A 71,363-nucleotide genomic window follows, 5' to 3' on the forward strand; every position below is an offset into this window, starting at 1 on the left:
TCATAGTATTAAATAAATCTGTTAGAGTGTTAAATCAATCATAATGTTAAATTAACTCTATCGTGGTGTCAAATCAACTCCATCATATCTTTCATAACAAAACTTTATTAGAGCTGATCAACTTGACTTGACACCGTAGCAGTGCTGATTTAAGTGTGCTTGTTGTGGAACAAAACGTACTGTGTATGATCCATTTCAAAGTCTTGTTAAATCAGCTCTCAACTCTATTGGTGTTAAATTACTTAATTTTAGAGCTGTAAGATTAACTCCCATCTTTTCATAATGAATTAACTGTTTTGAGTCATTTTTTGAAGAAAAAAAGCCTTCTGGTGTCTTTATTATTTTCTTTCCTCCTCTTGGGTTGTGAACAAAACAAGACATTTGAGGATGTTATTTTGGGCTTTTGAAAACAATGATTGACATTTTTCACCATATTCTGGTATTTTATGGACCAAGCAATGAATGAATTGATCAAAATATTTGCCAGATTGATGTCTTTGTTTCATCTCAAACTGACCACTGTGATGTTTTGTTTCTCTTCACCGGCATGTGAGGTCTGATATAATTTCACATTATTTCATGCTGTCATACTTGGCTCATCTACTCACACATTATTTAATGAGCGACACTCTTTTCGTTCTCCAGTCAAAGGCCTGCTGTATGTTCCTGCGGTGAAAAAGAAGTCAGCTGGTCACAGAGCCTTTGCCTGTTGGGTATCTTGGTTATGGAACAGTTTGCCATTTGAGACGAGACGGTGAGATTCTGTGGGCTTGTTTACGTCTCGGGTAAAGACTCATTTGTTTTCTTCATCAGTTATTTCATCTGACTTATCTGTGTTATCATTTTACAATTGAATTGAAAATTGAATTGAATAGTCTGTATGTACTCTCTTGCAGTGTTATTTTAACACTATGAAGTGTACTGTGTGTAGGAGACATTTTTCAACATTATGTTCAAATTTCAGGCAGCATGTTGGATTAGTGGTTAGCACTGTTTCCTCCCAGCAAGAAGGTTGTGGGTTTGATACCCACCTGTGGCCTTTCTGTGTGAGGTTTGCATGTTCTCCCCGTGGGTGTGCGTCCGTTCCCTCCGGGTTTCGGGGTATCGAGTAAGTGGGTATAGAAAATGAAAGAATGAGTTTTCCAAGTTCATTCATTGGGTGGTTAGGGGTTAGCAGTGTTGCCTCACAGCAAGAAGGTTGTGGGATCACTTCTCACACATTCTGTGTGGAGTCTGCATGTTCGCCTGTCAAAAAACTTGCTGTTGAACATCTACCCGGGAAACAGATGGAGATTATCTGATGGCTAGAATCTGGTTTGTTCACTTCACTGTATGTTAACGTACATGAACTTACACGGTCCCTTCACAATTAAATTCATTAAATTTCTACACCTGCTTTTTACAGGTAAGGGTCACGGGGGGCTGGCGCCTGTAGCCAGCAGTCAGTGGGACAATGGACAGGTTGGACAGGACGCCAGTCTGTCGCAGGGCCACGTTGACCAGCAGCCAATTTAAAGTTTTCAGTTCACTGGACCTGCAACTATTTGGAACCCACGTGAACACGTGAAGTACAAGTAAACGCCACACAGAAAGAATAAGATGGGAAATGAACTCATAACCTTCTTTATGTCACATAAGAAGGTGCTAACCACTAAGCCACCACACCGCCCAAGACACAGTTCATTAACTAAAAAACAAACAAAAAAATCACTCATTGAGATTCTCAGTGTGAATGTTTCTTCATACTATGAATTTAAAATAACCAGATGGAGAAATTTTAAAAACATTTCTCTACAATTTTTAAAATATTTTTAAAAAAATCTCTGACAAAAACATATAGTGGAATATTCATTGCTAGCTGGTGTGTAAATAAAGACAAACAAACAAACAAACCAGAGTTTAGTTTACACAGAAGAATGGCGCATTTTCTGACAATTTATATTTATTTATTTATTTATTCCCAAAAGTTCTCAGAATGACTCATCTGCATGTTCTGGAGTGTTTACTTTCTTTGCAAATAAAATCAAATAAATAAAGATTAGGTATTTCCCGACCTGTTCTAATCAGTTTCCCCAAAAAATTGTATTATTATTTTTAATGTAGTTTATTGTTGTGCAGAAGTTGAAGATTGTTGTCTTTTTTTGGCTCTCAGTGAACGAATGTGACTAAAAAAAGAGAACCAGTGGGGGGGCGGGGCGGGGGGTTTGAGTGACAGGGGGGAGGTCCTATGGGAAATGAATAACGGACCAACTGGAGCTGTGAGACCCGCCCAGCGGCAATTAAGGGTAAAGGACGCCAAAAATATTTGATAAACTCCCCCCCGAGAACGGAGGAGAAGGAGGAGGAGAAGGAGGAGGAGAAGACGGGATGGCGATGGAGCAGAAGTTTGGAATAAGTTTGAAACTCTGAGATGTTTTCACCGCAGCCTGGACCACAAGAGGTTTAAAGAACGGAGAAATATTTCAGAACCGGGCAACCATCGTGCGGGAAAAAGTTGCTGAAGTTCCACCAAAGGACTGTTTGCGCAATGGCGCGCACATAGGGCGCGCGCGCGCCGGACGCGTCCAGAGGTTCGGATCGAGGGAAAAGTCTTCGTGGCGTCCCGGGATGGGGGCCGCGCCGGGTTCGGGCTGGGAGGAGGGCGAGTTCGAGTTCAAGCTGGTGTTTGAGGAGGACCAGCGGGGGCCGAACCCGGTGCCGGCGGCCGACACGGAGAGCTCCGGGGCCCCGCGGCAGCTGGAGCCCGGCGCCGGTCAGAGCCGTGTGTGTGTGTGCGCGTGTGACATGGTCGTGTTTGTTTCAAAAAGATTTCAGATGAACACATTCAGTGTTGGTGTCGATCCGGATCTGGATTCTGATCGACTTTTTAAACTTCTGATTTGATTTAATTTTTTTACATTTTGATCTATTCTTTTTTTTTTTCCCTAAAAAAAAAAAAAAAAGATGCCCAGACATCATGAAGCTATTAAATTTATCATAATGTCAGGTCCTTCATCCGGATACAGATGAGAATTCTGGGTCGTTTATTTAAACTTTCACTGTGAGATGAGACATAAAAAGTATTTTTAGCTTGTTTTTAACATAAGTAGATCTTGTAGATCTGGATTTTCAGGTTTTTATTATTTTTTTTATTCCGATTTGATTTATTTTTGGCCAGTTAATCTGAACATAACCTTATTTACTGGATCGATCTCATCCACTTTAATGTGGATCTGGAATCTGGATAGTTTTTACTTTTTTGTTGAGACATTTGGTATTTTCCAAGACTTTAATCACATTTGAAAAAAAAAAAAAGGTTTTTACCTGATGGGGTGTAACTGTTGGTGAAATATCAACCACAATTCAACTGGTGTTGGATTGAAAAAATTAAGGTCTCATATTCTTGAAAACTTGTTTTAAATTTTGCAGCCAGTCACATCTTGTAGATGTTCACTGAGGGCGTGGCATCCTAAAAACTTTTCAAGTCTGTCACTTTAAGGGAAAAAGAGCTGCCGCTTGCCCCGCCCCCTTGTCCCTTTATACATGCACTGAGCGTGTCTCCGCCTCTCGGACCAGCTCAGTGGGCGTGTCTCCGCCTCCTGGACCAGCTCAGTGGGCGTGTCTCCCAGGACAAACAGAAGCTGAGATTTGGTGTTGTGTGACGTATGTCACGCTTGTTTCAAACGAGTCATTCCGCGGTTCAGCTTTGCTGATAGCAGAATTATTTCTGCAAACACAGACATGGTTATTGTGTTTTGGGATCTTTAACATGGAACTGCAACCATAATGTCAGTGTGAGATCAATTTTGACACAACATGATCCCCTAAAACACTTTAATTTTTTTTTTTTTTTTTTTTTTTTGGCGTGGCATTTTTCATCGTTTTGATCAAATGGTGCCTCACGTGTTTTCTGAAATTATCAAGACTATAAGGTTTTTCTAAAACTAATACACAGCGACTGCTGGATACACTTAGTGGGAACATGGAGGCTAAAATTTAGAGAAGTGGGTTTGTGAGGAAAAGGTCATAGGTTCAAGTCTTTTGTCAAACAGGCAGATTGCTGGGGTGCCCTTGAGCAAAGTCCTTCATCCACTAGAGTGTACGTGAGGCGTCAAAAAGCATTTTGTCTGCATCAGACAGAAAAATGCTGTGGAAAATTAACTCTTTTGATCGAATTCGTCACTTTTATATGCCATGAAATCTTTTGCAGATTTGGATCAGGATCCTGATGTGTTCCAGTGAAATAGGAGTAATGATCATGAAGTCGTGTTCTAAGAATTACACCCACAAACACATGAGAATGTTGTTTGTTCTAATGTAAAATCTGACCCGTAGTTCGGCCTCGGCAGAGCTGCGTGTTCTCCGAGTGCCGTCTCGTTCTGGCTGCATGTTTATGTCTACATGTAGGTCTCCCAGTATTCCTGTTTACACGTGCATGCATTCATGTGTGTGCTCGTGTGTGCGTGCCCAGACTCAATGTGTTTCTAATCAACTGTTTGTGTGTGTGTGTGTGTGTGTGTGTGTGAGTGTGAGTGAGTGCAGTTAACAGCTGCCATCTGGGAAAAGAAGCTCGGTCTCTGTGTGCTGAACATTCACCACAACCTCTGAGATGGTTTTCATTCGGCACCTCACGTCCTCACAGACACTCGCTGTCCACACGGCAAACAGCACTGACACACACCCAGGCCACAGAGGTGGACAGCAGCACAAATTACTACTCAGGAATTATTCAGGCTCGGTGACATTTCCAGGGGCGGAGTTGATTTTTTTTTTTTTTTTTTTGGGGGGGGGGGGGTTCCCAGTCAGCAGGCTGAGAATTAAAGGTGTCCAATCCATTTCTAGGCATATTAAGTACAATACTAGTGTGTTGTCTGTGGGGATCCACGGGCTTGAGATTGGGTTGTGCTTATAAAATAGGTAGCTGACATTTTTCAAGGGTGGAAATAAATTCTGTAAAGTCCGGAAAGTTTTTAGAATCTTAGACCTCAACAATTTGTAGAGGAAGAACTCAATCCTTTTATTTCTTATTAATTACGTCATTTTTTAAATGTTAATTTTCAGTCTTAGGTTCTTGATATCATATACACATTATTATTATTATTATTATATTTTATTTTATTTTACTTCTATTGTGTCATTTGATTTTTAAATGGACCACAGTGGAAATAAGTGTTTTCACTGTGTTGTGTCATCCATGTATTTTAATGTATTTGCAATTATGTACTTACATTGAACTTACTAAGTAAAATCACGCACATACGCAGACGCCACTTGACTTTTAATATATAGATGATTTACCGGCTCCTCCTGGAATGGCGTATGAATCCAGAATTTAATTATCAACATCCATTGTTCAGTGTTGTTAGCTCGTATCCGTAGTTTCTACAAAAATTTTAGTCTCATCAACTTTCCATTTTTGTGGCATTCATCCTTGACCCAAAATATAGAAACATACCAAATGACAAATGTCAGCTCTCCCCAGTTTGTCCGTGATCACAGCTGTATACACACACGCACACACACATACACACAGAGGCCACTTGACTTTTAATATATAGATGGAATACAGAGTTTTCTTCTACAAATATGATTTCTGCCACAATCTTGTTCTAAAACAGTTTATTTAGTCCTGTAGATGAGTACAAAATAAAAATAACACCCCCCATGTGACCAACGACAACAAAATACGAGGTCTGTTAGAAAGGTATCCGACCTTTTTATTTTTTTAAAAAACCATATGGATTTGAATCACGTGTGATTGCATCACACGTCATCTTTGTGTGCATGCGTGTTTTTTCACGCCTGTCGGTTGCGTCATTCGCCTGTGAGCAGACTTTATGTGAGCACTGGTCCATCCCTCTCATTGGATTTTTATTGCGAATAAATGTCTGAACGATTTGGAGCTTTGCTGCATCAATTTTTTTCCACAAACTGTGAGAGACCTCCAGGTGGACACCATTCGGAAAATTAATATGGCTTTCAGGGACGATTTTATATGGATTACACAGATTAAGGAGTGATCCAGACGGTTTAAAGACCGCCCACAGCGGCTGAGAGTGCGGCGCGCTCCCAGCCCCCTTCGACAGGTTCAAACCCCGCTTAAACAACCAGATCATTTCCAACGTGAAGGCTTTGTTGATCCAGGACATCGTCTGACTTTCACAAAAAGGCAGAAGTCGTGGACATCAGCACTTTTTCATGTTGGGGCATGTCCAGCTCATGCACAATCACGGATAATCACACGACTGAAAAGCAACCGACAGCCATCTGAAATCCACCTTTAAGCCGTCCTGTGAGACCAACACCGAGGTGGTTTTGTCCCGTGTTATGAACGGCTCCGTGGCGCATCCCTCTGCTTTTCTTTCCATGAAAAAAACTCCTGTAACGGTGGAATGTGCCGAAAAAGTGCTGATGTCCACATCTTCAGCCTTTTTGTGAAAGTCAGACGAGGTTCCGGATCAACAAAGCCTTCACGTTGGAAATGATCTGGTTGTTCCAGCGGGGTGTGAGCCTGTCGATGGGGGCTGGGAGCGCGCCACGCTCTCAGCAGTTGTGGGCGGTCTTTAAACCGTCTGGATCACTCCTTAGTCTGTGTAATCCCCATAAAATCGTCCCTGAAAGCCATATTAATTTTCCGAACGGTGTCCACCTGGAGGTCTCTCACAGTTTCTGGAAAAATTCTGATGGAAAAAAAGCCCAAATCATTCCGCCATTTCAAGACAATGAAAATCCGCCAAGGGGGTGGAGCACTCCTCACTCAAAGCATGCTCACAGGCGAATGACGCAACCGACAGGCGTGGAAAAACTCACACATGCGCATGAGGGTTCAAGCTTGTCTGACGCAATCACACGTGATTCAAATCCATATGGTTTTAGAAAAAAATAAAAAGGTCGGATACTTTTCTAACAGACCTCGTATAGCACACACGCCATCTAGTGGCAGTACCGCAGTAAGACACAGACTGAAACCTGGTTACAGCAGGATGAATATGTTAGTTTAAATGAGTCAACACCCCCAAGTCACACTAACTGTCAGAATGCTCGTAGCACGGGCCGTGGCGGAGGATTAGCAGCAATCTTCCATTCCAGCTTATTAATTAATCAAAAACCTAGACAGAGCTTTAATTCATTTGAAAGCTTGTCTCTTAGTCTTGTCCATCCAAATTGGAAGTCCCAAAAAACAGTTTTATTTGTTATTATCTATCGTCCACCTGGTCGTTACTGTGAGTTTCTCTGTGAATTTTCAGACCTTTTGTCTGACTTAGTGCTTGGCTCAGATAAGATAATTATAGTGGATGATTTTAACATCCACACAGATGCTGAGAATGACAGCCTCAACACTGCATTTAATCTATTATTAGACTCTATCGGCTTTGCTCAAAAAGTAAATGAGTCCACCCACCACTTTAATCATATCTTAGATCTTGTTCTGACTTATGGTATGGAAATAGAAGATTTAACAGTATTCCCTGAAAACTCCCTTCTGTCTGATCATTTTTTAATAACATTTACATTTACCCTGATGGACTACCCTGCAGTGGGGAATAAGTTTCATTACACTAGAAGTCTTTCAGAAAGCGCTGTAACTAGGTTTAAGGATATGATTCCTTCGTTATGTTCTCTAATGTCATATACCAACACAGAGCAGAGTAGCTACCTAAACTCTGTAAGGGAGTTAGAGTATCTCGTCAATAGTTTTACATCCTCTTTGAAGACAACTTTGGATGCTGTAGCTCCTCTGAAAAAGAGAGCTTTAAATCAGAAGTGTCTGACTCCGTGGTATAACTCACAAACTCGTAGCTTAAAGCAGATAACCCGTAAGTTGGAGAGGAAATGGCGTCTCACTAACTTAGAAGATCTTCACTTAGCCTGGAAAAAGAGTTTGTTGCTCTATAAAAAAGCCCTCCGTAAAGCTAGGACATCTTTCTACTCATCACTAATTGAAGAAAATAAGAATAACCTCAGGTTTCTTTTCAGCACTGTAGCTAGGCTGACAAAGAGTCAGAGCTCTATTGAGCTGAGTATTCCATTAACTTTAACTAGTAATGACTTCATGACTTTCTTTGCTAACAAAATTTTGACTATTAGAGAAAAAATTACTCATAACCATCCCAAAGATGTATCGTTATCTTTGGCTGCTTTCAGTGATGCCGGTATTTGGTTAGACTCTTTCTCTCCGGTTGTTCTGTCTGAGTTATTTTCATTGGTTGCTTCGTCCAAACCATCGGCATGTTTATTGGACCCCATTCCTGCCAGGCTGCTCAAGGAAGTCCTACCATTATTTAATGCTTCAATCTTAAATATGATCAATCTATCTTTGTTAGTTGGTTATGTACCACAGGCCTTTAAGGTGGCAGTAATTAAACCATTACTTAAAAAGCCATCACTTGACCCAGCTATCTTAGCTAATTATAGGCCAATTTCCAACCTTCCTTTTCTCTCAAAGATTCTTGAAAGGGTAGTTGTAAAACAGTTAACTGATCACCTGCAGAGGAATGGTCTATTTGAAGAGTTTCAGTCAGGTTTTAGAATTCATCATAGTACAGAAACAGCATTAGTGAAGGTTACAAATGATCTTCTTATGGCTTCGGACAGTGGACTTATCTCTGTGCTTGTTCTGTTGGACCTCAGTGCTGCTTTTGATACTGTTGACCATAAAATTTTATTACAGAGATTAGAGCATGTCATTGGTATTAAAGGCACTGCGCTGCGGTGGTTTGAATCATATTTGTCTAATAGATTACAGTTTGTTCATGTAAATGGGGAATCTTCTTCACAGACTAAAGTTAATTATGGAGTTCCACAAGGTTCTGTGCTAGGACCAATTTTATTCACTTTATACATGCTTCCCTTAGGCAGTATTATTAGACAGTATTGCTTAAATTTTCATTGTTACGCAGATGATACCCAGCTTTATCTATCCATGAAGCCAGAGGATACACACCAATTAGCTAAACTGCAGGATTGTCTTACAGACATAAAGACATGGATGACCTCTAATTTCCTGCTTTTAAACTCAGATAAAACTGAAGTTATTGTACTTGGCCCCACAAATCTTAGAAGCATGGTGTCTAACCAGATCGTTACTCTGGATGGCATTTCCCTGATCTCTAGTAATACTGTGAGAAATCTTGGAGTCATTTTTGATCAGGATATGTCATTCAAAGCGCATATTAAACAAATATGTAGGACTGCCTTTTTGCATTTACGCAATATCTCTAAAATCAGAAAGGTCTTGTCTCAGAGTGATGCTGAAAAACTAATTCATGCATTTATTTCCTCTAGGCTGGACTATTGTAATTCATTATTATCAGGTTGTCCTAAAAGTTCCCTAAAAAGCCTTCAGTTGGTTCAGAATGCTGCAGCTAGAGTACTGACGGGGACTAGCAGGAGAGAGCATATCTCACCCGTGTTGGCCTCTCTTCATTGGCTTCCTGTTAATTCTAGAATAGAATTTAAAATTCTTCTTCTTACTTATAAGGTATTGAATAATCAGGTCCCATCTTATCTTAGGGACCTCGTAGTACCATATTACCCCATTAGAGCGCTTCGCTCTCAGACTGTGGGCTTACTTGTAGTTCCTAGGGTTTGTAAGAGTAGAATGGGAGGCAGAGCCTTCAGCTTTCAGGCTCCTCTCCTGTGGAACCAGCTCCCAATTCAGATCAGGGAGACAGATACCCTCTCTACTTTTAAGATTAGGCTTAAAACTTTCCTTTTCGCTAAGGCTTATAGTTAGGGCTGGATCGGGTGACCCTGGACCATCCCTTGGTTATGCTGCTTTAGACGTAGATTGTGGGGGGGTTCCCATGATGCACTGTTTCTTTCTCTTTTTGCTCCGTATGCATCACTCTGCATTTAATCATTAGTGATCGATCTCTGCCCCCCTCCACAGCATGTCTTTTTCCTGGTTTTTTCCCTCAGCCCCAACCAGTCTCAGCAGAAGACTGCCCCTCCCTGAGCCTGGTTCTGCTGGAGGTTTCTTCCTGTTAAAAGGGAGTTTTTCCTTCCCACTGTTGCCAAGTGCTTGCTCATAGGGGGTCGTTTTGACCGTTGGGGTTTTTCATAATTATTGTATGGCCTTGCCTTACAATATGGAGCGCCTTGGGGCAACTGTTTGTTGTGATTTGGCGCTATATAAGAAAAAAGTTGATTGATTGATTGACATGAATGAGGTGAGCAGTGGGACATTTGTTGAATTTTTAAATTTATTTTCAATTCATGGCAGGCAATTTGATTTGACAAGCAATAAAAATAAAATGTGAATCAAAGAAGTGTTCTGCTTCTTTGCACCACTAGTGTCGTTCTTGGTAGAAAATCTTTGCACATGTGCAAGTTCATAATTCTGCTCTGTTTTGGAAAACAGACGTGTGTGATTGTGTTTACAAAAAAGTAGAACCAAAACAGTAAAACAGGTGAATTTGGGCTAGTCAGCCTGTAAGTGGGCGTGGCTTCACTAAAAAAGTTTAGTTTTAAGCCAAAATGAAGTGAAAGTGAGAGAAACGTGACCCAGTACCTTTAACCACACGAAGAAGGAAAAACCAAATAAGTTGTCAGAATTTAAAGAAAATAATCATTTTAGTCAATTTAAAGGATTCAACCAAAATTAAAGTACAGAGAACTTGATTTATTTGAGTTGAATCAACTTGAACAGAACACTTGGGGAGTTGTTGGCCTGGAGTGTTAAACAGCAGGTTCTCAGTTCAATTCCCTGTCAGACAGAAATCTCAACTTCAGCAATCCCCAAATTGCTACGGTTGTTCAGTTGAGTGCCTTGCACGGTGGCACGTGGTCATTGGTGTGTGAATGGATGAATGTGAGGCCTCTGCAAGATAGAGATGGAGTTCATTTACCCTTTAAATGAGCATGATGATGCCGTAAAGTGATTAAATGTGTTGTGGTATGACAGACAGAAGCAGTTGGGTATTGATCCAGTGACCTTCTGCTCTCATTAATTTTTCATGTACCATAATGTCCCCGGAAGTCAAAATGTCTGAAGACCAGCTTTTAATCTGGAAGGTCATTTAATGTTTTTCTTTTTTTTTTTTTTTTTGGTTTACTGAGGCAGATCAGATGGTACACAAGCTGGAATCAAACTACCAAAAACAAAATAAAATAAAAAATAGATAAAAATAAAAAATAACATGGGTTATAGGTGCCATATTTTCTGGAATTGTGCTTTGGGACCTCCTGTGACTTAAATACAAAAAAAATAATAAATCACACTTTCATTCATAATAATAATAATTATTATCTTGACTCTTTAGGGCGGCGCAGTGGTTTAGTGGTTAGCACTGTTGCCTCACAGCAAGAAGGTCATTGGTCCGATTCCCACCTGTGGCCTTTTTGTGTGGAGTTTGCATGTTCTCCCTGTGTCTGTGTGGGTTTCCTCTGGGTGCTCCGGCTTCCTCCCACATCCAAAGACACGCAGGTTAGGTGGACTGGAAACTTTAAATTGTCTGTAGGTGTGAATGTATTTGTCTTTTTTGTGTCCCTGTCCCCTGTGGCGTCCTGTCCAGGGTGAACCCGCCTCACACCCTGTGACTGCTGGGTTAGGCTCCACCCCCCCCATGGCCCTTAATTGGAGTAAGCGGTTAAAGATGAGTGAGTGAGTGATATTGACTCTTTATATGAGACTTTCCCAGAAACCAAAGCACTAAACAAAATAAACACTAATAATAAGACAAAAAAAAAAAATGACAATAAAAGTTACCGTACAACAATGAACAAAAAACCCCACATTAAAGCACAGAATAAAATTTCAATTTATATACACTCAACAAAAATATAAATGCAGCACTTTTGGTTTTGCTCCCATTTTGTATGAGATGAACTCAAAGATCTAAAACTTTTTCCACATACACAATATCACCATTTCCCTCAAATATTGTTCACAAACCAGTCTAAATCTGTGATAGTGAGCACTTCTCCTTTGCTGAGATAATCCATCCCACCTCACAGGTGTGCCATATCAAGATGCTGATTAGACACCATGATTAGTGCACAGGTGTGCCTTAGACTGCCCACAATAAAAGGCCACTCTGAAAGGTGCAGTTTTGTTTTATTGGGGGGGGATACCAGTCAGTATCTGGTGTGACCACCATTTGCCTCATGTGCAGTGCAACACATCTCCTTTGCATAGAGTTGATCAGGTTGTCAATTGTGGCCTGTGGAATGTTGCTCCACTCCTCTTCAATGGCTGTGCGAAGTTGCTGGATATTGGCAGGAACTGGTACATGCTGTCGTATACGCCGGTCCAGAGCATCCCAAACATGCTCAATGGGTGACATGTCCGGTGAGTATGCCGGCCATGCAAGAACTGGGACATTTTCAGCTTCCAAGAATTGTGTACAGATCCTTGCAACATGGGGCCGTGCATTATCCTGCTGCAACATGAGGTGATGTTCTTGGATGTATGGCACAACAATGGGCATCAGGATCTCATCACGGTATCTCTGTGCATTCAAAATGCCATCAATAAAATGCACCTGTGTTCTTCGTCCATAACAGACGCCTGCCCATACCATAATCCCACCGCCACCATGGGCCACTCGATCCACAACACTGACATCAGAAAACCGCTCACCCACACGACGCCACACACGCTGTCTGCCATCTGCCCTGAACAGTGTGAACCGGGATTCATCCATGTAGAGAACATCTCTCCAATGTGCCAAACACCAGCGAATGTGAGCTTTTGCCCACTCAAGTCGGTTACGACAACGAACTGGAGTCAGGTTGAGACCCCGATGAGGACGATGAGCATGCAGATGAGCTTCCCTGAGACGGTTTCTGACAGTTTGTGCAGAAATTCTTTGGTTATGCAAACCGATTGTTTCAGCAGCTGTCCGAGTGGCTGGTCTCAGACGATCTTGGAGGTGAACATGCTGGATGTGGAGGTCCTGGGCTGGTTTGGTTACACGAGTCTGCGGTTGTGAGGCTGGTTGGATGTACTGCCAAATTCTCTGAAACGCCTTTGGAGACGGCTTATGGTAGAGAAATGAACATTCAGTACACGAGCAACAGCTGGTTAACATTCCTGTTGTCAGCATGCCAATTGCACGCTCCCTCAAATCTTGGGACATCTGTGGCATTGTGCTGTGTGATAAAACTGCACCTTTCAGAGTGGCCTTTTATTGTGGGCAGTCTAAGGCACACCTGTGCACTAATCATGGTGTCTAATCAGCATCTTGATATGGCACACCTGTGAGGTGGGATGGATTATCTCAGCAAAGGAGAAGTGCTCACTATCACAGATTTAGACTGGTTTGTGAACAATATTTGAGGGAAATGGTGATATTATGTATGTGGAAAAAGTTTTAGATCTTTGAGTTCATCTCATACAAAATGGGAGCAAAACCAAAAGTGTTGCGTTTATATTTTTGTTGAGTGTAAGTGTTTTTCCTCTGCAAGAGGATTTTTTTATAACAGGTGTGACTTATATACCGGAAAATATAATAGTTATATCAACAAAGTTCACAGCTTTTACAATAATGCAGTTGTTCCAGTGTGTTATTCTGAAAGAAGAAATTTGCTGTATTAGTTCCCCGAATCCTCCTGGATGTTAAGTGTCCATGATAAAGACTCTGGACTCCAGTACACACACACACGTCGTAACCCCACTGAGGAACAGTGGACTCTGTGCCAAATCTGCTCTGAGTTTTGTTTGTTGAATATTAGGTTTTTGTATTTGAAATTGGTAAACCGTACTAACTTGAATAATTTAATTTAGCTGCAATCAAATGTAAAACTAACGTCAATTATTTCAAGTACATATAACTTTTTACTTTTGAGATCATCAGCTTAATAAAATAAAGTGCTGTATAAATTAATTTACTACTGCTCCTACTACTAATTGGTTAATTAAAATTGAGGCAGTCATTTCCATAAGGTGTTTTTAAGATCTGCTTGCATATTAGGTTTTACACTGCAGCAATACATTAAGTACAATTCTACAACGTTAAAAGTTATACTGAAAAGTTTGAGGATCTCTAACATCACAGTAATGGGTTACGTACACGGAAAAAGAGAGAAAACTTAATTAAACTTCTTCAATTCGTAACACCCAAATTAATTTATTGTGTTCAAATTCACCCTCTGTGGTCCTGCATCCATATATGGGGCATCAGTTTTTTTTAAAAAACTGCTTCCAATTCAAGGTCAGGTCTTCAGAGCTTATCAAGTTGATGAAAGTATCATTCACTTATCTTCAACCACTTATTGGGGATCAGGTCGGGGGGGCAGTAGCTCCAGCCGGGGACCCTAAACTTCCCTTCCTCAGGCCACATTAACCACCTTTGACTGGGGGATCCCGAGGCGTTTCCAAACCAGTGTGGAGATATAATCTCTCCACCTAGTCCTGGGTCTTCCCCGGGGTCTCCTCCCAGATGGATGTGCCTGGAACACCTCCCTAGTGAGGCACCTAGGGAGCATCCTTACCAGATGCCTGAACCACCTCAGCTGGCTCCTTTCAATGCAGAGGAGCAGCGGATCTACTCCAGGCTTCTCATGGATCACTGAAGTTCTCACCCTATCTCTAAGGGAGACACCAGCCACCTTCCTGAGGAAGCCCATGTCGGCTGCTTTTACCCACGATCTAGTTCTTTCAGTCGTGACCCAACCCTCATGACCATAGGTGAGAGTAGGAACGAAGATTGACCAGTAGATCGAGAGCTTCACCTTTGGCTCAGCTCCATTTTCGTCACAATAGTACGGTAGAGCGAATGTAACCCCGCCCCTGCTGTGCCAATTCTCCGGCCAATCTCACGGTCCATCGTTCCCTCACTCGTGAACAAGACCCCAAGGTGCTTGAACTCCTTTACTTGGGGCAAGACCTCATTCCCAACCAAACGCTGTGTTCGGTCCGTCTGCTCGCACTCGCCTCAGTCTTCACACAAACATCTGAAATGATAGTTTTATGTGCAATAACCAAAGAAAGCGTTACCTCAGCCCTGCAGCTTTAATCACTTGGAAACATTTTGTTGCCAGGAAACATTTCAAGAGATTTTTCACTCCGAGTCTTAATTTGCTGGCAGTTTCTGTTGTGTATCTGCATTGCCCCCCCCCCCAAAAAAAATTGCCTGTATGGCTGGTTGCCACCGTGCAACAGTCATCTGCTGGAGTCTCGCTCATTACACACTAACTACTGGTTGGCTCCACATGGAGGCTGAGCCCGGCGGCAAACCGCACCACGGCCTCCGGGGGTCGCATTCACATCTGGATGGTTGTTTGGCGCCCTTGCAAGAAATCTTGGAAAAACAAGTTTTGTAATTGAGAAAAAAGACTCAAACAAGCAAAATGTTGGGTTCTCGAACACGGGGAAGTCTTTGAATGATTTATTTTAGTAAGAGTCAAAAATCCAGATAACCAGTCCAAATCAGGTTTTTAAATCCAGTTCACTGTTAGTGTGAAGAGGTTTAACTCAGGCAAGGATCAGAATTCAGTTCAACAGTGGCTACAAATACTTACTCGTATACACAAAAATGCTTTGTTATTGAACATAACTTAAACAAGCATAAAAAAAGATTTTTAAATGTTCACCCTTTACTAACTACAACATGTTTGTCCAAAATTGCACACAATTTAAAAACAGTTGGACATACATTGACACTGATCTGAAAATGAACAGTTTGATGGTAAAACTGGAATTGCAACATGTAATTTATTCTGACTTAAGTGAATAAACATAAGTATTGTTTATGACTGATTGATAGACGGGCTTTATTGAACACAGGGAGGTGATGGTCTAGTGGTTAATCGTTGGGCTTCAGACTAGAGGATCCTTGATTCAAACTGGACAATCATGACCTTAATCCCCTAGTTGCTCCCGGTGTGTAGTTAGCGCCTTGCATGGCAGCAGCCTGACATTGGTGTGTCTGTGTGAATGGGTGAATGTGAGGCATCATTGTAAAGTGCTTTGAGCTTCTGATATACATGGAAAAGCGCTAGAACCCGACCAATATGGATTTTTTTGAGGCCGATGCCGATAACGATATTTGGATTAAAAAAATGCCAATAATCAATAAATCGGCTGATTTGCAGATAGCCGATATTGAATCTGAATGTTTCAACCTCTTAGCAGTAAACAAAAGTTTTTCATGCTAGAATAAGGTCTACACAATGTGGGCTTAATAAAAAGCGTGACCGACGCAATGAAACACATTTGACACATTACTACATAAACTGAGTTAATCAAACTGAATTGAACTGAAACAGGAGAAATGTGGAGTGAATGTAATCACAAAGTTATTACAAACAACATCCTTATAAACTTAGTTGTATGCTTTTGTCAGCCGATCAGTGCAGTGTGACGGTGAACAACGGGGGTTTGTGATTTAAGCAGACACATTTAAGCAGGGGTGTAAGCAGCTCTCAGTTCAGTGGAGTCAGATCTCCATCTACTGGACAAACGGTGCAAGGACATTTTACATTGCCGACAAACATTATTTCAGTAACTGTTCTGTTTATGAGAAATTATTGTCATTCTAGCGGCAAAATTTTGGCCGATAGTGAGTACTTTGAAAAGGGCCTATATCGGCCGATAATATCGGCCGGCTGATATATCGGTCGGGCTCTAATTTTCACACACACACACTTTGCACTGGGATACCAATTAAACAACTGCAAATTTTAAAGAAGACAATGTTCATATGGCTGTGGGTATTTTAGTATTGCGTTAGAATTTATGTATGTATTTTTTGGTTGAAAAGGGGCTGAGTAATATTATGCTACAAACTGTAATATGTAATATGAATTGACTGTGCACCCAAAGACAAAACTAGTGCAGCACACAAAAGAATGCATGCGTAAGAAAATAAAATTGCTGGTACAAAAAAAAAATTTCAATAAAAATTTCCTCACATTCAGTTTGATATATATTTTTCTCGGTTACAGATGTCCACTTGCAGCCTGCCACTCATGCAGCCCAGTCAATCAGCATTCCCAGTCCGCCACCCTCTGCCAATCAGCGGGCTGGGATGCATTCCCCGCCCCCTCGGAGGGCTCTGGCCAGAGAGTTCAGCGGGACGTACGAGAGTCTGCCAGCGCGCTCGGTTCAGGTAGAACGGTGTTTAACGAGAGTGTTTAGCGAGAGCTTCACATCTTATCTGATCTATTATTCCTGTTCAATACTTTTTCTTTTACATGGACAATATGACGTCATTACAACACCAGATGTTAAAGGGTGCAGGAGGTGTCAGGATCTGTCTTCCTACTTAATGTGCTCGCAACCTTGGGTTAGGGTTAGGGTGGGTGCAGGGTTTGGGTGTGTGCAGGTTGAGCCGTGTTATTTGTTCAGCCATCCTCTGTGAAATAACCTGACTTTGGAGAGAAAAATCCAATTTGACCCTCCAGAACTCCACAGGAGGCTTACGAAGTCTCGTCACCAAACAAGACCTCGAGTCGACGTCTGGCCTTTTACTCTTTCTAACCCTTCTCCTAACGTGAACCCTAACCACCCAGACCCCCCCCCAACACACACACACACACACATACATACACATCCCTGCATTTTGTGCTTCCATCACCAAATGAATTTGTGCTCCCGTCATGAAAGAAGGGGCATTTTCGTGCTGAGAGCACGAATCATAGATTAATTTACTTCGCGTGATGTCATCATGAAATGGCGTGAGCGTGGGTTGCCTCGTGGGTATCGAGCTCATCCACCTGCTGACTTCTAGTGGGATGAACCCCAGACAGTGCACTCTGTTGGTGGGAACAGAAAGACATTTTTTAGTGTCACAGTCACTCTACATTCTGACAACCACACTGAGAAAAAGGCCGTTAGAGTCTCGCGCCCTTTAGCTGTTTCTCAGCACTGATTTACTTTGTATCTCTGGCGACTGTTTCGGATTGATCACGTGATGCTGCCACGCGTCGTTGTGATGTCATTGTCGCTGCTGAGCGAGGCTGCTTTTCTCCCCCCATTCCCCCTATTGACGTATCCCATAATCCCTTGTGTGCCAGAGAGTCGCTGCAGTCGACAACATATAGAATCAACACGATGACTGTTGTAAATTAATATTATATTACAAAAATGTATTTTTTTATGCTTTTCGTCACATTAATAAGAGACTGCTGCATGATACCCTGAAAACTTGCTAAAACAATTATAACAAATAATAGAGCTGAAACAACTAATCGAGTTAATCATTTAAAATCGATTATTAAAATAGTTGTCAACTAATTTAGTCATTGATTAGTTGCTAAATAACTTTGTTTTACCGCAAATGTTTCGTTTCTTCCATATAATCAACCGAGCTTTGCTTTGAATCTTGAACCAATGAAGGAGTGCTTTGAGCTGCTGCTTCTTGGTTTCATTTGTTATATTTCACTTTATCTTCATTTTTCTCTACTAAAACCCTAAAGAGCATATGTCTGTGAGGAATATTTACCATTATGTTAAACTGACCCGTTAACGGTCTTCTGAAACAGTTGATAGATGTATTTTATGCTAACGCCGATGCTAACGCATTAGCATGTCTATGGCATTTCATTGTTAAAGTTAGCATTAAGCTGCTGGCATTTCAGCATGTTTGTGCATTTGTTTTCTGTATAATAATTAATGGCTCAGCGTTTGTTGTCGTAAAAGAGTCAAATGTATTACAAATTACATTTTTTAATTAATTTTTTATTTATATATTAATAATAACAATAATAATGGTAATAATAACTAATAATGCTACAGTACAATTTTAGAGAAGGAGACATGAGTCACGTGTCATTGTGAAATGACCACATAGTTTACAAGTTATACAGAGAATGTGTTATGTGTCGGACGCAGCTCGGAGAACCGACCAGCGTTTGAAGGACCCAGTATGAAATAAGCAGAGCACGGTACAAAGGCTAACTGAATTTAATACATAACAGTGATAATATAACAAAGATAATATAACAAAAAGGTGCGGCCTGGCGTGGTGCGCTCCCAGCAGTGCTAACGGTCCGGAGCCAGAAGCTGTTTCGGACCCAAGGACCCCGCCGACACCCCCCAGGTGGCCGCAACAACCGAGTCTGTGAAAGAAGGAACCATTATGTGAGTCCACACTCTACACACAGAACACTTAAAGGTGTACAAACAGCAAACACTTCCTGGCTTGATTACAGATCAGCTTCCCAACCTGCAGGCATGGAACATCCAGTTCACAAAACTCCACCGCAGTGGAAGCTGATACATGACTAACATACAGCTCAATACAATAAGGTGTGAGGGACACCACATTTACTGACTGTATAACTGTTAGTCACAAAATCCAACGTACCTCAGGAAGTGTGCTGACGAGCGTGAGACCTCACCCCCTCCTCTTTCACAGACTGTGCATCAAACCTGGACGTTTCTCAGCATCCGCTGTTGATGAGATGGCTCCCAAGACGACGATCTCACCCGTCTGGTCACAAGGTCGCGTCTCTGGCAAATACACACTGTGCACTCCAGTCTTAAATGCCAACATGCTCCAATCCATCCAGATGCACCTCAGCTGTGAGTCCTGACGAGTCGCAGGTGATCAGGGTGAGGTCCTGACAGCCTCAGCAACACAGCCACTCAGTCCCAAATGCACGCCACCTGGGAGGAAAACCAAAAAACAGAAACAAACCGGCAGCCAGGCCCCCCCAGCCATATAACAGAATGTTGCACATATAATGAGTCAGGCTACAGTTTTTCATTTAGGTTTTATGGTTAACTGGTTATGCTAATTACTCATTTGCAGCAACAAAAACACCTCTTATTTCACCATATATTTTATAACATTTATATGTTTCAATGTTGTTTTATGGCAACTCAGCACTTTGATAAAGCAATGCCATTTGAAATAATTATTTTTGTTCTTTATTATAAACTGTTTTATTCTTTATTATTTTATATTTCAACAGCCAAGGGACATTTGACGATTTGTTGATTTTCAAGTATTTTAAGTTTTCAAATAATGTTCTGTTGTTAAATAAAGTGATGAAAGGAGACAAAAATTGTTTCCCTGGCACATTTTTAAAAAATTCCCCGCTAATCCGATGAATCGATTAATCGTGTCGAAACCCCATCAGATTCATCAATGATCCATATAATCGTTTGTTGCAGCCCTAACAAATAATCCGTGTCTGCTACGTTTAATCTGTGTGGAATTTAATAAGCGCAAACTGAATTTCAGACATATTATATATATTAGTCTGGAACAAAGAGGACAAACAGTGTTGTAAAGAACAATAATCAGGACGTTAAAAAGCAAACTTCACTTTCCCCCAAAACGACATGATCAGGAAGCGATTGTAGCTCACAGCAGCTCCTATTGAAAATAACGGAGAGACAGACTGTGATTCTCACGTTTACATAAAATAAACACAATAACAACGTCTATAAACCCAGAGAATATATTCATGAGAGTTTTAGGCACAATATAAAAATAGTTTTATGTTGCGATGTTAATGGTGTTGTCTCTGTGCAGTGGTTAAAGTGCAGCGTGATCAGAGTGTCTCAATGCAGTTCTCAGTGTTACTGAGATCTCGCAGCACGGCGAACTCTCCGAGGTTTTGCGGGATTTGAAACGTCAATAGGGCGAATGTGCACAAATCAAAATAAACCCTGTGACTAATCCCGTCAACATGCTTTTATCCATGAATTGTTGTTTAATACAAATTATTGTTCATTGTTTTTCTGTTGAAAGTCATTTTTCTGCTCTCTAAACGGTGCGTGTGTGTAATTCTGTTGTTCTGCCTCACGTACAGGTGTCTGAGTCCCGTGTAGTCGAGTGTCCAAGCATCCAGATTACCACAATCTCCCCCGAGGATGACCCACCACCCACAATTCCCAGCTACTGGGACATGGGGGGCGGTGGTGGTGGTTGGGACAGAGAGCGCCTCTACCTACCCCTTCTGGACCCCTTTGCTTATCGCGATGGATGCCCTGGCTCTCTCAGCCCAAGCCCCACCTCCAGCCCCTCCTCACGTGGCTGGCTCAGCCCCGCTTCCAGTTGTGATTCGCTGTTGGTGGAGGAGGAGGAGTTAACCGAGGCCACTGTCAGTTTTGGGCTCTCGCCGACCTCCAGGCCGACCTCCCCCGGGGGTAAGAAGCGCCGAAACTCCCCCCTGGCCTCCCCCTGTACATCACGGAGGGGCAGCTACTCAGAGGAGCTCCAGGGGTGCAACCTTGAAGGAGGAGACCCTGCCTTTCAGTCAAAAGTGCCACCCAACAGTTGTGAGCTCAGCATCCCTCAGAAAACCAGAAAGACGTCTTTGGAACAGGTAAAGTTTCTCCACGACCCTCATTCGTCCAAAAAGTGACAAAATTAATAATTTTTCAAAATATTATTTGTATGCAGGGCTCATTGAACAGTTCCCCCTGGATGATTTAATTTGGGCCCTGGTAGGTTGGGTTTTTAAAATGAATTTCTAGCATTTGAAAACTTGTAAAAATAACAAAATTTAAAAGTTTCCACTAAAACTACTTGTCTTACTGAAAAATGTTTTATATTTAAAAATCCAATAATAATCTCATCTTCAACCGCTTACTCCAGTCAAGGGTCATGGTGGGGGGTCTCGCTTTGTGAGTACAGAGATTGGATGGCCCTGAGAAGGGAGCCCCTCACTCCATACTCCCGCAGCACCTCCCACAGTATCTCCCGGGGTACCCGAATATCCGTCTTCTCCAATTTCAGAAAACACATGTAGACTGGATGGGCATACTCCCCGGCCCCCTCCAGGATCCTTACGAGAGTGAAAAGCTGGTCGGTTGTTCCACGACCAGGACAGTCGTGGAACCCACATTGTTCCTCTTCAATCAAAGTGTAGTGTGATGCCCCTGTAGTAGGCACACACTTTCTGGTCCCCCTTTTTTACATATGGGGACCACCACCCCAGTTTGCCACTCCTTAGGCACTGTCCCAGATCTCAACACAATGTTGAAGAGACGTCTCATCCTAGCCAATCCTTCCACACTCAAAGCCTTCACCATTTCTGGACGGATCTTATCAACCCCCGGGACCTTGCTACTGTGGAGTTGTTTGACTACCTCAGTGACTTCCACCAGGGAAATTGATGATAATCCCCCCCATCCACTGCTTTGCCTCCCCCACAGCAGAGGTTGCTGCCCTTCAGGCCTGGCAGTACTTGAAACTGCCTCCGGAGGCCGCTGAGATAACATATCCAGGAATGACTCGTTCTTCAGTTGGAGGGCTTCCGTGACCACCGGTGTCCACCACGGTGTTCAAGGGTTGCCGCACCTTGAGGCGCATAAGACCTTCAGGCCACAGCTCTCCGCTGCAGCTTCAGCAATGTCAGCTTTGAACATTGCCCATTCTGGTTCAATGCCCCAACCTCCACAGGGATGCTAGAAACGCTCCACCGGAGGTGTGAGTTGTCGGACAGTGGGCTCCTCCAGATGTTCCTAGTTCAACCGCACTCCCCTGGGTGTACCAGGTCTGTCCAAAGTCCTCCCCATCCTCTGATCCAACTCACCACCGGATGGTGATCAGTTGAAAGCTCTACCCCTCTCTTGACCTGAGTGTCCAGAATACGCAACCGCACATCAGATGAAACGATCACAAAATCGATTGTCAAACTTCAGCCTAGCATGCTGTGGTACCATGTAGACTTATGAGCATCCTTATGTTCAAAGGTGGTGTTCATTATGGACAGTCCGTGACCAGCACAGAAGTTCAAGTTCAGTTTATTCTTTGTCCTTCAAAGGGCAATTTATGTGCAGCAGGACTATACATACATAAAAGACACCATAAAACGTACGACGCAAACCACACAACAGTACAACTGCAGATATAAAAAGAGTTACTAACCAAGCAGCTATAGTAATAAATAAATAAATAAAATGTCAAATTACTGCTTGGGTTTAGATCAGGGAGGCTGGTCCTCCTAATCACGCCAGTAGGCATGTGAATTTTATCACTGACAACGGTTCGATACGCACCTCGATACACTACCAGCGATATGATACGTATTTGATGACGATTCAGTTCCTCACATTGTGATATGATGCAATTTGGTGCGATACGATTAGGGATGGGTATTGATAAGATTTTATTGATATCGATGCCATTATCGATTCTGCTTATTGATCCGATTCTTTATCGATTCCCTTATCTTATATCTATTTTGAATTTTCTGTGCACTAAAAGTAGGCTTTGCAGGTTTTCTATGTCAACAACAATTTACTGAGTCTTAAAGTAAATAAAAATCAAATTGGTCACTGGATCTTTGATCTCTGGACATAAATAAAAATCAGTCAAATCTGTACATAGTCACTGCACACACTCTCTTGTCCCCCTTTGGCTGTAGGTGGTGGATCATTGATCTTTGGACATAAATAGAAATAAACAAAATATATTTTTTTTTTTCCCAAAGCATTTCCTTTCAGATTTTACTGACACAAATGGAACTCCATAGACTCTGAGCTGAGCTCTTCAGCTGGCTGCGCTGCACCTCAGGATGTACAGTTGTATGCAAAAGTTTGGGCACCCCTGATAATTTTCATGATTTTCCTTTATAAATCATTGGTTGTTTGGATCAGAAATTTCAGTTAAATATATCATATAGCAGATGAACATACTGATATTTGAGAAGTAAAATGAAGTTTCTAGTATTTAGAGAAAGTGTGCAATAATTACTTCAACAAAATGGGGCAGGTGCATAAATTCGGGCACCCTTGTGATTTTATTGATTTGAATACATTTAGCACTAATTATTGAAACACAACATTGATTTGGTAAGCTCATTGACTCTTGACCTCCTTACACAGTTGAATCCAATCATGAGAAAGGGTATTTAAGGTGGCCACAAATGTTTCCCCTCTTTGCATCTCTTCTAAAGAGTGGCAACATAGGGGCCTCTAAATAACTCTCAAATGACCTGAAAACAAAGATTTTTCAACATCATGGTTTAGGGGAAGGATACAAAAAGCCATCTCAGAGATTTCAGTTGTCAGTTTCCACTGTGAGTAACATAGTGAGGAAATGGAAGACCGCAGGCACAGTACTAGTTAAGGCCCAAAGTGGCAGTCCAAAAAAAATCTCAGATAAGCTGAAGCGAAGGATGGTGAGAACAGTCATAGTCAACCCACAGACCTGCTCTGCTCCAAAGACCTATAACATGATCTTTCTGCAGATAGTGTGCAGATAGTGTGATAGTGCTGCAGATAGAGAAACTCCGCCCCTCAAGGTTTAATGCCCAGATGACCGACCTTGAGAATTAATGCTGACCGAAATCTGCGTGGGTCTTTGGAGCTGTGCACTTAGTGCCACAAAACAGAGGATATTATTATAATTATTATTATTTTTATTATTGTTACTATTTCCTTTACCTGATTTACACCTTCAGTTTGCGCACCGGCTGGTGCTCGCTGATGGGCCCTCCACCCAGGCCTGGCTCCAGAATGTGTGACCCTTAATTGGAGTAAGTGGGAATAGAAAATAGATGGATATTCAAAAGGTGCAGGATCTTGACCTATATAGCATGTGTTGCTTGTGCCTCAGTGTAATGTCAATTAAAAAGTACAAAAAAATATGCAAAAAAGTGCAGTGTACTGCAGTACTGCAGTGTGAATATTTTAGTCTACACTTCAGAGATATGTTTAAAATCTGATATATATATATATATATATATATATATAATATGCGCGTTGTCTTGCAAATGAAAAGCAAAAATGGAAAAGTGTTTTGGTTTTTTTTGTTAAAGTTGTCTCCCAGGGAGGTGGATCAGGAGCAGGCTCCGTGCCCACTGCCAGAGTCCAACCAGACCAGGAGAGAGGCGCCGTCACTGGGCATGGACTACCTGTCTGTGCCGCCGGTCCCAGGCTGGGGCAGGACGCGGGCCAGCGCACACAGCCCTCTGTTCAGGCAAGCTTCAGCTGATTTTTCCTCAGATGATAACAAAAAGTTGGAATTTGTAGACTTTTTTTTGCACGTTGGAGCATTTACGAGGTCTGTCCAAAAAGTATCGGACCTTTTTATTTTTTTCAAAAACTATATGGATTTGAATCACGTGTGATTGCATCAGCCAAGCTTGAACCTTCGTGCGCATGCGTGAGTTTTTTCACGCCTGTTGGTTGCGTCATTTGCCTGTAGGCAGGCTTTGAGTGAGCACTGATCCACCCCCCTCGTCGGATTTCTTTTGTCTGGGAACTGGCTGAGCGACTGCCACTTTGCTCCATGAATTTTTTTTCAGAAACTGTTAGAGACAGCCAGTTGGAAACCATTCGAAAGATTCAGATGGATATCGGTGAAGATTCTGTCGGCGTCACACGGATTAAGGACTGTTAAAACCTTTTTAAAGATGGCCCACAATGGCGGAGGGCGCGCGGCGCACCGAGCGGCCATCGACAAGCTGGAACGAGCAGATCATTTCTAAACTGAACGCTGTGTTGATCCGGGACATCGTGTGACTACCACAGAAATGGCAACAGAGCTGGACATAGCACTTTTGCGGCACATTCCACTGTTACAGGAGATTTTGTAATGAAAGACATGCGGAGGATTTTGCGCGTCGGCACAGAACTGCTCATGGCGCATAACAAAAAAAAAACACCTCCGTGTTGGAAAGTTCAAGCTTGGCTGATGCAATCACACGTGATTCAAATCCATATAGTTTTTGAAAAAATAAAAAGGTCCGATACTTTTTGGACAGACCTCGTAGTTCAAGTTGAGTAAAAAAAAAAAAAAGATAAACTGATCAGCAAGTTATCCTTTTATAATGTTAAAACAATGAAAAACATCACATCATAAAGATGTCGTATCCTGATGATCTGTGGTTGTGACCATTTAAGGGTTCACGGGGAGGGCCGGGCGTGGTGCGACCGGGCGTGCTGCCGCCGGACGTGCTGCCACCGGTCGTGCTGCCACCGGGCGTGCTGCCACCAGGCGTGCTGCGGCCGGACGTGCTGCCACCAGGCGTGCTGCAGCCGGGCGTGCTGCAGCCGGGCGTGCTGCCACCGGGCGTGCTGCCACCGGGCGTGCTGCCACCAGGCGTGCTGCCGCCGGGCGTGCTGCGGCCGGGCGTGCTGCCACCGGGCGTACTGTGGCGAGACGCCGGCCACAGTCCTGACTGACTCTTGTTTGTCTCGGATGGCTGATAGAGTTCCAGGGGTTAAAAAAAAACAACTTTTTCCCAGTCAACTTGTTCCCAGATGCTAGCATGCATATATACTGTACTAACTGGGGTCTATGTCACCTAGTAAATTAGGGGCGGTAGGTTTTGTCGTCCTTGCTGGTCGTAACACGCCCACTTTCAGGGGTCTCTCCCAAAGTCTTTTAAGTGGAACATGAATATTTATGACCCGGCGATTCATGTATAAATTACAGTTTTAAAATTTTCTTCCTAAATATTAACAATATTTTCTCTGTGAGTCTCTGTGCGTCTGTGCAGTGAGGCTCGTTGCGTTTGACACCAGCGGTATGGTGGCCATCCCAGGTTGTCAGCTGTAGCCAGGTAGAAATCAATAAAGGTTTTTACACAGTGGTCAAAATTTAAAAATGCTCCAGTCATGTTGAAAACTACCCAGTGGTGGGCACAGCTAACCAAAAAGTTAGCATTGATAACCGCTAACTGAAAAGTTAATGTTTATAACACTAAACCGATAAACCCTTAAAAAAAAAAAACAGCAAAAGTTACAGCTAACCGCTAACTTTTAGTGTTGTTAGCAACTGATAAACCAGTTTTGAGTTGAAGCACCACAGAAGCTTCTGAGTAAATTCAATGCGAAGCGATCACAAACCCAAAACACACCCAGAGCCAGCGCGTTTCTCTTTATGCACCTGGTCAGCTGCTGAGAGGACATCACCTTTACCTTATACACAGAATGCTTTGTCGTTTTCTTCTTTGGATTTTATTGGCGGTTTGCAAACCAACACGGTGCATTACCACCACCAACTGGAGCATGACTGGATTCTGATGTACGTTATACTAATGAGGAATTGTGGAGATGAGGGAGGAAAACAAAACCATCCATCCATTTTCTTCCGTTTTATCCGGAGTCGGGTCGCGGGGGCAGCAGCTCAAGCAAAGCCGCCCAGACCTCCCGATCCACACACACCTCCCCCAGCTCCTCCGGGGGAACCCCAAGGCATTCTCAAGCAAGCCGAGAGATGTAGTCCCTCCAGCGTGTCCTGGGTCTTCCCCAGGGCCTCCTCCCTATGGGATTTGCCTGGAACACCTCTCCAGCGAGGCGTCCAGGGGGCATCCGGAAAAGATGCCCGAGCCACCTCAACTGACTCCTTTCGACGTGGAGGAGCAGCGGCTCGACTCCGAGCTCCTCCCGAGTGACTGAGCTCCTCACCCTATCTCTAAGGGAGCGCCCAGCCACCCTGCGGAGGAAACTCACCTCGGCCGCTTGTACTCGCGATCTCGTTCTTTCGGTCATGAGCCAAATCTCATGAACATAGGTGAGGATCGGAATGTAGATCGATTGGTAAATCGAGAGCTTTGCCCCCCTACTCAGCTCTCTCTTCACCAGAACGGTCCGATACAGCGACCGCATCACTGCAGATGCTGCACCAATCCGTCTATCGATCTCACGCACCATCCGTCCCTCACTCATGAACAAGACCCCGAGATACTTAAACTCCTCCAGTTGAGGCAAGGACACTCCACCGACCTGAAGATGGCAAAGCACCTTTTTCCGGTCGAGAACCATGGCCTCGGATTTGGAGGTGCTGACTTTCATCCCGGACGTTTCACACTCGGCTGCAAACCGCCCCAGTGCACGCTGAAGGTCTTGATTTGACGAAGCCAACAGAACCACATCATCCGCAAACAGCAGAGACGAGATTCTGTGGTTCCCAAACCAGACCCTCTCTACAGCCTGGCTGCGCCTAGCAATTCTGTCCATAAAAATAATGAACAGAACCGGTGACAAAGGGCAGCCCTGGCGGAGGCCAACGTGCACTGGAAACAGGTTTGACTTACTACCGGCAATGCGAACCAAGCTCCTGCTGCGGTCGTACAGGGACCGGATAGCCCTTAGCAAAGGACCCCGTACTCCCGGAGCACTCCCCACAGTGTGCCCCGAGGGACACGGTCGAACGCCTTCTCCAGATCCACAAAACACATGTGGACTGGTTGGGCGAACTCCCATGAACCCTCGAGCACCCGATGGAGCGTGTAGAGCTGGTCCAGTGTGCCGTGACCAGGACGAAAACCACACTGCTCCTCCTGAATCCGAGGTTCGACCATCGGTCGAATTCTCCTCTCCAGTACTCTGGAATAGACCTTACTGGGGAGGCTGAGGAGTGTGATCCCCCTATAGTTGGAACATACCCTCCGGTCCCCCTTCTTAAACAGAGGGACCACCACCCCGGTCTGCCAATCCAGAGGCACTGTCCCCGATCGCCATGCGATGTTGCAGAGGCGTGTCAGCCAAGACAGTCCCACAACATCCAGAGACTTAAGGTACTCAGGACGGACTTCATCCACCCCAGGAGCCTTGCCATTGAGGAGCTTTCTAACCACCTCGGTGACTTCGGCCTGGGTAATGGATGAGTCTGCCTCTGAGTCCCCAGTCTCTGCTTCCTCTTCGGAAGATGTGACGATGGGATTGAGGAGATCCTCGAAGTACTCCCTCCACCGCCCGACAACATCCCCAGTCAGGGTCAACAGCTCCCCACCCGCACCGTAAACAGTGCTGGTGGAGAGCTGCTTCTGCCTCCCAAGGCGTCGGAGGTTTGCCAGAATCTCTTCGAGGCCGACCAATAGTCCTCCTCCATAGCCTCCCCGAACTCCTCCCAGACCCGAGTTTTTGCCCACACGGGCTGCGGCACGCTTGGCCTGCCGGTACCTGTCAGCTGCCTCTGGGGTCCCACCTACCAACAAAGATAAGTAGGACTCCTTCTTCAGCTTGACGGCATCCCTTACTTCTGGTGTCCACCACCGGTTTCGGGGATTGCCGCAGCGACAGGCACCAGAGCCCTTGCGACCACAGCTACGAGCGGCCGCATCGACAATGGATGTGGAGGACATGGTCCACTCGGACTCCATGTCTCCAACCTCCCCCGGGATCTGGGAGAAGCTCTCCCGGAGGTGGGAGTTGAAGACCTCGCTGACAGAGGGTTCCGCCAGTCATTCCCAGCAGACCCTCACGATACGTTTGGGCCTGCCAGGTCTGACCGGCTTCCTCCCATCCCAGCGGATCCAACTCACCACCAGGTGGTGATCGGTCGACAGCTCTGCCCATCTCTTCACTCGAGTGTCCGAGACACGTCTGGTACTAAAGTCTCTTGAATAACCCTGTTTCCTTTAGATGTGTCAGTACATTCCTCCATGCTGGTGGTGTAATTGTAGAAAGTAATCTTTGAAGCGTTAAACTGCTTTGTCCTAGTGATCTGACCTTGTCTTGTAGAATTCCTATCTGTCTGTTGTCTGTTTGTCTCTCCAGTAACACTTTGCTCCACCGTCTGCCTCCTGCTGCACCTCAAACACTGACCAGTTTCATGTTTTCCACTGATGTTGAGAGTGGCATTTAAATCTGTGTGACCTATACGTAGTCCTGTGATTATTTCTTCTTCCCTGCTATTCCACTTGCCTCCGCGATCCAACCTGCCCCTGAATTTTATATAAAAACTGACCCCTAGATTCTCCGTCCCACTGCTTTTTTCATGCTCTGCTCATTTCTGTCTTGATGATTGTTTCGACCAGATTTGCTCAGAGAAACGTTGATTCGTATTTCTGATTTCAGAGCTGCTTTGGCCAGTTGATCTACTGCATCATTACCCCCAATACCAGAATGAGATGGAACCCACATGAACCATATGGAAATATTCCGTTGCTGTAGTTTAAATAGGCTTTGAAGAATCTCATTGATCAGGTCTGATCTGCAAACCAATTGTCCATTTGAGATGCTGATTCATGCTGCCATTGAATCTGAACAGATGACCTGACGACTGAACTTAACCTCCTCCACCCATCACAGCGCAGCAGAATTGCTAGCAGGAGTGCTCAGACTCAGACCCGCCTGTGCGTCAGCCTGCAGCAGCCTGACGCACACGTCAGGCTGCTGCAGGCTGTGCAGTGAAAGCAGCAAACATGTTGCTGCTTTTACATATTGATAATGGATCAAATACATTCGGCAGAAAAAAATTTTCAGAGGAAATTTTGACCCGGTCATTAAATGAGGTGCACATCCCGATTCAGGATTCCCTGTAAATCTTCGTGCCTCCTGACTGTAACTAATCCGTTACGTACATCTCGCTCACATCGGATAAATGTCCCGTCCAATTGCAATGCATTTCCATTAAAAACCCCGAGCATTCTGAACGTGCACAGTAACAGAGGTACAATTTAAAGTTCAGCTCTGACACTCGCTGATTTGAGGAAAGTGGGACCGGATTCATTTCCCTGAGTAAAAGTGTGACCTTTTATTTTTTCACACCGGGTCCAGACTTGGACCTGAACCCTGATGTGCACCTGTTAAATCAGACACAAAAGGCTGTGATTTGACACATTTCAATCATTCATCTGCTATCATAGCAGTTTTTACAGTGCACATGCTGATTACAAATGGATCAGAAAAATCTGCACATTTACATCACAAAGTCAGTAAAAGAGGAAATTGTTCATCTTACCTTGATTTGCAAGTGATGATTGTAGAAAGAAAAACTTGTTGAGGGTCAAATTAGTCCACAATAAAGCAAAATCCAGAGATGGAGAACTTTAAAACTTTCATTGTATGACACGGAGTTACAGAGCTGCAGCTGCATAAATCAGGCTTTAAATTAATTAAATAAATCATCATAAATTTTAAATTTGATAGCTTAACTATTTTTATATTTATTTTGACAGCACCTGTACCTGGATGTGTTGCTGTATGTGGGCAAATGATTTAAAAAAATATTGAAAACATTAAAGGTTCATTCAGTAGTTCAGCGCAGTTGGAACCAAAATGGCGCCATGTTCTGAGTTGAAGCCACTTTCTCCAATCAAGGCACTCTATAAGTTGGTTCCACTCCTCCAGCCAAGAAAAAGGAGTCGGTATTGGGTTATTTGGTCACGTGACTTTTAGTCAGGATTCTGACATTTTCCTGATTGGCTGAGACACGCCGCTCTCTGATTGGCTGCAGCCTTTGTTTACAACATTTCAAAATCAAAATGGTGGCAATGCAAGGAGGATCCCTTACCAAAAAGTAGTACATGCAAGTATGTTTCAAGTATACTTCCAGTTTACTTTTTATATACTTATCAGTACTATTTTTTGGTAAGGGATGGTAAGTTGGTTCCACTCCTCAAACCTCCAACTGTTTTTGGTTGCCGTGCGAATTCCAGACACACAAAGCAAATACCTGGTTTCCATTTTGGTTTGACAGGGGTGAGATAAACTTCCACCCCGACATTTGCGACATTTTGCAACTAATTTGTCTCACTTTTCAAGTCTTTCAGTTTGTTTTTCACATTTTCGGTGGTTACGCCACAGCCAATCACAGAGTGTGGCGTTATAGCCAATAGCGGCCGATGTATCAGATGGACCAATCACAGCCATGATTTCAAAAACACGCTACCAGTCTCTTTGTATAAAAGACTGTGGTACCAGTGCTAGGCACTCTATAATGCATTGCAGCAATGCATTATGGGAGTTTGGGGTTTGTTTGTTTTTTTATTATTATTATTATTATTGTAGTACATGTTAGTTTAGCCATGTTGTTAGTGTTCTAGATTTGTTGTGTTTCTCTAGTTCAAGGAATGTAATTAGTTCGCCGAAGAGTTATGTTGGGACCATGAGTGAAAACAATGTTGCAGTTTACCTCTTCTGCCACTGTCTGAGCTGCTGTATGTTCAAAGTTAATTACTTTTTTCCAGCAGCAGCAGCAGCCTGCCCCCTTCTGGTGGGGGAGGGTTGAGTTCCTTGCAGCACCTTGGCTGTAACGGACACATATTAATGACCGTTTGGCCTTAACTATGCCAGCAAAAAATGTCAGCAGACTGAAAGCTAGCAGAAGCTAATTAATCTGATGATAGTTTTCAAAGTTATCTGAAAAGCTAATCTGCTAAAGAAATAGTTAGCTTTGCTGGTTAGTGGATTAGCGGAACTGTGCCCACCACTGACTACCACGTTATTTGTCTGATCAGAAAGATTCCAAAAAGGTATAGTTTGGATGACCTGTGACTGAATGTTCTGGAGTTTTGGGGTAAAAACAGCAAGAATGTTGTCAAAGTTGTTCAGTTTGTAAAGGGGTCAAAAGTTAAAGTTGCTCCAACTTGGGTAAAAAGTGATGCAAATTATTGGTTGAGCTAATAGGATTAATAAATAGAACAGTTTTGACTGTGTCCAGGCCCGTTGGATTTTATGACATGTGACATATGTTACACCGTAACATGAAAACTAAACATGACAGATGGTGCAAACTATTCCTTTTTAGAACCCTATTGGCAAAACTAATGATTTGCATCACTTTTTTACCAAAACTGGAGCATCTTTCAATTCAATCAATCAATTTTATTTATATAGCGCCAAATCACAACAAACAGTTGCCCCAAGGCGCTTTATATTGTAAGGCAAGGCCATACAATAATTACATAAAAACCCCAACGGTCAAAACGACCCCCTGTGAGCAAGCACTTGGCTACAGTGGGAAGGAAAAACTCCCTTTTAACAGGAAGAAACCTCCAGCAGAACCAGGCTCAGGGAGGGGCAGTCTTCTGCTGGGACTGGTTGGGGCTGAGGGAGAGAATCAGGAAAAAGACATGCTGTGGAGGGGAGCAGAGATCAATCACTAATGATTAAATGCAGAGTGGTGCATACAGAGCAAAAAGAGAAAGAAACACTCAGTGCATCATGGGAACTCCCCAGCAGTCTAAGTCTATAGCAGCATAACTAAGGGATGGTTCAGGGTCACCTGATCCAGCCCTAACTATAAGCTTTAGCAAAAAGGAAAGTTTTAAGCCTAATCTTAAAAGTAGAGAGGGTGTCTGTCTCCCTGATCTGAATTGGGAGCTGGTTCCACAGGAGAGGAGCCTGAAAGCTGAAGGCTCTGCCTCCTATTCTACTCTTACAAACCCTAGGAACTACAAGTAAGCCTGCAGTCTGAGAGCGAAGCGCTCTATTGGGGTGATACGGTACTATGAGGTCCCTAAGATAAGAAGGGACCTGGTTATTCAAAACCTTATAAGTAAGAAGAAGAATTTTAAATTCTATTCTACAATTAACAGGAAGCCAATGAAGAGAGGCCAATATGGGTGAGATATGCTCTCTCCTTCTAGTCCCCGTCAGTACTCTAGCTGCAGCATTTTGAATTAACTGAAGGCTTTTCAGGGAACTTTTAGGACAACCTGATAATAATGAATTACAATAGTCCAGCCTAGAGGAAATAAATGCATGAATTAGTTTTTCAGCATCACTCTGAGACAAGACCTTTCTAATTTTAGAGATATTGCGTAAATGCAAAAAAGCAGTCCTACATATTTGTTTAATATGCGCTTTGAATGACATATCCTGATCAAAAATGACTCCAAGATTTCTCACAGTATTACTAGAGGTCAGGGTAATGCCATCCAGAGTAAGGATCTGGTTAGACACCATGTTTCTAAGATTTGTGGGGCCAAGTACAATAACTTCAGTTTTATCTGAGTTTAAAAGCAGGAAATTAGAGGTCATCCATGTCTTTATGTCTGTAAGACAATCCTGCAGTTTAGCTAATTGGTGTGTGTCCTCTGGCTTCATGGATAGATAAAGCTGGGTATCATCTGCGTAACAATGAAAATTTAAGCAATGCCGTCTAATAATACTGCCTAAGGGAAGCATGTATAAAGTGAATAAAATTGGTCCTAGCACAGAACCTCTTTAACATTCGACCCCTGCACAAACTGAAATTGACCTTTGTCAGTTTTTGCTCTTTTTACTCCATAACATTCAGTGACAGATAGTCCAAACTATACCTTTTTGAAGTCTTTATGATCAGACAGATAATGTGGTGTACCTTTCAATATAATTGGAGCAATTTTAAATTTTTACCCCTGCCTGGCTACAGCTACCACCCTGGGATGGCCAACACACAGTTTTTGTTGCCATGGTGTGCTGAGGCTGGATTGTATGTGTTGTTTGTAAACCTGAAGTGCTTGGTCCATGAACCTACTGACAACTGGGTCTGAGTCTGTATTCATGTTAATGTAGCACTCGCGTGTCGACACCCCACCAGACGTGTCTCCACCTCATTAGTCAAATCATGGTCCTGATCAGTTTTCATCTTTTTACTGGTGTGGCGGCACTACTTACGCACTAATTCCTGATTTTCAGGTCAAATGCCCTGCCTCCACTTGATTGGCCGTTGCCATCCCAGTTCGACCAGTACGAGCTGCGTATTGAGGTGCAGCCCCGCCCACACCACAGAGCGCACTATGAGACCGAGGGGAGCAGAGGAGCCGTCAAAGCTGCACCAGCAGGACATCCTGTCGTCAAGGTGAAGATCCTTCCTCTGCAGAGACAATAAAGCAAATGTCAAGTCCACAGACATTTTATTTTTTAATCATATGCAGTGATAAAAAGATGTCTTTAGCCTCCGGACATCTAAAACAAAAATAAAAGCTCTTTATTTTCACACTGAAGTTACTAGCACCTGATATATTTTGTCGCAGCAATTCTCATTTGTCACTCCAATGCGGTTGCCACGGAGATGTCTGAAATTCTCAGCGAACATGTGCAGACCCACCGCTGTTGCTGCTGTTTGATTTGTTCCCTCACATGTTGTGTCTGAACAGCTGTGTGGGTACACGGAGAGGAAGCCGCTATCACTCCAGGTGTTCGTGGGAACGGCTGACGACCGATCCATCAGACCTCATCCCTTCTATCAGATACACAGGTAGGAACCGCACACAGCGTGTTACTCTGAAGTGGGCGTTCCTCCATCGTGCAGCGGAATCCACATATGTGCTTGAGGTCACCGTGGCTTGTACTATGTTACGTGCTGCCAGCTGCCCCCACAGGGGATCAGATATGGAGCCGCTTGTTGATTTGACACGGGTTTTGTGCAGGATGCCGTCCTGACACAGGTGTACGAGGAGCACAGTTGGCCTTCAGCCGCACACTTTCTCTTTTCATGTGCAGCCTACAGTGCCTTGCAAAAGTCTTCACCCCGTTTAGTCCATGGGCCAAGCAGGTTTTCGGTACCACTTAAGGGGAAAATATGACACTTAGAGTCCAGCCTCTGTGTATCATGGCCTACACAAAAATGTATGAGAGCCATCCCAGGGTGGTAGCTGTAGCCAGGTCGGGGTCAATGAAGAATTACACAGAGGTCAAACTATAAAAATGCTCCAATCATGTTGAAAACTATATCACATGATTTGTCTGATCATAACGATTCCAAAAAGGTATAGTTTGTACTATCTGTGATGGAATGTTCTGGAGTTATGGGGTCAAAACAGCAAAAATGGTGGCAAAGATCAATTTCAGTTTGTACAAGGGTCAAATATTAAAGTTGCTCCAATTTCAGTAAAAAAAAAGCAAATTATTGTTTGGGTTAACAGGGTTCTAAAAAGGAATAATTTGCACCGTCATGCTTAGTTTCCATGTTCCAGGGTAACTTATGTCACATGTCATAGAATTCAATGGATGTTGACCTTGTTTGACCTTTACTTTGGAGACAAAGCATTCAACACAGCCAAAACTATTCCATTTATTGATCCCTTTATTTCAACCAATAATTTGCATCATTTTTTGCTGAAATTGGAGCAACTTTAACTTTTGACCCCTGTACAAACTGAAATTGACCTTTGTCAAGTTTTTATTATTTGTAAAGTAAAGTTTGTAAAGTTTGACCTCTGTGTAATTCTTCATTGACCCTGACCTGGCTACAGCTACCACCCTGGGATGGCTCTCATACATTTTTGTGTAGGCCATGATACACAGAGGCTGGATTCTAAGTGTTGTTTAGTCACCTTAAGTGGTACCGATTAGGTCAATATTCATGACTGGCTCATGGACGAGTTGGACTTTTACACATTTTAATTTGTGCCATTCCAAACAAAGAAAGTAATTCAGGCTTCTCTATATTGAAATTTCTAAAATTATTCTCATTAAGCCTCAAGAAACCAAGTTATTTTAGTAACTAACGGTGTTACCACAGTAACTTTTCAAAGTTACTTTATACAGTTACTTCATTCACAGCCGTGGACAACTTGTCAGCAGTTGCTGAATGTAACTAGTACAGTAACTTGTAATCTAACTTGGTTATTTTTAAGATTGAGTAATCAGAAAAGTAACTATTAGTTATTTTGCTGATTAGTTACTTTGCTGATTACTCAGTCTTAAGAGAAACCAAGTTAGATTTCTCGTTACATTACTTATTAGTTGCAAGTTGTCAGCAGCTCTTAATAAAGTAACCAGATAAAGCTGCTAATGAAGTAACTGTATAAAGTAACGAATAAAGTAACTGTGCCAACACTGCCAGCAAATATGCCAGTACTTTAACACAAATCTCAATGAACCCATCAGTCATCCTTTGTGACAATCACAAGCTATTTTCATCCTCACTCTGGGCATCAGGAATCAGTCTCAGTGCCTGTGCAGCTGGAAATCTTGCTATTCCAGGTCTGTTGGCTTCCCTGCAAAACAGTTAAATATAATGATTAGGAATGACAAATTACAATACCATTTGAAGCGATAATGCCAAAAATCTCATAGATCTTCTTGTGTGGGGGATATAAGTGACCCCCACACAAGTTTGGATTATACCAATCCTTTGTAAAAATCTATGAACAAATGCAGGACAATTAGATTGACAAATTCATAGTAGAAACCTTTTTTTCTGATTAAAATGAGAAAAATGGTGCACAAAAATATATGCCCGGGGTCATAAATGAAACCTGTTACAGGCATCCATGCATAAACTGAGTGCAAATCTCTACAACTTGATATGAATGAAATAAAAATATCAAAGCCAAGATGATGTGTTGCATAAATAACAGAACTACTATAATAAAAGTAAGTCATCATGTTTACATCAAATTTTCTTTACAACCCCAATTCCAATGAAGTTGGGACGTTGTGTAAAATGTAAATAATAACAGAACACAATGATTTTCAAATCCTTTTCAACCTATATTCAATTGAATACACCACAAAGACAAAATATTTCATGTTCAAACTGATAAACTTTATTGTTTTTGTGCAAATATTTGCTCATTTTGAAATGGATGTCTGCAACACGTTTCCAAAAAGCTGGGACAGTGGTATGTTTAGCACTGTGTTACATCACCTTTCCTTCTAACAACACTCAATAAGCATTTGTGAACTGAGGACACTAATTGTTGAAGCTTTGTAGGTGGAATTCTTTCCCATTCTTGCCTGATGTACGACTTCAGTTGTTCAACCGTCCGGGGTCTCCATTGTTGTATTTTGCACTTCATAATGTGCCACACATTTTCAATGGGCGACAGGTCTGGACTGCAGGCAGGCCAGTCTAGTACCCGCACTCTTTTACTACGAAGCCATGCTGTTGTAACACATGCAGAATGTGGCTTGGCATTGTCTTGCTGAAATAAGCAGGGACGTCCCTGAAAAAGACGTTGCTTGGATGGCAGCATGTGTTGCTCCAAAACCTGGATGTACCTTTCAGCATTGATGGTGCCATCACAGATGTGTAAGTTGTCCATGCCATGGGCACTAACACACCCCCATACCATCACAGATGTGTAAGTTGTCCATGCCGTGGGCACTAACACACCCCCATACCATAACAGACGCTGGAGTTTGAACTTTGCACTGGTAACAGTCTGGATGGTGTCTTCCCTCTTTTGTCCGGAGGACACGACGTCCATGATTTCCAAAAACAATTTGAAATGTGGACTCATCAGACCACAGCACACTTTTCCACTTTACGTCTGTCCATTTCAAATGAGCTCGGGCCCAGAGAAGGCGGCGGTGTTTCTGGATGTTGTTGATGTTTGGCTTTCACTTTGCATGGTAGAGTTTTAAGTTGCACTTGTAGATGTAGTGACGAACTGTGTTAACTGACAATGGTTTTCTGAAGTGTTCCTGAGCCCACGCGGTAAGATCCTTTGCACAATGATGTCAGTTTTTAATGCAGTGCTGCCTGAGGGATCAAAGGTCACGGGCATTCAATGTTGGTTTTCGGCCTTGCTGCTTACGTGTAGAAAGTTCTCCAGATTCTCTGAATCTTCTAATTATATTATGGACTGTAGATGATGGAATCCCTAAATTCCTTATAATTGAACGTTGAGAAACATTGTTCTTAAACTGTTGGACTATTTTTTTCACGCAGTTGTTCACAAAGTGGTGATCCTCACCCCATCTTTGCTTGTGAACGGCTGAGACTTTTGGGGATGCTCCTTTTATACCCAATCATGACACTCACCTGTTTCCAATTAACCTGTTCACCTGTGGAATGTTCCAAACAGGTGTTCTTTGAGCATTCATCAACTTTCCCAGTCTTTTGCTGCCACTGTCCCAGCTTTTTTGAAACCTGTTACAGACATCCATTTCAAAAGGAGCAAATATTTGCACAAAAACAGTAAAGTTTATCAGTTTGAACATTAAATATTTTGTAAAAAAAGAAGAAATAACTGGTGCAGCACAGAAATAAGTGCAAAACGTCTTTAATAAGGTGCTGAAAGGAAAAAAATTGTCAGTCCCTTTGAACAATTTTTTTCCTTTCAGCACCTTATTAAAGACTTTTTGCACTTATTTCTGTGCTGCACCAGTTATTTCTTCTTTTTACAAATTGGTCCTGCCTGGTTGCATAAGATTTGTTTGTGCTGTGTAGAAGCGCGGTGAACTCTTTGTTTTTGTATTAAATATTTTGTCTTTGTGGTGTATTTAATTGAATATAGGTTGAAGAGGATTTGCAAATCATTGTATTTTGTTTTTATTTACATTTTATACAACGTCCCAACTTCATTGGTATTGGAGTTGTAGATAAGTCAGGGGAGGGATACGTATGCATTTCCAAGCCATGGAATATATCTTGGACATCATTTGCATCGGTCATTAAGAAATACAAACAGTGTGGAATAGTCAGTTCTCAAAAACAGTGACTGTGCAAAAGCTAGAATAGTGAGGGAAGCCATCAAGACACACATGACAACCCTGAAAGCGTTACATTTTTCTGTGGGACGTTTTGTATTTTGCATCATTAGTTACACAACATCTTGATGGAAAGGAGCAGAGAAGAACCTTCTGAAAAACAGACTTGGAAAAATCAGCTACAGTTTGCTGGGAGGCACGTGGGAGACTCAAACCTACATCTGAGCTGTGCCCTTTTAGTAAAGTTCTTCTCTGCTACAGTCCACGCGCTGTGTAATTAGTGTTGCAAATTAAAAAATTTGCCCAAGTCCCAGATCCTCCAGTTGCAGATAGAGAAGCATGTAACTCTTTCAGAGTTGTCATGTTTTTGGTGGCTTCCCTCACTAGTCGTCTTTTTGCACAGTCACAGTTTTTGAAGACAGTTAGCTGTGAAACTGATGATTTAGTTTTGTTATACCAAAGCATTCCACCACTTTTGCAACCCATCATTTTGGCTTTGATATTTTTACTTAATTTATGTCAAATTGTACAGATCTGTTTTGAGTTTGATCGAACACTGCTAAATCATTTTTAACCCTTTTTTATTGTGGTACACTGCAAATTATTTGGTTCTGACCAAGATAAAAATGATTTAGAAGCCTGATCTTGTTTAAAGGGTTAATTTCTTATTTTAAGTGTTTCACATGCAATTTCTGGATTCAACAAACTTAATTCAAGACATCTTGTCTAAAGAAATGATCTGTCCATGCAGCAAGATAGTTTCCCTCAGATTTAGTGTTTTTATCTTGTTTTTAGACATCCATTTTTTTGCAGTTGGGGAAGCCTGAATTATTTTTTGTGTTCAAAATGACAAGCAAATTTGAATGTGTAAAAGCCCAAGGGGCACACTGAGGTGTCAGTGTGTCCACTGGTCCTGGTTCCTGTAGCAGGTCCAGTTTGTCACACAGCTGTGAAACGATCTCCTCCTGCAGGGTGACGGGGAAGATGGTGGGCACAGCCAGCCATGAGAGCATCCAGGCCGGAACCAAGCTGCTGGACATCCCCCTGAACCCCGACAACAACATGACGGCACTGTGAGCAACTAAAAACTTTATTCTCCACTTACTGTATATCTGCAGAACAGATTTTTAGTTTGCACCAACAGGAACAAACTTAAGGGTCCCTTCACACATAGTACGAATAAGTACAAATCATGGTGAATCACGGTGGAACGGCTCATATGAGCGAACCACGAAAACATCGAGCCAACGGGCAGGCGTGAACGAACCCGCTGCAATGGCGTCGTGCACATGACGGTGTCGTGCAGGCAGGAACACAGTGCGAGCAGCTGGGATGAGGTAACCCACATCGCGCTGCTGATGTGGAGAACAAGAAAATAAAAATCAGCTGTATAGTCAGTGAATATTACTGGGTTGATATAAATAATAAATAAAAGGGGATGTAATACAGAACCCTGCAGTTAAATAACCCTGGTTAATTAAAAAAATAAATGCCACTCATGGGACTCGAACCTGCAATTTACAAAAGCTCTGATTACCAGACGGAAACTTTACCACTGCACTGCAATCTCTGTCTTATAACAGGAGCATGAAATACGCACAAGACACATGTTGTGGGGGGAGCCGACACTGGCACCTCACATGCGTACTTGGCAACTTCACAGTCGTGGGGGAAATTAGAAAATTTCACCACCAGCTCGAAAGTGATTATCTGCTGACTGTTTTTGTACTAACAGCGCAAATGGCCACACATTTTTTAAGTGCCAAGCGAGTGGTGTTAGATGTTTGTTTGTGTCACCTGGAATTTGGCCAGCACCTGCCGCGAGAGGGATAGAATGGGCTCTCACAGTGTACACTCTTTCAGCCGCTGGTATGCACAAATATACTCAACAAAAATATAAACGCAACACTTTTGGTTTTGCTCCCATTTTGTATGAGATGAACTCAAAGATCTAAAACTTTTTCCACATACACAATATCACCATTTCCCTCAAATATTGTTCACAAACCAGTCTAAATCTGTGATAGTGAGCACTTCTCCTTTGCTGAGATAATCCATCCCACCTCACAGGTGTGCCATATCAAGATGCTGATTAGACACCATGATTAGTGCACAGGTGTGCCTTAGACTGCCCACAATAAAAGGCCACTCTGAAAGGTGCAGTTTTGTTTTATTGGGGGGGGATACCAGTCAGTATCTGGTGTGACCACCATTTGCCTCATGCAGTGCAACACATCTCCTTCACATCATCCGTGAAGAGAACACCTCTCCAACGTGCCAAACGCCAGTGAATGTGAGCATTTGCCCACTCAAGTTGGTTACGACGACGAACTGGAGTCGGGTCGAGACCCCGATGAGGATGACGAGCATGCAGATGAGCTTCCCTGAGACGGTTTCTGACAGTTTGTGCAGAAATTCTTTGGTTATGCAAACCGATTGTTTCAGCAGCTGTCCGAGTGGCTGGTCTCAGATGATCTTGGAGGTGAACATGCTGGATGTGGAGGTCCTGGGCTGGTGTGGTTACACGTGGTCTGCGGTTGTGAGGCTGGTTGGATGTACTGCCAAATTCTCTGAAACGCCTTTGGAGACGGCTTATGGTAGAGAAATGAACATTCAATATACGAGCAACAGCTCTGGTTGACATTCCTGCTGTCAGCATGCCAATTGCACGCTCCCTCAAATCTTGCGACATCCGTGGCATTGTGCTGTGCGATAAAACTGCACCTTTCAGAGTGGCCTTTTATTGTGGACAGTCTAAGGCACACCTGTGCACTAATCATGGTGTCTAATCAGCATCTTGATATGGCACACCTGTGAGGTGGGATGGATTATCTCAGCAAAGGAGAAGTGCTCACTATCACAGATTTAGACTGGTTTGTGAACAATATTTGAGGGAAATGGTGATATTGTGTATGTGGAAAAAGTTTTAGATCTTTGAGTTCATCTCATACAAAATGGGAGCAAAACCAAAAGTGTTGCGTTTATATTTTTGTTGAGTATAGTTGTAGTAACAGTAGTAATAGGTGTATGAGGCGTTGGAGGCAGCTACGATTTTACACATATTGCATATGATTTTTGCTTCATGCGCAATTCGACCACATTTGTGAAGGGGCCCTTAACCAAAATGTGACGCACATTTGACATCTGCAGTTCATGTACATTTGAGGAGTAAAAAGCTGAAAACATTTTTCTATATTAAAAAGTCCATCCATCCATCCATTTTCTTCCGCTTTATCCGGAGTCGGGTCGTGGGGGCAGCAGCTCAAGCAAAGCCGCCCAGACCTCCCGATCCACACACCTCCCCCAGCTCCTCCGGGGGAACCCCAAGGTGTTCCCAAGCCAGCCGAGAGATGTAGTCCCTCCAGCATGTCCTGGGTCTTCCCCAGGGCCTCCTCCCAATGGGACGTGCCTGGAACACCTCTCCAGCGAGGCGTCCAGGGGGCATCTGGAAAAGATGCCCGAGCCACTTCAACTGACTCCTTTCGACGTGGAGGAGCAGCGGCTCGACTCCGAGCTCCTCCCGAGTGACCGAGCTCCTCACCCTATCTGTAAGGGAGCGCCCAGCCACCCTTCGGAGGAAACTCATCTCAGCCGCTTGTACTCGCGATCTTGTTCTTTCGGTCATGAGCCAAATCTCATGACCATAGGTGAGGATCGGAATGTAGATCGATGGGTAAATCGAGAGCTTTGCCCCCCACTCAGCTCTCTCTTCACCACGACGGTCCGATACAGTGACCGCATCACTGCAGATCCTGCACCGATCCGTCTATCGATCTCACGCGCCATCCGTCCCTCACTCGTGAACAAGACCCCGAGATACTTAAACTCCTCCACTTGAGGCAAGGACACTACACCGACCTGAAGAGGGCAAAGCACCTTTTTCCGGTCGAGAACCATGGCCTCGGATTTGGAGTTGCTGATTTTCATCCCGGACGTTTCACACTTGGCTGCAAACCGCCCCAGTGCACGCTGAAGGTCCTGATTTGACAAAGCCAACAGAACCACATCGTCCGCAAACAGCAGAGACGATATTCTGTGGTTCCCAAACCAGACCCCCTCTACACCCTGGCTGTGCCTAGAAATTCTGTCCATAAAAATAATGAACAGAACCGGTGACAAAGGGCAGCCCTGGCGGAGGCCAACGTGCACTGGAAACAGGTTTGACTTACTACCGGCAATGCGAACCAAGCTCCTGCTGCAGTCGTACAGGGACCGGATAGCCCTTAGTAAAGGACCCCGGACCTTGTACTCCCGGAGCACCCACCACAGGGTGCCCTGAGGGACATGGTCGAACGCCTTCTCCAGATCCACAAAACACATGTGGACTGGTTGGGTGAACTCCCATGAACCCTCGAGCACCCAATGGAGCGTGTAGAGCTGGTCCAGTGTGCCGCGTCCAGGAAGAAAACCACACTGCTCCTCCTGAATCCGAGGTTTGACCATCGGTCGAATTTGCCTCTCCAGTACTCTGGAATAGACCTTACCGAGGAGGCTGAGGAGTGTGATCCCCCTATATTTGGAACACACTCTCCGGTCACCCTTCTTAAACAGAGGGACCACCACCCCGATCTGCCAATCCAGAGGCACTGTCCCCGATCGCCACGCGATGTTGCAGAGGCGTGTCAGCCAAGACAGTCCCACAACATCCAGAGACTTAAGGTACTCAGGATGGATTTCATCCACCCCAGGAGCCTTGTCACCGAGGAGCTTTCTAACCACCTCGGTGACTTCGGCCTGGGTAATGGATGAGTCCGCCTCTGAGTCCCCAGTCTCTGCTTCCTCTTCGGAAGACGTGACAATGGGATTGAGGAGATCCTCGAAGTACTCCTTCCACTGCCCGACAACATCCCCAGTCAGGGTCAACAGCTCCCCACCCGCACCATAAACAGTGCTGGTGGAGAGCTGCTTCCGCCTCCTGAGGAGTTGGACGGTTTGCCAGAATCTCTTCGAGGCCGACCGATAGTCCTCCTCCATGGCCTCCCCGAACTCCTCCCAGACCTGAGTTTTTGCCCCTGTGACTACACGGGCTGCAGCACGCTTGGCCTGCCGGTACCTGTCAGCTGCCTCCGGGGTTCCACCTACCAACAAAGATAAGTAGGACTCCTTCTTCAGCTTGATGGCATCCCTTAATTCCGGTGTCCACCACCGGGTTCGGGGATTGCAGCCGCGACAGGCACCAGAGACCTTGTGACCACAGCTACGAGCGGCCACATCGACAATGGAGGTGGAGAACATGGTCCACTCGGACTCCATGTCTCCAACCTCCTCCGGGATCTGGGAGAAGCTCTCCCGGAGGTGGGAGTTGAAGACCTCGCTGACAGAGGGCTCCGCCAGTTGTTCCCAGCAGACCCTCACGATACGTTTGGGCTTGCCAGGTCTGACCAGCTTCCTCCCCTCCCAGCGGATCCAACTCACCACCAGGTGGTGATCAGTCGACACCTCTGCCCCTCTCTTCACCCGAGTGTCCAAGACACGTGGCCGAAGGTCAGATGATACGACTACAAAGTCGATCATCGACCTCCGGCTCAGGGTGTCCTGGTGCCACGTGCACTTATGGACACCCTTGTGTTCGAACATGGTGTTCGTGATGGACAAACTGTGACTAGCACAGAAGTCCAACAACTGAACACCACTCGGGTTCAGATCGGGGAGACCGTGCTTCCCGATCACCCCCCTCCAGGTTTCACTGTCGCCGCCCATGTGGGCGTTGAAATCCCCCAGGAGAACAATGGAGTCCGCAGTTGGAGCGCTATCTAGTACCCCTCCCAGGGACTCCAGGAAGGTCGGGTACTCTGCACTGTCCGTAGGCTGAGACAACGGTGAGAGACCTGTCCCCGACCCGAAGGCGTAGGGACGCGACCCTCTCGTTCACTGGAGTGAACTCCAACACATGGCGACTGAGCTGGGGAGCAACAAGCAATGCGACCCCAGCTCTCTGCCTCTCCCCGTGGGCAACGTGAGAAAAATGAAGCGTCCAGCCCCTCTCCAGGAGTTGGGTACCAGAGCCCAAGCTGTGCATGGAGGTGAGCCCGACTATCTCTAGTCGGTATCTCTCAACCTCCCGCACAAGCTCAGGCTCCTTCCCCCCCAGCGAGGTGACATTCCACGTCCCAACAGCCAGGGGCTGTGAGCATGGACCGGGCCGCCGGGCCACCCGCCCTCGACGGCCACCCAATCCTCTCTGCACCCGACCCCCATGGTCCCCTCTGCAGGTGGCGAGCCCACAGGAGGGCGGGCCCACGTTGCTCTTTCGGGCTGAGCCTGGCCGGGCCCCATGGGCTAAGGCCCGACCACCAGGCGCGAGCCCCAACCCCAGGCCTGGCTCCAGGGTGGGGCCCCGGCTCCGCCATACCGGGCGACGTCTCGGTCCTTGATTTTTTACTGGTTATGGAGGTTCTTAACTGTCCTTAGTCTGACCCGTCACCTAGGACCTGTTTGCCTTGGGAGACCCTACAAGGGGCACAAAGCCCCCGACAACTTAGCTCCTAGGATCATCCGGGTACGCAAACTCCGCCACCACGATAAGATGGCAGCTAGAGGGGGAGATAAGGTGGCAGCTAGAGGGGAAGATATTAAAAAGTAATTCATAAAAGTAGGCGTCACAAAATGTCACTGTTGTGGATATCTGCCTTAACACTTAATGCACATGAAACACTAATTTGGAGTAAAAAAATACATGACTAAAACACAAAATACTTATTTTCTTCTTGTCTCTGAACACAGCATTGACTGTGCTGGCGTTCTGAAGCTGAGGAACTCTGACATCGAGCTGAGAAAAGGAGAAACAGATGTTGGAAGGAAGAACACGCGTGTTCGCTTGGTTTTTCGCACCCACCTCCCTCTAGCGCCCCCTGTAGGACCGCCAGGCCGAGTGCTGGCTCTGCAGGTCGCCTCTCTGCCAATCGAGTGCTGTGAGTCTTTTGAACACAGAATGATCAGCGTTGGCAACAACACAAAGTTAAAACGAGCAAACCAAGATTTCTGACGTCCACCAATCCAGATCCAGATCACTTCTAAAATTCAGTGGGCTGTTCCATGGCCTAATATCTATCTGTGGTAAAAATTTGGTGAGAATCTGTCAAATACTTTTTAAAACATAATCCTTCAAAGCCTATATAAAGTGACATCTTGATCCAGAATCTGGATCTGGAGCTGGATCAACTCCAAAATTCATTGGAGTCTTCCTTGGTCTAATATCTATCTGTTATGAAAATTTCACCAAAATCTGTGCAGTAGTTTTGACGTAATCCTGCTAACAGACAGAAAGTAAGTAAGTAAGTAAGTCCCTTCGGCTGCTCCCTTGTTTGCACTTGGGGTCACCACAGCAAATCCAAGGTGGATCTGCATGTTGAATTGGCACAAGTTTTACGCCAGATGTCCTTCCTGACGCAACTCCACATTACATGGAGAAATGTGGCAGGGGTGGGATTTGAACCCGGAACCTTCTGAACTGAAACCAAGCGCGTTAACCACTTGGCCACCACCCCTGCTGAAAGACAAATAAATAAATGCCGATGATTTTATTACATCTTTGAGGGACGTAAATATCTTGGAGCTCGAACAGCGCTTATCAGTGGGTTTCACGCATAGGTTTCCTCCACGTGCTCCGGTTTTCTCCCACATCTAAAGACATGCAGGTTCGGTGAATTGCAAACTTTATGGTTGTCCAGGTCTCCCTTGCAAAGAGGTCTCGATCTCAACGGGACTAACTTGGTTAAATAAAATAAAAGTAATCCCTCTGTGCCAGCAGCCTGCGGATAAAATCCACCAGGTCCTGATTATTTTTTTGGCTCTGATCCACATTTTTGTGCACACATATGGGCACATCTTCCCTTTTTTCATGCATCTGCTTTTGTCTTTGAGTTACACAAACATGATACAAGTTTTAGGAAGCACGCTACGAGGGACGTGACTAAATGTGTACGCCGGTTGGCAGGCTTCATTTAAGGGGAGGACAGCAGTAGGTTTTAGCCAGGTTTCACATAAACCAATCATATCTCAGTGGTGTTCCATAATTAGATCATTTATCAACAATTATTTTGAGGACAGTGATCTTATGTTAATGAGACCCAGACTAAGGAGCTCAGTGGGGTTGGCAGTTGGACTGCTGGGATTTGGGGGTGGTTCTACAGTAGTATATATAAGATGCCTAAAATTAGGTTTAAGAAGTTGTAGATAGCAGTTTGTAGGTAGCAGACAATATTGCCCCAGTATTTGATGTTGCATCCTCAATTTTAATGTCATCCAATATAGTAATGGGTATTAGGTTTGCAGAACCTCTCCCTCTATGGTCTTTGTGGACACGTCTGCGGAAACAGGCCACAGTCTCAACCTCACGAATTTCTCTCCCTGCCGCACAAACTGCACTATCACCATAGTGGGATTTCTGTGCTAATTTCCCCACTAAGCTAACAGATTCCAACAGCCACATTAGTCGTAAGCCCTGCAAGGTCTCTAATCACCTGCTCCATGGCCTGCTGTAGAGTCCTAATGTTACCCTTCCTGTAGAGCTCTGTGTTCGCAGCTAAGATGGGGGTGCCTTCCCCCAGTATGGTGAAGACCATCCACATCAGGCACATCACCCCAAAAAGGACAGTTATCAATAAAACTAAAGCCTTGCTGCTTACGAAATTGAGCCAGCCACCTATTCAGTGACATCAGCCTGCTAAACACCCCATCATTACTCCAGAAGGGGAAGGGACCAGAGGCCAACACAAGTCCTCTCTATGTCCATTTTTGTGAGCTCCAAGTGTATCCTCCTAATATCATTGGCGCCGATGTGAATAACTATGTGGCTATATCTAGTGTTGTGTTCCTTGTGCAACATCAGTACCCTAAGGTGAGAGGCAGTGTCAGGTGCTTTGGCCCCAGGAATACATTTAACTAGGAGATAGGGTTAGAAGTCACCCATGGACTTAGAGAGCTAACAACAGGCATATTCAAGGCTGAAAAATGGTTCACAGTTTGCAATGGTGACTGATCTGGGTGCCACAACCCGGGCACCAGGCCCTGCATGACTTCTTCCGCCTAACAACAGTCCGAAAGCCATTGTCTTTAGCCACTGTTACTAAGCTAATACTAACGGATGCGTGAGCCGGTCCGACACTGTGCTTATCTGGAGTGCCCGCAACATCTAACTCCACTGAACTAAGAAGCTGCTCTAGCTTACGGACACGGTTCTCTAAAAGAGTCACCCTTTCTGTCAGCATCGCACAAGATTCATGTAGAGAGTAATGTAATATAATTTGTGCACCAGAATATCCAAGCATTTCACCAAGCTAGCTCAAGCTAACTGCTAACGGAAACACTAGCCACTCGTAATATTTGCACAGGAGTAAAATTCGCAACGGTTACACTTAAAATTAACAGAAGTGTTACACAGATAACAGAAATATGAGAAACAATTATAACCTTATATTAATTAGAATAGCATCATTCAAGCCAGCAGTCCATGTGGGAGAAAGTTGCCAGGTCAGTGTTCCAGATTAATGCTGCTGGATGAGATGGGTGTTTTGTTATAATCTTGCCATGAAAATATATTTCTTAAAACACCGTTTGTCTTTTCCCGCTGCCTCAGCTCAGCGTTCGGCGCAGGAGCTGCCCGTCATTGAGTCTGTCAGTTTGGCATCTTGCTGTGTAGAAGGAGGGGAGGAGCTGCTGCTAAGCGGCGCCAACTTCCTGCCGATCTCCAGGGTCCTTTTCATGGAGCGAGGCTCAGGTAACCGTCCCCACAGGACACTGTGTAGGTATTTAAAGAATAGACCAGAATATTGTCTGCGTAGCAGTGGAGCTAATGTCACCAAGCAATGGATAGCTAGTGCTAGCATACAAGTTAAACGATTGCTAAAATGTCAAAGTGTAAATACTGGAGCACAGACTTCCAAGATTATTTGTTAGTACAATTACCATGCAACAACCCCTATTATCTTACATATGTGTAGTAAAATGCTCAGAAAGGACAAACACAGTCAAGCCTCAGCAGCTAGCGGCTGCTGCTAGCAGCCCCTGTTAGCTGGACCTCTGACACTCTGGTGCACAGCTGTCACTCAAGGTCACCAGGCCCCTAGTTATTCACAGCTTAGAGTTTCATATAAAGCTAACAGGCTACCCTTGGTGTTTTACTAAAGCATATTTTTGATTTTAATAATGGATGACTTGGATGTGGCGGCGCTGTGGATTAGTGGTTAGCACTGTTCCCTCACAGTAAGAAGGTTATGGGTTTGATTCCCACCTTGGGCCTTGCTGTGTGGTGTGGGGTTTGCATGTTCTCCTCTGACTCATCTCAACGCCACATACTACCTGTCAATTAAAGTGACCACAGCCTTAAAGGAGACCTGCACTGAAAAAAATGCAGTCAGATTTTTTGAACAAAAAATGACTTACATTTACACATAAGATCCTTCTGAATGTAGTAAAGTAAATCTGCAAGCCCAGATCTGTCATTCAACGGAGAAATCTTCATTTGAAAATGACAAATTTACAGCTAACATTTAGCCCTCCGCAAATTGTCCCTCTCATCATGGACGCTGCCGAGACGTCACGGACAAGACCCTCTCCCAGCATGCATTGCGCCAATTGTAATTTGTGGATTTACGTCAGTTTGCATCTGCACCTTTTTCTTGCCTTATACGGAAGGATCTACTTTTTTTAAAACTTCATATTGTCTTGCGGCACGTTTGGTGAGTACACATTTCTTTTATTTGTGCTTGAAAATTATTTTTTGTGACTTTTTCATACGCCCGTTTGACTGAGTGGTGTCGCATTGAAAATCTACTGTCTTTCGCCTCCGGTACCGTCACGGGGTACGGAGGCAGGACCCACAAAGAATCCAAGTCATTAAAAAGTTATAAACCTCTCTCAGCGGCCACGGAGCTCTGCAGCTCCGATTACCGAGACGTGTGGCGCTGCGGAAAGTCTGTCCTTGCAGCAACAGGTGTTACCGGCCGCTCGCATCAAAACAGCGAGTTTTGTGCCAAGTTGGCTGCACCTCCATTCAGTAGAGAGGGACGTGGTGCTGGCTGCACAACAGACACGGACGATGTGAGTGGCCTGCTTCTGTGCTTACCGAGCACGACTCGGTAACATTGTTGAAACACAAAAACAGGGAGGTGACAAGTTCAACAAAAATACAATTCAAACCTCTCAGGCTAAAGGGAATTAGGAAGGTGACATGGAGAGGACCAGGATAACTCAAAAATACAATACAAGAAGAACCAAATACGCACAACTGGAAGGAACAACTGGCAACACAGGAGAGAGGCAACAAACAACAATGACCCTACAAACCCATTAACGCCCAGGTGAGGTGATCACAGGTAGTTGGAAATACTGTATGTGAATATTAGAGTTGGCTGCAACAAGTAATAAAAGAACAAATCACAAGAGGGCGGCAGAGAAGAACTAAAAAAGTAAAGGTGACTGAACCATGTGAGTAATTAACCAAAACACAAGGGGGCGACAGACTAAGACAAAGCATAAACTGCACAAATGACTGTGGTGATTTTCCAACATAAAAACTCATTCTAAACTGAACTGAAGACCGAAGCAGGAAGATGATCAAACTGAGAGACATCAGAAATAACCACAAACAACCAGACAACACAGAGACTCAAGACAGACAATAATAAAGCAAAAATTCAAACACATGATCACAGCAAAGAGAGTGTGAAATAAACACTGCAAAACCAGAAGACAACAGGATGTTATATCACAGACGAAAGAGACAGACAAAAGAGACATCACGTGCAACAGACTGGGGAGAACATATATGACAACTGACAGGACAGACCTAACGACAACCTAACACACCAGATATGGTAAGGTACAAGTGTACTAGACCGGACAGGCTTGACCTGACTAACATGAAAAGTGGGGTAGACGCGCATGGACCGGGGGAGGGCGGCGACAGACGATAACTGGATTAATGATCTTGGAAACCGGAAAAGGACCAACGAACCGGGGAGTCAGTTTCTTAGGAGCTCCCCGAAGAGTCCAAGTGATGCATGGACAGTCAAACCTTTTGCCCGAGGGCGTACGGTGGTGCGGCCGACCGCCTACAATCCACGGTGGTCTTATAAACTGCGGATGAACACAACAGAGCGCGTCTAGCCCACTCCCAGATTTGTTGGCAACGGAGGATGAGACTGAGGGCTGAGGGAACAGACGAGTTATGGGTAACCGCGGGAAAAATTGAAGGCTGGTGACCAAAAACAACATGGAAAGGGGAGAAGCCAGAGGACGCTGAAGGCAAACTATTGTGAGCGAACTCTATCTAGGGGAATTGCGAAGACCACGATGCCAGATGCTGGGAAGCGAGGATACGGAGACCTTTTTCTAATTCCTGGTTAAAACGTTCTGTCTGCCCATTGGCCTGTGGATGGTAGCCCGAGGTTAGACTCGACGTTACCCCAAGGAGACGGCAGAACTCACTCCGAAAATGGAACACAAACTGTGGATCACGACTGGTCACAACATCCTGTGGTAACCCATGTAACTTGAAAAAATGAGACAGCATGACCTCCGCCGTCTCCTTAGCAGATGGGAGGCGTGACAAAGGGATAAAATGTACAGTGAGGAAAATAAGTATTTGAACACCCTGCAGTTTTGGAGGGGTCTGAAATTTTCATCTTAGGTGCATGTCCACTGTGAGAGACATAATCTAAAAAAAAAAAAAATCCGGAAATCACAATGTATGATTTTTTAAAATTTATTTGTATGTTACTGCTGCAAATAAGTATTTGAACACCTGTGAAAATCAATGTTAATATTTTGTACAGTAGCCTTTGTTTGCAGTTACAGAGGTCAAACGTTTCCTGTAGTTTTTCACCAGGTTTGCACACAATGCAGCAAGGATTTTGGTCCACTCCTCCATACAGATCTTCTCTAGATCTTTCAGGTTTGGAGTTTCAGCTCCCTCCAAAGATTTTCTATTGAGTTCAGGTCTGGAGACTGGCCAGGCCACTCCAGGACTTTGAAATGCTTCTTACAGAGCCCCTCCTTAATTGCCCTGGCTGTGTGTTTGGGGTCATTGTCATGCTGGAAGACCCAGCCATGACCCATCTTCAATGCTCTTACTGAGGGAAGGAGTTTGTTTGCCAAAATCTCACAATACATGACCCCATCCATCCTCCCTTCAATACAGTGCAGTCATTCTGTCCCCTTTGCAGAAGAGTACCCCCAGTGTATGATGTTTCCACCCCCATGCTTCACGGTTGGGATGGTTTTCTTGGGGTTGTTCTCATCCTCTAATCATGGTAAGCAGAGGCGATTCCAAAAAACTCTATTCTGGTCTCATCTGACCACATGACCTTCTTCCATGCCTCCTCTGGATCATCCAGATGGTCACTGGTGAACTTCAAACGGGCCTGGACATGTGCTGGCTTGAGCAGGGGGACCTTGCTGGCCTGCAGGATTTTAAACCATGACAGTATCATGTGTTACTAATGTAATCTTTGTGACTGTCGTCCCAGCTCTCTTCAGGTCATTGACCAGGTCCTCCTGTGTAGTTCTGAGCTTTCTCAGAATCATCCTTACCCCACAAATTAGATCTTGCATGGAATCCCAGACCGAGGGAGATTGACAGTCATCTTGTGTTTCTTCCACTTTCTAATAAATAATCATAACAGTTGTTGTCTTCTACCAACCTGCTTGCCTGTTGTCCTGTAGTCCATCCCAGCCTTGTGCAGGTCTACAGTTTTGTCCCCGATGTCCTTAGACAGCTCTTTGGTCTTGGCTATGGTGGACAGGTTGTGAGTGTGATTGATTGAGTGTGTGAACAGGTGTCTTTTATAAAGGTAACAAGTTCAAACAGGTGCAATTAATACTGGTAAAGAGTGCAGAATAAGAGGGCTTCTTAAAGAAAAATTAACAGGTCTGTGTGCGCCAGAATTCTTGCTAGTTGATAGGGTCAAATACTTATTTGCAGCAGTAACATACAAATAAATTATTATAAAATCATACATTGTGATTTCCGGATTTTTTTTTTTTTTAGATTATGTCTCTCACAGTGGACATGCACCTAAGATGAAAATTTCAGACCCCTCCATGATTTCTAAGTGGGAGAACTTGCAAAATTGCAGGGTGTTCAAATACTTATTTTCCTCACTGTACCATCTTAGACAAGCGATCGACAACCGTTAAAATCACAGTGTGACCCTTAGAGGATGGAAGACCAGTAACGAAATCTATAGTTACGTGCGACCATGGACATTTAGGAACTGGAAGTGATAACAGGACACCCGCACGTGGGCGGTTGGATGACTCTGTGTAGCACAGACTTGACAGGCATTTACATATTTCGCCACATCTGTAGTAAGCCCCGCCCACCAGAACCGCTGTTTTATTACTGATGTGGTCTTTTTAATTCCCGGATGGCAGAATAGACGGCTGTCATGGAACCACAGTATTACATCCCCCCTGAGCATTTTGGGGACATAAAGGCGGTCTGGTGGACAACTGGCGGGAACAGGTTCCTTGCCTAAGGCTGATTTGACCTTCGACTCAATGTCCCAAGTAATCGCAGACATGAAGCAGGACGTGGGTAGGATAGTGCCTGGATCGGTGGGCATCACCCGGGTCCCCCTGCCGGGATAAGGCATCAGGTTTTCTGTTTTTCGAGCCTTGTCGATAGGACAATGAAAAAAATCAAATGACTAATGAATATTGCCCACCTAGCCTGGTGGGAATTAAGGCGTTTGGCCGAACGTAAGTACTCAAGATTTTTGTGGTCGGTATAGACTACGAATGGTATCTGTGCCCCCTCCAACCAGTTCCGCCACTCCTCTAAGGCCACTTTTACCACTAACAGTTCACGGTCTCCGATGTCATAATTCTGTTCTGCAGGAGACAGTTTTCTGGAAAAGAAGGCGCATGGGTGCAGCCTACCATCGGACGGATTTCTCTGACAGAGAACTACTCCAACCCCAACATTGGAGGCATCAACTTCCATCACGAACTGCCGAGCTGGGTCAGGGAGGAGTAGCACTGGGGCCACGGTAAAGCGATGTTTTAAGGCTTCGAACGCCTCCTCACATTTCGGGGTCCAGTCGAACGGGCGTAGGGACGAGGTGACCGCATGCAGTGGCGCCGCCACTGTACTGAAATTTCGGATGAATTTACAGTGAAAGTTAGCAAACCCTAAAAACCGTTGGACTTCCTTATGTGATACGGGTGTGGGCCAATCCTGCACTGCCGCGACTTTCTCAGGATCCATTTTTATTTTCCCCTTAGAAATAACAAAGCCCAAAAAGGAAATGGTGGATTTGTGAAATTTACACTTCGCTTTCACAAAGAGCTCATTTTGCAGGAGGGTCTATAAAACTGAACGTACGTGACACTTGTGTGTAGCTAAATCCAGAGGAAAAATGAGGATGTCATCCAGATACATGAAGATGAATCTATTTAGGTATTCTCGTAGCACATCGTTCACTAAGTTTTGGAAAACAGCTGGTGCGTTTGTGAGACCAAAAGGCATAACCAAGTATTCATAATAACCGGATGGGGTATTAAAGGCTGTTTTCCACTCATCTCCTTGTCTGATCCGAACCAAATGATATGCATTATGTAAGTCAAGTTTCATAAAAACCATGACTCCCTCCAATAATTCAACCGCAGAGGATATGAGCAGCAGCGGATAACGGTTCTTAATGGTGACATCATTTAGACCACGGTAATCAATACAGGGACGGGGCGTCTTATCTTTCTTTTCAACAAATAAACCGCCTCCCCCTGCAGGTGAGGATGACGGACGAATTAAACCTGCTTCCAGGGACTCCCAAATGTATTCATTCATCACGTGGAGTTCAGGTGCCAACAGAGAAAAGAGTTTCCCTCGGGGCGGACTCGCCCCAGGGAGAGGCTCAATGGCACAATCATATTCGCGATGAGGAGGTAATGATTTCGCTCTCGCTTTACTAAATACGACAGCTAGGTTGTGATAACAATCAGGAACCCCGGCGAGATCCGGATTCGAACCCTGCGGCGTATGTTTGGGTCGTGATAGACATGAATAATTACAGGCTGGGCTCCAGGATGTGATTTCGCCCTTAACCCAATCAAAATTCGGGCCATGTCATTGTAGCCAGGGGTGCCCCAAGATTAGAGAGTGAGTCATATTAGCCAAAACATGAAAACTGATTGACTCAGAGTGTGTATGAGAAATCAATAATCTGACAGACTGTGTGAGATGAGTAATTTGGCCCAGGACGTGGCCGTCCACAGCACGTACCACCAGAGGGCACGAGATCTTATACATTTACAGGTGGAGGTACCTAGCAAGAGAAGACGGAATCAGGTTGGCATCAGAACCAGAATCAATAAAAGCCAAAACGGTAATGGTAGTGTGGTCAGACGTTAATTTGGCTGGGATTATTTTTTGTGTTGAAACAGGGGAGATAGAATTAAGACTCACCCGCAATTCCGCCCTTGACAGTGCGGTGGCACCCCTGGCCTGACAATCAGCTATCATGTGTCCAGCATGTCCACAGTAGAAACAGAGGCCGTCCACTCGGCAGCGCTGTCGTTCGGTTGGGGTCAGGCGCATGCGCCCAAGCTGCATCGGTTCCTCTGTGTTCTATTGAGATGGCTCTGGCTGGGCATGAGTGGAGGAGGCGGAGCAGCCAGGAGGTGTGTGGGATCGGTAATCTGGATGTCGGCTTCCGTGGCTAGGACAGTCTTGTAGGTGCCGGTCCGTGCGGATGGCTAGTGCGATCAGATCATCCAACTCTTCAGGCAAGTCTATGGCCACGAGCTGATCTTGAATTTCTGCTGACAGTCCCTGAAAAAACACGTCGAGGAGTGCCGCCGGGTTCCATTCACTCTTTGCTGCCAGGATGCGGAAATCGACTGCGTAATCTGCGACCTGGCGGCTGCCTTGCTTCAGCTTCATAAGGGACCGAGCTGCTTCACGTCCCAGGGCGGTGTGTTGGAATACTTGTTTGAGAGCTTTTGTGAATGCCGGGAGTGAAGCACAGGTGGGTGATAGTCGTCCCCACTCGGCCATAGCCCAGGCTGCTGCTCGACCGGACAGGTGAGTGATGATGTATGCTATTTTTTATCTGTCAGATGGGAACATGGATGCCAGAAGCTCAAAGTGTAATTCGCACTGGGTGATGAAGGGTCTGACGTCTCCGGAGTCGCCTGAAAAGCGTTCAGGGCGTGACAACTGGTTACAGAATACAGGCGCTGGTGCGGAAGCTGGCGAGGCAGCTGGCAGACCCGGTGGTATGCTTGGATGGCCGGTAGCTGCGTCCGACGTAGCCTGAAGATCGAGCCTGGACAGCAGTTGACTAATCTGATCACTAACTGATGCCATAAAAGTCTTTTGGCGGGTGACGAGTTTGCTGAAACCAGAGCTTAGCGTATCAAGCTTTTCTTCTTGCTGTGTGACCTGGTGCTGTGGTGGCGTACCGCCAGGTGAAATGGGTCTGAGCCTGCTGTCTCCATCGTTGGCCTGTTTGTTCTGACAGGTGGGTTTGGTTGTAGACAAATGCAAGGCTCACAGTCACAGCTCTGTTTGCAAAAAGGCTTTAATGAGAAGGCAAGCAATGGTCAGTACACAGGGAGGCAGTCCAAAAAGCACAGCAGAAGTACAAGGATCATCAGGCTAGACGTGGTTGGTAGATCAATCAATCAATCAATCAATTTTTTTATATAGCGCCAAATCACAACAAACAGTTGCCCCAAGGCGCTTTATATTGTAAGGCAAGGCCATACAATAATTATGTAAAACCCCAACGGTCAAAACGACCCCCTGTGAGCAAGCACTTGGCTACAGTGGGAAGGAAAAACTCCCTTTTAACAGGAAGAAACCTCCAGCAGAACCAGGCTCAGGGAGGGGCAGTCTTCTGCTGGGACTGGTTGGGGCTGAGGGAGAGAACCAAGAAAAAGACATGCTGTGGAGGGGAGCAGAGATCAATCACTAATGATTAAATGCAGAGTGGTGCATACAGAGCAAAAAGAGAAAGAAACAGTGCATCATGGGAACCCCCCAGCAGTCTACGTCTATAGCAGCATAACTAAGGGATGGTTCAGGGTCACCTGATCCAGCCCTAACTATAAGCTTTAGATATGGGCAGGAGGTCAAGAACACACTGAAGCAGGCAAAACTGGAAAACACGAGAATGAGAGCTTGAATGATTGCACAAGGCACAACAAACTGGCAAACAACCAACACCACCTGTGAACTAATAAAGCCTCAGGTGGCAATCAGCAGATTAACGACAGGTGTGCATAGTAAGACCCAGAAGTGGGGCGTGGCCAGAGAGAGAGAGAGAGAGAGAGAGAGAGAGAGAGAGAGAGAGAGAGAGAGAGACAGACCCCAGCAACAAAATCCCACAAGCACAGAAAAATAATACAAAAGACGAGGAAAAAAAAAAAAACCAAACCAAAAACCCCGCAACAGACCAGATAAACAGATGAGTTTAATAATACATAAATAAGATTCAAATCTATACTGAGCTCACAAAAACCCCAGAACAGACAGGACAGTAACACTGGTTGGTTGTTTAAAAAACAACCCCCCCCCCCCCCCCCCCCCCCCACACACACACACACACAAGTTACTGTAACGTGTGTGTTGGTTTTTTACAACAAATGTATGTGTAAGTATGTATTTTTTTCCATTTGTTAATAAAAGGCATCTGCAAAACTGTTTGTCTGACTGATACAGCACACCAAGTGGCGACCGCATGACATTTTGACACAAAATGCATAGAACACCGCCATCTACTGGATGGCAGTGTGAGTGTAAATAGCATCCAACTGTCATACAGTCGCCATTCAGTGCGTTGTGTCAGACGTAAGCAGAATTTACTCTAAAACTAACAGATATTTGTGGTATTTTCACTTTGTAAAAATGCCAGTTAACTTGAATATAAATAAACCGTCCGGAATTAGTTTGGTTTTAAAATCAAACCATAAGTCAAACCTGCTTTTCTGTTTATGCCTTTTGACCACATCTGGCGGACTGTATGCTGTGAATGTAAATGTCTCTTCCTTACAGCAGTGGGCAGGGCACACAAAGACAGGAGCTCTGACTTATTGTTTGTGTTGGGTCTCTGCTCAACTTTGATTCTACTCAAAAGCATCAGCAGTGCTTAAACTCAAAATTGGCTTGTCAGTAGCTGACAGTATACTGGAGCCAGTACTAAAAGTTAGCGGTTAGCTATAGCTTCCACTAAATTTTTTATCCGTTTATCGGGGAGGTGATGGTCTAGTGGTTAAGGCTTTGGGCTTGAGACGAGAAGATCCTCGGTTCAAATCCCAGCCTGACTGGAAAATCACTAAGGGCCCTTGGGCAAGGTCTTTAATCCCCTATTGCACCCAGTGTGTAGTGAGCGCCTTGTATGGCAGCACCCTGACATTGGGGTGAATGTGAGGCATTATTGTGAAGTGCTTTGAGCATTTGATGCAGATGGAAAAGTGCTATATAAATGCAGTCCATTTATCATTATAAAAGTAAACTTTTCAGTTAGCGGATTAGCAGTCATCGAAGCTAATTTTTTGGTTAGCTGTGCCCACCACTGCTAATAATGAAGATTGAATTTCAAGGTGCAGTGGCATCCTCAAGGTTAAATTGTGTATCACAAACTGCAGCTTCCAGGGTTGCAAGGTTGCTGGTTTGATTCCTGATGTGTGACACCTGCATTAACATCCTGCTCCCTGTGCCAGACCCTGACCGTGTGTTTTTGTCTCTTAGACGGTAAGTTGCAGTGGGAGGAAGAGGCTCATGTTGACCGCACCAACAGTAACGAGGTAACCATGCAACGTTTTACTTTGGCGCAGCAGAGAACTCTGACACATTCTAATGATTATCCACATCACTTTCCTTCCAGTGTTTACTGTGCGTAAGGGTTCCAGCCTACAGCGACCTGTCCGTCAGCCGGCCCGTGTCCGTCAGCCTTTATGTCTCCAATGGGAAGCGAAAACGCAGCAGCAATCACTGTTTCAAGTATCTTCCCAGTGAGTGTCCAGTCCCACCTCGATCTGGAGGTCACATTACTTTGTGAGTTCATAATCGATGTGAAATGTTTCTGCAGTTATGTTCAAAGAGGAAGACCCCGTGCTGTCCCGGTCCACGCTTATACCCCTGGATGGGGAGACTGTTGGGGGTCAGGTCAGGCCGGACAGGGTCTTCCACCTGAGAGGAGAACCCATGACGGAGGAACGAGGTCTGGGCTTCCACCTGCCGCCCTACCCCTCCACTTACTCCCCCCCGTGCCCGCCAACAGGCTATCATGAAGAGTACTGCTCCAAAGCTGACGCAGCGGTCGAGGAGCCCGGCGGCTCCAGGGGAGTCCTGACCGAGCATCACTCCAGCTTTGAGAACCTGGAGCTGGGCTTCACTGAGCTCCTTCCTCCTCTGTACTCCCGTGGCCCGCAGCCTCCCTCTCCCTCCTCCTCCCCCTGGCTGGACTCACCCTACCTCTCCTCTTCACCCTCTCCTTCCCACTCCTCCTCTCTCAGCCCGTTTCCGGCTGGCAGTCCCATCTGCACCTCCCCTCTGCCTCCCATCCCTCCCTCCCCTTACTCCCACTACTCTGCTTATCCTCAGGAGGTGTGTCCCTCGCCTCCTTCCAACCCGAGCCCCTATCCAGACCTCTGTGGAGGGCCCTACTCCCACTATGACAGCTGGGACCCTCAGGGCAGGGTGCTGGAGACTGGACACAGAGGAGGGAGGGACGCACAGACGGGTACCAAAATCCAGGAGAACCCTCTAGAGTTTTCCAGCTCGGCTTCAATGCACCACATCACATTGGAAGAAGGTGAGCAGCACTTACTAGACGTGTGTCACTGGTTCACTGAAGAAGACAGAAAAGAACGGTTTCTTTCTTTTTTCTTTTTTTTTTACCCCAAAGAACTGCATCCTGGATCTGCACCACAAGAGAGAAAAGTCAGTAGGTCAGTAATAATAGGAACAATTCATAATCTAATATTAATACAGTACAGGTGGAACAGGCGAAAAGAAAAGAAAAAAAAGAACGGTTACGTTTAATGTCAGACGACAGAGTATCTGTCCTCATGCACAGGATGAAGAAAAGGACATTTAAAAAATAATAATAATGGGTTTGAAATGAAGTTTAGTGACTCAGTGAGTTTAGAAAATGAATGAATGAATGATGTTTATATGCCTGTGACCCTTAACTGGACTCAGTGAGTTTACGAAATGAATGAATGAATGATCTTTATATGCCTGTGACCCTTAACTGGCTCTGAGTTTAGAAAATGAATGAATGATGTGTATGTGCCTTTGAATCTTAACTGGGTTCAGTGAGTTTAGGAAATGAATGAATGAATGAATGATGTTTATATGCTTATGACCCTTAACTGGACTCTGAGTTTAGAAAATGAATGAATGATGTTTATATGCCTATGATTCTTAACTGGACTCTGAGTTTAGAAAATGAACGAATGAATGAATGATGTGCATGTGCCTTTGATCCTTAACTGGACTCAGTGAGTTTACAAAATGAATGAATGATGTTTACATGCTTGTGATTCTTAACTTGACTCTGAGTTTACAAAATTAATGAATGATTATATGCCTGTGACCCTTAACTGGACTCGGTGAGTTTAGAAAATGAATGAATGATGTTTATATGCCTATGATTCTTAACTGGACTCTAGTTTAGAAAATGAATGAATGAATGAATGAATGAATGAATGAATGAATGATGTGTATGTGCCTTTGAATCTTAACTGGGTTCAGTGAGTTTAGGAAATAAATGAATGAATGAATGAATGAATGATGTTTATATGCTTATGACCCTTAACTGGACTCTGAGTTTAGAAAATGAATGAATGATGTTTATATGCCTATGATTCTTAACTGGACTCTGAGTTTAGAAAATGAATGAATGATGTGTATGTGCCTTTGATCCTTAACTGGACTCAGTGAGTTTAGAAAATGAATGAATGATGTTTATATGCCTATGATTCTTAACTGGACTCTTGAGTTTAGAAAATGAATGAATGAATGAATGAATGATGTGTATGTGCCTTTGATCCTTAACTGGACTCAATGAGTTTAGAAAATGAATGAATGATGTTTATATGCTTGTGACTCTTAGCTGGACTCTGAGTTTACAAAATGAATGAATGAGGTTTATATGCCTGTTACCCTTAACTGGACTCTGAGTTTAGAAAATGATTGAATGAATGATGTGTTTGTGCCTTTGATTCTTAACTGAGCTCAGTGAGTTTAGGAAATGAATGAATGAATGATGTTTATATGTTTGTGACCCTTAACTGGACTCTGAGTTTAGAAAATGAATGAATGAATGATGTGTATGTGCCTTTGATCCTTAACTGGACTCAGTGAGTTTAGAAAATGAATGAATGATGTTTATTTGCTTGTGACTCTTAGCTGGACTCTGAGTTTACAAAATGAATGAATGAGGTTTATATGCCTGTTACCCTTAACTGGACTTACTAAATTTATAAAATTATTAGAGGAATGTATGAATGAAAGAGTGAGTGAGGGATGTTTATATGCCTGTGCCACTTAATTAGACTCAGTGAGTTTAGAGAATGAATGAATGAATGAATGATGTTTATATGCCTGCTGCCCTAAACTGGACTCGGTGAGTTTAGAAAATGAATGAATGATGTTTACATGCTTGTGATTCTTAACTTGACTGAGTTTACAAAATGAATGAATGATTATATGCCTGCGACCCTTAACTGGACTCGGTGAGTTTAGAAAATGAATGAATGATGTGTATGTGCCTTTGATCCTTAACTGGACTCAGTGAGTTTAGAAAATTAATGAATGATGTTTATATGCCTATGATTCTTAACTGGACTCTGAGTTTAGAAAATGAATGAATGAATGAATGATGTGTATGTGCCTTTGATCCTTAACTGGACTCAATGAGTTTAGAAAATGAATGAATGATGTTTATATGCTTGTGACTTTTAGCTGGACTCTGAGTTTACAAAATGAATGAATGAGGTTTATATGCCTGTTACCCTTAACTGGACTCTGAGTTTAGAAAAAGAGTGAATGAATGAATGAATGATCTGTATGTGCCTTTGATCCTTAACTGGACTCAGTGAGTTTAGAAAATGAATGAATGATGTTTATATGCTTGTGACTCTTAGCTGGACTCTGAAGTGATGAGTTGGCATGATGAGTTGGCGCGATGAGTCAGCGCGATGAGTCGACGTGATGAGTCGACGTGATGAGTTGGCGTGATGAGTCGACGTAATAACCTGAAGTGATGAGTTGACATGATCAGTTAGCGTAAATATGAGTTGAAGTGAAAGTTCATGTGACGAGTTGAGTTGACGTGATAAGCTGAAGTGATGAGTTGATGTGATGAGATAAGGTGATTAGTTGGTGTGATGAGTTGACGTGATAAGCTGAGGTCATGAGGTAGTCTGATGAGTTGGTGTGGTGAGTTGACGTGATGAATTGCCGTGATGACTTGATGTGACGAGTTGACGTAATAAGCTGAAGTGATGAGTTGATGTGATAAGTTGGTGTGATGAGTTGAAGTGACAAGTTGGTGTGATGAGTTGACGTAATAACCTGAAGTGATGAGTCGATGTGACGAGTTGACGTAATAAGGTGATTAGTTGCTGTGATGACTTGACGTGATAAGCTGAAGTGATGAGTTGGCGTGATGAGTCGGCGTGATGAGTTGACATGATCAGTTGCCGTAAATAAGTTGTGATGAGTTGAAGTGAAAGTTCATGTGACGAGTTGAGTTGACGTGATAAGCTGAAGTGATGAGTTGATGTGATAAGGTGATTAGTTGGTGTGATGAGTTGACGTGATAAGCTGAGGTCATGAGGTAGTCTGAGTTGGTGTGGTGAGTTGACGTGACGAGTTGACGTAATAAGCTGAAGTGATGAGTTGATGTGATGAGATAAGGTGATTAGTTGGTGTAGTGAGTTGGCGTGATGAGTTGAAGTGATGAGTTGATGTGATAAGTTGGTGTGATGAGTTGGCATGATGAGTTGTGATAAGTTGACATGATTACTTGGTGTGATGAGTTGACATGATGAGTTGGTGTGACAAGTTGACGTGATTAGCTGAAGTTATGAGTTGATGTGATAAGTTGGTGTGATGAGTTGACGTGACGAGATAAGGTGATGAGTTGGTGTGGTGAGTTGACGTGATGAGTTGGTGTGATGAGTTGACGTAATAACCTGAAGTGATGAGTCGATGTGACGAGTTGACGTAATAAGGTGATTAGTTGCTGTGATGACTTGACGTGATAAGCTGAAGTGATGAGTTGATGTGATAAGTTGGTGTGATGAGTTGAAGTGACGAGATAAGGTGATGAGTTGGTGTGGTGAGTTGACGTGATGAGTTGGTGTGATGAGTTGACGTAATAACCTGAAGTGATGAGTCGATGTGACGAGTTGACGTAATAAGGTGATTAGTTGCTGTGATGACTTGACGTGATAAGCTGAAGTGATGAGTTGATGTGATAAGTTGGTGTGATGAGTTGAAGTGACGAGATAAGGTGATGAGTTGGTGTGGTGAGTTGACGTTATGAGTTGGCGTGATAAGTTGACGTAATAACCTGAAGTGATGAGTCGATGTGACGAGTTGACGTAATAAGGTGATTAGTTGCTGTGATGACTTGACGTGATAAGCTGAAGTGATGAGTTGGCATGTTGAGTTGGCGTGATGAGTTGACGTGATGAGTTGACATGATGAGTTGTTGTGACAGGTTGACGTGATTAGCTGAAGTGATGAGTTGGTATGATGAGTTGAAGTGAAAGTTGACTTGATGAGTTGTTGTGACGAGTTGATGTGATGAGTTGACGTGATTAGTTGGTGTGAAATGTGATGAGTTGACGTGATAAGTTGATGTGATGAGTTGTGATGAGTTGATGTGATAAGCTGATGTGATGAGGTGAAGTGATGTTAGTGTGATGAGTTGACATGATTAGTTGGTGTGATGAGTTGACGTGATAAGCTGAAATGATGAGATGATGTGATGAGTTGTGATGAGTTGACATGAGTTGTGATGAGATGTTGTGATGAGTTGATGTGATTAGTTGTGATGAGTTGACATGATGAGTTGTGATGAGTTGATGTGATTAGTTGTGATGAGTTGACATGATGCGTTGTGATGAGTTGACGTGATTAGTTGGTGTGATAAGTTGTGATGAGTTGACATGAGTTGTGATGAGTTGACGTGATTAATTGGTGTGATAAGTTGTGATGAGTTGTTGTGATGAGTTGACGTGATTAGTTGGTGTGATGAGTTGTGATTAGTTGACATGATGAGTTGTGATGAGTTGACATGATAAGTTGATGTGATGAGTTGTGATGAGTTGACGTGACGAGTTGATGTGATTAGTTGGAGTGATAAGTTTATGTGATAAGCTGATGTGATGATTTGACGTGATAAGTTGACATGATGAGTTGTGATGAGTTGATGTGACGAGTTGATGTGATTAGTTGTGATGAGTTGACGTGACGAGTTGTGATGAGTTGACGTGATTAGTTGGTGTGCTAAGTTGTGATGAGTTGACATGATGAGTTGATGTGATGAGTTGACATGATGAGTTGTGATTAGTTGGTGTGATAAGTTGATGTGATGAGTTGTGATGAGTTGACATGATAAGTTGATGTGATGAGTTGACGTGACGAGTTGATGTGATTAGTTGGCGTGATAAGTTTATGTGATAAGCTGATGTGATGATTTGACGTGATAAGTTGATGTGATGAGTTGTGATGATTGTCATGATCCGGCCCTTCTGGGCCAGTTGTTATGGTTCTGGACCTTTTTCACCTCTGTGCTGTGAGCCTTCTTTGATGTTAGTCATGTTTGTCATGTCATCATGGTCATGCATCAGTTATGTTTTGTATTGTTTCTTTTGCTTCATCATTTGCCTGCCACGTATATTGTTTTGATGTGTTATTTATTATTTGCTTCCTCTTATGTGGATTTAGTTTCAGTTTAATTCTGTTTAGCACATTGATCGTATTATACTTTAGTCATCAGTTATCTTCAAGCATTTCTTATCTGATTATGTTCCATTTGTTATTTCTAAGTAAGCAGGGGTGGTGGCCAAGTGGTTAATGCGTTTAATGCGCTTGGTTTCAGTGCAGAAGGTTCCGGGTTCAAATCCCACCCCTGCCACATTTCTCCATGTAATGTGTAATGATGAGTTGGCGTGATGTGTTGACGTGATGAGTTGGCGTGATGAGTAGGCGTGATGAGTTGGCGTGATGAGTAGGCGTGATGAGTTGGTGTGATGAGTGACGTGATGAGTTGGTGTGATGAGTTGGCGTGATGAGTGACGTGATGAGTTGGCATGATGAGTGACGTGATGAGTTGATGTGATTAGTTGGCGTGATAAGTTTATGTGATAAGCTGATGTGATGAGTTGACGTGATTAGTTGGTGTGATAAGTTGTGATGAGTTGGCGTGATGAGTTGGTGTGATGAGTGACGTGATGAGTTGACGTGAGCGTGATGAGTTGATGTGATGAGTTGGCGTGATGTGTTGACGTGATGAGTTGGCGTGATGAGTTGGCGTGATGAGTTTGTGTGATGAGTTGACATGATGAGTTGGTGTGATGAGTTGACGTGATTAGTTGGTGTGATGAGTTGACGTGATGACTTGACGTGATGAGTTGGTGTGATGACTTGACGTGATGAGTTGGTGTGATGAGTTGACGTGATGAGTTGGTGTGATGAGTTGACGTGAGCGTGATGAGTTGGCGTGCTGAGTTGGCGTGATGAGTTGGCCTGATGAGTTGGCGTGATGAGTTGACATGATGAGTTGGCATGATGAGTTGATGTGAGCATGATGAGTTGACGTGATGAGTTGACGTGATGAGTTGACGTGATGAGTTGACGTGATGAGTTGGCGTGATGAGCTGGTGTGATAAGTTGATGTGATGAGTTGGCGTGATGAGTTGGTGTGATGGTTGACATGATGAGTTGGCGTGATGAGTTGGTGTGATGAGTGACGTGATGAGTTGACATGAGCGTGATGAGTTGATGTGATGAGTTGGTGTGATGAGTTGGCGTGATGAGTTGGCGTGATGAGTTGGCGTGATGAGTTGGCGTGATGAGTTGACGTGATGAGTTGATGTGATGAGTTGGCGTGATGAGTTGATGTGATGAGTTGGCGTGATGAGCTGGCGTGATGAGTTGACGTGATGTGTTGACGTGATGAGTTGGTGTGATGAGTGACGTGATGAGTTGACGTGAGCGTGATGAGTTGATGTGATGAGTTGGTGTGATTTGTTGGCGTGATGAGTTGACGTGAGCGTGATGAGTTGGCGTGATGAGTTGGGGTGATGAGTGACATGATGAGTTGGTGTGATGAGTTGACGTGATGAGTTGGCGTGATGAGTGACGTGACGAGTTGACGTGAGCGTGATGAGTTGACGTGATGAGTTGGCGTGATGAATTGGCGTGATGAATTGGCATGATGAGTTGGCGTGATGAGTTGGTGTGATGAGTGACTTGATGAGTTGACATGACTAGTTGACGTGATGAGTTTGTGTGATGAGTTGACATGATGAGTTGACGTGATTAGTTGATGTGATCAGTTGGTGTGATGAGTTGACGTGATGTGTTGGCGTGATGAGTTGGTGTGATGAGTGACGTGATGAGTTGACGTGAGCGTGATGAGTTGATGTGATGAGTTGACGTGATGAGTTGGCGTGATGAGTTGACGTGATGTGTTGACGTGATGAGCTGGCGTGATGAGTTGGCGTGATGAGTTGACATGATGAGTTGGCGTGATGAGTTGACATGATGAGTTGGCGTGATGAGTTGGTGTGATGAGTGACGTGACGAGTTGACGTGAGCATCATGAGTTGGCGTGATGAGTTGGCGTGATGAATTGGCGTGATGAATTGGCATGATGAGTTGGCATGATGAGTTGGTGTGATGAGTGACTTGATGAGTTGACGTGAGCGTGATGAGTTGACATGATGAGTTGGTGTGATGAGTTGACGTGATTAGTTGATGTGATTAGTTGGTGTGATGAGTTGACGTGAGCGTGATGAGTTGGCGTGATGAGTTGGCCTGATGAGTTGACGTGATGAGTTGGCGTGATGAGTTGACGTGAGCATGATGAGTTGACGTGATGAGTTGGCGTGATGAGTTGACGTTGGCGTGATGAGTTGACGTGATGAGTTGGCGTGATGAATTGACGTGATGTGTTGACGTGATGAGTTGGCGTGATGTGTTGATGTCATGTGTTGGCGTGATGAGCTGGCGTGATGAGCTGGCGTGATGAGTGACGTGACAAGTTGACGTGAGCGTGATGAGTTGGTGTGATGAGTTGGCGTGATGAGTTGACGTGATTTGTTGACGTGATGAGTTGGTGTGATTTGTTGGTGTGATGAGTTGACGTGAGCGTGATGAGTTGGCGTGATGAGTTGGTGTGATGAGTGAGTGATGAGTTGACGTGATGAGTTGGCATGATGAGTGACGTGACGAGTTGACGTGAGCGTGATGAGTTGGCGTGATGAGTTGGCGTGATGAATTGGCGTGATGAATTGGCATGATGAGTTGGCGTGATGAGTTGGTGTGATGAGTGACTTGATGAGTTGCCATGACTAGTTGATGTGATGAGTTGACATGATGAGTTGGTGTTATGAGTTGACGTGCTTAGTTGATGTGATTAGTTGGTGTGATGAGTTGACATGATGAGTTGACGTGATGAGTTGACGTGATGAGTTGGCATGATGAGTTGACGTGATGTGTTGATGTGATGAGTTGGCGTGATGAGCTGGCATGATAAGTTGACGTGATGAGTTGGTGTGATGAGTTGACGTGATGAGTTGGTGTGATGAGTTGACGTGAGCGTGATGAGTTGGCGTGATGAGTTGGTGTGCTGAGTTGGCGTGATGAGTTGGCGTGATGAGTTGGCGTGATGAGTTGGCGTGATGAGTTGACGTGATGAGTTGGCGTGATGAGTTGACGTGATGTGTTGATGTGATGAGCTGGCGTGATGAGTTGGTGTGATGAGTGACGTGATGAGTTGACGTGATGTGTTGACGTGATGAGTTGGCGTGATGAGTTGGTGTGATGAGTTGACGTGAGCGTGATGAGTTGATGTGATGAGTTGGTGTGATGAGTTGGCGTGATGAGTTGGCGTGATGTCTTGACGTGATGAGTTGGCGTGATGTCTTGACGTGATGAGTTGGCGTGATGAGCTGGCGTGATGAGTTGGTGTGATGAGTGATGTGACAAGTTGACGTGAGCGTGATGAGTTGGCGTGATGAGTTGGTGTGATGAGTGATGTGACAAGTTGACGTGAGCGTGATGAGTTGGTGTGATGAGTTGGCGTGATGAGTTGGTGTGATGAGTTGACGTGATTTGTTGACGTGATGAGTTGGCGTGATTTGTTGGTGTGATGAGTTGACGTGAGCGTGATGAGTTGGTGTGATGAGTGACGTGATGAGTTGGTGTGATGAGTTGGTGTGATGAGTTGACGTGATGAGTTGACGTGATGAGTTGGCGTGATGAGTGACGTGACGAGTTGACGTGAGCGTGATGAGTTGACGTGATGAGTTGGCGTGATGAGTTGGCATGATGAATTGGCATGATGAGTTGGCGTGATGAGTTGGTGTGATGAGTGACTTGATGAGTTGACAGGACTAGTTGACGTGATGAGTTTGTGTGATGAGTTGACGTGATTAGTTGATGTGAGCGTGATGAGTTGGCGTGATGAGTTGGTGTGCTGAGTTGGCGTGAGGAGTTGGCCTGATGAGTTGGCGTGATGAGTTGACGTGATGAGTTGGCGTGATGAGTTGATGTTAGCGTGATGAGTTGGCGTGATGAGTTGGTGTGCTGAGTTGGCCTGATGAGTTGGCGTGATGAGTTGACGTGATGAGTTAGCGTGATGAGTTGACGTGAGCATGATGAGTTGACGTGATGAGTTGACGTGATGTGTTGATGTAATGAGTTGGCGTGATGAGCTGTCGTGATGAGCTGGCGTGATGAGTGACGTGATGAGTTGACGTGAGCGTGATGAGTTGATGTGATGAGTTGGTGTGATGAGTTGGTGTGATGAGTTGGTGTGATGAGCTGGCGTGATGAGCTGGCGTGATGAGTTGGCGTGATGACTTGGCGTGATGAGTGACGTGATGAGTTGACGTGAGCGTGATGAGTTGATGTGATGAGTTGGTGTGATGAGTGACGTGATGAGTTGACGTGATGAGTTGACGTGATGAGTTGGCGTGATGAGTTGACGTGATGTCTTGACGTGATGAGTTGACGTGAGCGTGATGAGTTGATGTGATGAGTTGGTGTGATGAGTTGACGTGAGTGTGATGAGTTGGCGTGATGAGTTGGCGTGATGTCTTGACGTGATGAGTTGGCGTGATGAGTTGACGTGAGTGTGATGAGTTGGTGTGATGAGTTGGCGTGAGTGTGATGAGTTGGTGTGATGAGCTGGTGTGATGAGTGACGTGATGAGTTGGCGTGATGAGTAGGCGTGATGAGTTGCTGTGATGAGTGACGTGATGAGTTGACGTGAGCGTGATGAGTTGGTGTGAGGAGTGATGTGATGAGTTGACGTGAGTGTGATGAGTTGGCGTGATGTGTTGACGTGATGAGTTGACGTGATGTGTTGACGTGAGCGTGATGAGTTGGCGTGATGAGTTGGCATGATGAATTGGCATGATGAGTTGGCGTGATGAGTGACTTGATGAGTTGGTGTGATGAGTTGACGTGACTAGTTGACGTGATGAGTTGGTGTGATGAGCTGGTGTGATGAGTTGATGTTGGTGTGATGAGTTGGCGTGATGAGTTGGTGTGATGAGTGATGTGACAAGTTGACGTGAGCGTGATGAGTTGGCGTGATGAGTTGGCGTGATGAGTTGACGTGATTTGTTGACGTGATGAGTTGGCGTGATTTGTTGGTGTGATGAGTTGACGTGAGCGTGATGAGTTGGCGTGATGAGTTGGTGTGATGAGTGACGTGATGAGTTGGTGTGATGAGTTGGTGTGATGAGTTGACGTGATGAGTTGACGTGATGAGTGACGTGACGAGTTGACGTGAGCGTGATGAGTTGACGTGATGAGTTGGCGTGATGAGTTGGCATGATGAATTGGCATGATGAGTTGGCGTGATGAGTTGGTGTGATGAGTGACTTGATGAGTTGACAGGACTAGTTGACGTGATGAGTTTGTGTGATGAGTTGACATGATGAGTTGGTGTGATGAGTTGACGTGATTAGTTGATGTGATTAGTTGGTGTGATGAGTTGGTGTGATGAGTTGATGTGAGCGTGATGAGTTGGCGTGATGAGTTGGTGTGCTGAGTTGGCGTGAGGAGTTGGCCTGATGAGTTGGCGTGATGAGTTGACGTGATGAGTTGGCGTGATGAGTTGATGTGAGCGTGATGAGTTGGCGTGATGAGTTGGTGTGCTGAGTTGGCCTGATGAGTTGGCGTGATGAGTTGACGTGATGAGTTAGCGTGATGAGTTGACGTGAGCATGATGAGTTGACATGATGTGTTGATGTAATGAGTTGGCGTGATGAGCTGGCGTGATGAGCTGGCGTGATAAGTTGACGTGATGAGTTGGCGTGATGAGTGACGTGATGAGTTGACGTGATGTGTTGACGTGATGAGTTGACGTGATTTGTTGGTGTGATGAGTTGACGTGAGCGTGATGAGTTGGCGTGATGAGTTGGCGTGATGAGTGACGTGACGAGTTGATGTGAGCTTGATGAGTTGACGTGATGGGTTGACGTGATGAGTTGGCGTGATGAGCTGGCGTGATGAGTTGGCGTGAGCGTGATGAGTTGATGTGATGAGTTGACGTGATGAGTTGGCGTGATGAGCTGGCGTGATGAGTTGGCGTGAGTGTGATGAGTTGACGTGATGTCTTGACGTGATGAGTTGGCGTGATGAGTTGGCGTGATGAGTTGACGTGAGTGTGATGAGTTGGTGTGATGAGCTAACGTGATGAGTTGGCGTGATGAGCTGGTGTGATGAGTGACATGATGAGTTGACGTGAGCGTGATGAGTTGATGTGATGAGTTGACGTGAGTGTGATGAGTTGGCGTGATGTGTTGACGTGATGTGTTGGCGTGATGAGTTGGCGTGATGTGTTGACGTGAGCGTGATGAGTTGACGTGATGAGTTGGCGTGATGAGTGGCGTGATGAGTTGGCGTGATGAGTGGCGTGATGAGTTGGCGTGATGAGTGACTTGATGAGTTGACGTGAGCGTGATGAGTTGACATGATGAGTTGGTGTGATGAGTTGACGTGACTAGTTGACGTGATGAGTTGGTGTGATGAGCTGGTGTGATGAGTTGACGTGATGAGTTGATGTGATGAGTTGACGTGAGTGTGATGAGTTGGCGTGATGTGTTGACGTGATGAGTTGGCGTGATGTGTTGGCGTGATGAGTTGGCGTGAGTGTGATGAGTTGACGTGATGAGTTGACGTGATGTGTTGACGTGAGCGTGATGAGTTGACGTGATGTTGTTACGT

At 44.4% G+C, this 71,363-nt stretch overlaps 1 protein-coding gene across 1 annotated transcript; it reads left to right on the forward strand.

Annotated features, from left to right (window-relative positions):
• Window positions 1-2,346: 2,346 nt before the first annotated feature.
• On the forward strand, window positions 2,347-59,691 carry nfatc4 (nuclear factor of activated T cells 4; the record flags this gene model as incomplete). Its single annotated transcript, XM_034165379.1, has 12 exons — window positions 2,347-2,752; window positions 16,870-17,033; window positions 20,689-21,204; window positions 24,646-24,806; window positions 34,184-34,346; window positions 34,645-34,745; window positions 39,901-40,002; window positions 45,653-45,840; window positions 48,507-48,647; window positions 58,626-58,681; window positions 58,762-58,888; window positions 58,966-59,691. Coding segments are annotated over exons 1-12 (2,590 nt in total), but the record flags the coding sequence as incomplete, so codon positions are not given.
• Between the last annotated feature and the right edge of the window lie 11,672 nt (window positions 59,692-71,363).

The sequence above is a fragment of the Thalassophryne amazonica genome, unplaced genomic scaffold, assembly GCF_902500255.1.
Source record: "Thalassophryne amazonica unplaced genomic scaffold, fThaAma1.1, whole genome shotgun sequence".
Taxonomy (NCBI): domain Eukaryota; kingdom Metazoa; phylum Chordata; class Actinopteri; order Batrachoidiformes; family Batrachoididae; genus Thalassophryne; species Thalassophryne amazonica.